This window comes from Octodon degus, unplaced genomic scaffold (assembly GCF_000260255.1).
Source record: "Octodon degus isolate 3935 unplaced genomic scaffold, OctDeg1.0 scaffold00014, whole genome shotgun sequence".
Taxonomy (NCBI): domain Eukaryota; kingdom Metazoa; phylum Chordata; class Mammalia; order Rodentia; family Octodontidae; genus Octodon; species Octodon degus.
In genome coordinates this window covers 2,162,269-2,222,024 of record NW_004524590.1, presented here as the reverse complement: position 1 = coordinate 2,222,024, position 59,756 = coordinate 2,162,269, and the positions used below count along the sequence as shown (strand labels likewise).

At 45.3% G+C, this 59,756-nt stretch overlaps 1 protein-coding gene across 4 annotated transcripts; it reads right to left on the bottom strand.

Annotated features, from left to right (window-relative positions):
* Positions 1 to 5,098: 5,098 nt before the first annotated feature.
* On the bottom strand, positions 5,099 to 48,199 carry Iws1 (IWS1, SUPT6H interacting protein). Of its 4 annotated transcripts, XM_023709717.1 has the most exons (15): positions 47,592 to 48,198; positions 45,464 to 45,579; positions 32,968 to 34,039; positions 31,571 to 31,760; positions 30,993 to 31,050; positions 25,199 to 25,296; positions 23,915 to 24,065; positions 17,577 to 17,659; positions 15,786 to 15,915; positions 14,715 to 14,832; positions 12,374 to 12,485; positions 11,759 to 11,815; positions 9,942 to 10,053; positions 9,282 to 9,437; positions 5,376 to 5,462 (listed from the first exon to the last, which is right to left on the bottom strand). In XM_023709717.1, exons 1-14 carry the CDS (start codon positions 47,623 to 47,625, stop codon positions 9,309 to 9,311), a joined length of 2,460 nt encoding a protein of 819 aa, XP_023565485.1. In that variant the 5' UTR covers positions 47,626 to 48,198; the 3' UTR covers positions 5,376 to 5,462; positions 9,282 to 9,308. The 4 variants fall into 4 exon arrangements, 3 of the variants coding, with proteins under 3 accessions (XP_004626378.1, XP_023565484.1, XP_023565485.1); XM_004626321.2 differs by lacking the exon at positions 9,282 to 9,437 and having other exon boundaries at positions 5,099 to 5,462; positions 47,592 to 48,195; XM_023709716.1 differs by lacking the exon at positions 9,282 to 9,437 and having other exon boundaries at positions 5,099 to 5,462; positions 31,571 to 31,757; positions 47,592 to 48,195.
* Between the last annotated feature and the right edge of the window lie 11,557 nt (positions 48,200 to 59,756).

The following is a 59,756-nucleotide window of genomic DNA, read 5'->3' as shown; positions in this document are numbered from 1 at the left end:
AAGAAGAAGAAGAAGAAGAAGAAGAAGAAGAAGAAGAAGAAGAAGAAGAAGAAGAAGAAGAAGAAGAAGAAGAAGAAAAGGAGGAGGAGGAAGAAAACATCGGACAAGCCCAAGTTTCTCACAGAAACACTCAATATACTAGAAACAGGAGAAAAGTCAGCGCAATAAAGGGCATACATGAAATGCCTAAAGATTTCACAAAACAAAACTTAAGAGTAAATTCAGCAAAACTGTAGGATATAAAATCACAAAAATCAATTGCATTGTATGTGCAAAATGAACAATCCTAAAGGAAATTAAGAAAATAATTTACCATAACATAAAAATAAGAATTTTTGGTATAAACTTAACTAAGGAAGCAAAAGGCATACTGAAAATGTTGCTGACAGAAATAAAAAATTATACCAATAAATAGAAAGATTCTTGGGGCTGGGGAGATGGCTCAGTTGAATAAGTGCTTGCCTGGCAAGCGCAAGGACCTGAGTTCAGTCCCCAGCTCCGCAAAAAAAAAAAAAAAAAAAAAAAAAATTTCTATTTTATGTACTAGAAGACTTCACATTGTTAGGATTTTGCTATTATCCAAAGCGATCCACAGATTCAACATAATCCTCACCAAACTCCCAAAGATGTTTATTGCAGAAATAAAAAATCTATCCTAAAGTTCATATGAAATCTTAGGGAACCTCAAACAGTCACAGAAATCTTAAGAAAAAGGGGCAGAGGACTCACTTTTCCCGAATGCAAAGCCACAGGAAGCACAGCAAGGTTGTCACGGGGAGAAAGCAACTGAATAGAAAAGCACGAAAATAAACCCTCATGCGTGATGAAGTGACTTTGGGGCCGGTGTCAAGAGTACTCACTGGGAAAAGGACTGCTTTAACAAATGCTTTTGAGCAAATTTTATGTCCATAAAGAATGAAACTGGAGCCTTGCCTCAAAATGGATCAAATACCTAAATATAAGAGCTAAAGCTACAAATACCTGCATGAAAACATGGGGCAGAAGCGTTGAAACACTGATTTGGCAATGATTTTCACATGACATCAAAAAGCACAGTAAGTGAAAACAAATAAACTACATGAAAATTATAATTATTCATGTATCAGAGGACACTGCAACAAGCTGAAAGGCAATCTACAGAGCAGGCAGAACGACTTGCAAATGCATCTACAATACCGACACCAGAATGTAGACCTAAGCTGCTAGAGTAGCCAAAGTCAGATGGAGAGGAGGATGACGATGACCAACAACTGCAGAAGACCAAACAGACTTGCTTAAGGTAAATTAGCGGGCAAGATGGAGAGTTCTGGAGAGGGGTGGCGGTGGGGGCTGCCAAACAATGTGAATGCACCCAGTGAACTGCCACATTTAAAATGGCTCAGCTCCTAACTTTGTCATGCGTCTTTTTAGACACCTGAAAATATTTCACAGGTCAGAGTTGCACACAAGGTCCAAGGCCAGAAAGTACACGAGATGGCACAGCCCACCAGCCTCTCCTGCAGATCCTCACAGAACAGCTCCCAGATTCAGGTATGGCTCTATGAACAAGTGCGGAGAGCGCAAGCTGTGTTATTGGCTTGGACAGGACCGGGAGGCTGGTATTAGACGATGCAGAAGAAATTCATTCTAAAGGTCAAGAAAACTGGGTCGGATCATGCTGAAAGGACACATTACTCTGCTACAGTATCTCCAGCGAGAAACAGTCACTGAGTTAAGACGGGCCGTGCAGACATCTCCGCTCTACACACTTGGTGCAAGGGCCGGGGTTCGATGCCCAGTACTGCAAGCCACGCTACTGTGCCAGCCGCTGAAACCGGGCGTGGTGGTGTACACCTGTAATCCCAGTGATGGGGAGACTGAGACAAGAGGATCACTAGAGTCCGAGCTGCGTAGCAAGACCCTGTATCAAATAAATAAATATTAACAAAGGCAGCCGGGGGCCGGGGAGATGGCTCAGTGGAATAAGTGCGTCCCTGGCAAGTGCAAAGGCCTGAGTTCAATCCCTGGTTCCACCAAAAAACAAAAACAAACAAACAAACAAACCAAATATATTCTGTGCTGCTTTGGAGCTGGGGAGATGGCTCAGCGGAATAAGCGCCTCCTGGCAAGTGCAAGGGCCTGAGTTCAATCCCCGGTACCAGGAAAAAAAAAAAAAAAAAAAAAGGCAGCTGATTAAGTGAAATATTTGTAAAACATTTGTTCATATTATTTTGACTACTGTTTTTACTGCAGGCCAATAAATGTAGTTTTTATTTGTGACCAGCTCAGCCCGCCCTGGGGGTGGGGCTGGCACAGCATATGGTGCTAGGATCAAACCCCCATCCCTGCACTTGCCCAAGCTTTAGTCTGCTAATCTGTCTCACCATCCTGTTTTTATTTTTTAAAAAATTTACAAAACATAGAATGAGAAAGTGACTCACCCAGCACAGTGGCATAGCCTGTAATCTCAGCACTCAGGAGGCTGAGGCAGAATTGTAAGGCTAGCCTGGGCCTCAGTGAGTTCAAAGTAAGCTTGGAATACATGGTAAGACTCCAAAAAAGAAAACAAAAAAATGGCACGGAGCCCCAGCCTCCTGGGAGGCCGAGTCAGGAGGGTTCCCAAGTTAGAGGCTGCACAATGAGTTGAAGGGCAGCCTAAAATAGAGTGAGAACCTGTCTCCTACCTCCCACTCTAAGTGCCATTATCCTTACCCAAGTACCAGCAATTCTTGGACAAACTAAAATCCATGTAAACAGAAATGGCTCTGCAACCTCACAATATGCTTAAGATGACACCAGTGTGGCAAATGGTAAATATTAGGAGTGAAACATGGGAATTAAATCTCATTACTCTCAAAACTACTATACAGGGCAAATCTCTCCAACTTATTTCACGTTATTCTGGTAAGGCAACCTTTAGACTGCCCCTGCTGCCCCAATAAATTATGTACCGCACTCGGCACCATTTAGGCAACTAGTAATTTTTCCTTTCAAATCCAGTTCAAGAGAACCTGAGAGTCGGCCAAATAGCTCAGCAGATTAAAGCGCCTGCATGCAGGCGCAGGAGCCAGGGGTTCGATCCCTGGCCTGCCAGGCCAGCCCTGCCCTGGGGTGCACTGAGCCAGCAATTGAGACTGGGCGTGGTGGCGCGTGCCTGTAATCCCAGCTCTTGGGAGGCTGTAAACAGGCGGATCACGAGTCAGATCTAGTAGTGAGACGCTGAACACCCTGTAGACCCTTCCCTAAGATACAAAAAAAAAAAAGGACCTGCATTGCCCAGGTATTTTGTCACTTTATCACTCGGTGCCATCACCTTCACCCTGATGTCATAGGTGGCCTTCTCTGTTTTCTTTTGTGGAACCAGAGATTGAACTCAGGCCCTTGCGCTTGCCAGGCAAGCGATTATTCTATTGAGCTCCTTTCAAATAAATGGGAGTTTACTCCAATAATGACAAAAATGTCAATACCTTTAAATTTTTCCTGGAAGGCTTGTCTTTCACGTTTAGAGTTGTTTTACTGGTCAGCATCTGTAAGGTTTCACTAGACGCGTTTTGTTGCTCCTCAGCATTCTCCCTGGTAAATACAACTGCGAACGACTCAGCTTTTGCCCCACCTAGGGGTCACCTTGTTGACTGCCTCTGCATGCTCTACCCCATTTGTGACTGGGTTGGCTGGGTTTGAGTGTGAACAGCTGACACCGAGGGCACTAACTTGGAGTCACTGAAAAGGTCCTCATAGCTAGTAAGTCTCATGCACTTCTGAAAATCAAGGGACAGATCCAAATCACAGTAGGATTTCTATAATTAAAATGGTCTACTAATTTTAAGTTTTCTTGTGCTTACTCTTGACTCAGAGCTCTCATAAATCTTGTACAGACTAGTTATTTAAAATATTGCAAAAACAAAGCAGTAAGAAACACAACTTTGGGCCAGGGAGATGGCTCAGTGGAATATGTGCTTCCCTGGCAAGCGCAAGGTCCTGAGTTCAATCCCTGGTTCTGCCAAAAGAAAAAGAAACACAACTTCACGTTGTAGTTTTTCCCTCTGTAATAACTGTCAAATTGTCACAATTGGTGGTTTTGCATCTATACTTTGGGGGGGGCGGGGCGGGAAGACACAGGGTCTAGCTGTGTAGCACAGGCTGTCCTTGAATTCACTACATAGCCCAGGCTAACCTCCAACTTGTGATCCTCCTGCCTCAGCCTCCTGTGCCACCTCCCCTGCCCACATCCATATTTCTTCTAAGATGGAATTTCTTTCTTTTTGGAAGGCAGGGTCTCACACTATGTAGTTCAAACTGCCAATGATCAATCCTCCTGCCTCAGCCTCTGGAGTGCTGGGATTACTGGCATGTACCACCATCTCCCACTAAGGCAGTATTTGTTGACCTACTCCTGGACAGAAATTTAAATTTATTAAAATAAATTATTTCCTAATAAGAGGAACACTAAGAAATAAGGTTTTGTTGGTATCATATTCCAACCCCAAATGGGACACAATTCAGCTCTGATACTCAATGCTGAAAGGTAGTTGGGGCTGCACTAATTTGAGGCTCAGGCTTTCCTTCAGGAGACTGTCCAATTCGGATGCAGGCCCCAAGCGAGGCCTTTCAACAGTTTTTCTGATTATAGGGCTGGGATTCCTGTGAAACTCTTCATTCAAGAATTTGATAAAATCAGTCAAGAGTTCAAAACACTGTAGCACAGAGCCCCTGTAATGAGAGCTTTTGACTGAGGCTGCACGACACAGGCCAAACCCTTCAGGAATGGACCTCAGGCGCACCTGCCCTGGCTGAAGGCCTTCCAGTGACCGTTCTCCAATGTAAAGCTCCCTCGTGGTCAGGGACGTGGCTCAGCAGCGGGGCTCCTGCCCTGCACACACAAGGCCCCGCGTTCAATCCCTAGCACAAAAATACAGCTACCGAGGGGCCAGGAGTTGCTGTCATCAGCATAACCAAGACACTCCTGTCCTTCAGGAAACTCAAGAGATCCAAGGTTTTGAGACAAAAAACAAATTCCTCCTCACACCCGTCAGTATGTCAAGGGTTTTTCCCACTCACCGAGGACAGCTCTCTGGCTCCGGTGGGAACGCATCCTCCAAGACAATGAAGAGACAGCCCCTCAAACCAGAATGAAATTTTATTGTGTAAAGTGTATAGAGTACGACTAGGATTCTCCTGTACAAAGTACACAACAATTTTAAATACAACTAAGAGAACTAGGAGTCCTATGACAACATGTGGTACAAGCCGAGCCATTTACAGACACACTAAAAAACTTTTAAATATCTTCTTTCTCCACAGAGTCCATGTGCATGTCTTAGAGCGGAGATGGGGACACATCCCGGGCAAGGTCACAATGGCATTTTATTGCCCTCGATGCTGATTTTCACTGCGTGTGCAGATCTGCTTTTTTTCCTGATATCTGTGAATTTTCTCATCTGCTTATCCAGTCGACTGATACCTTTCTTGGAAGTTGCCTGAAACTAAGAGTGGAGGAGAAATTAAAGAGCAAATTATTAAAGTACATAAATCTACTTTTGTCTTTCATCTTCTATCTGAAGGTTAGTAGTCAGAGAGCTCCTGAGTCTAGAACAGCCAGAATATGCGGAGGTGACCTCAGGGACAGGGCCAAATACACACAGCAGTGTCAAGCACCGATCACACTCTCAAAGGGGAGCAGTTTTCCTGTTGCTGTGCCTTGTTTTCCTTCGCTGTGGCCCCTGGAAATCGAGAAGTGGAAAGACACTGAGCCTACAGCTGCTCTCGGGTCCAGCATTTGCGTTAAAACCAACCTTTTCCCTGTCAAGAGTAATGTGAAGCTGGCCACCTGACTCCATGGAGCATGAAAGGAATGACCTCTGACAGCAAAGAAAAGGCACCTAAGGAACAAAGCCTTGCGCACAAGGAGCAGGGCAGAGGGTTAGGGAGGCGAGCTACTGGGTGCTGGAGCTCTGGGGGTCCCTCGCTCCGCCTGGCAGCTTCCGTGATCTGGTCTGCACACGTTCCAGGACTCTGCGCTTTCCCTTTGTATGTAAAGGTTTAGCTGGTTTTTAAAAAAAATCTCTGTATGCATTTAGAAGACTACAAGTCTTGAAAAGATGTGGTCTTCAAGAAATTGGTACTGTTCAGAAACACTGGACGATCTGTCACAGACGTTAACGATCAGCGTGAACTCTTCTCACCACGTGCTAACCACATAGAAGAGTGGCGAGTGATTAAAGGATGGCTTTTTGTGCTTTTTACCAGATGTTCATTATGCAATGTCCCCTGAAGCTCAATGCAAAAGAACGCTACGTGAAGTTGGGCTAAGAGCCATTTGGGGTGAGTGTCAGAGTGACGACACTTTTCTGAGCTCAGGGGCCCTTCGGGCCCTACCCCATCTCTAGACTCGGTCTCATCCCAACATGAAGTCAGTGAAGCACCAGGCAAGGCTCTCCTCAGCAAGAGCCATGCCGACCACCTAAGCTGTAAGACTTCTGAGTTAGTGCAAAAGTTCAGCCATATGACAAAGAGCTGGGCCACCATGACACTACTCCTCAGATCTCCCAGGCTCTTCTGAGTGTCTGACTTCTCTCTGGGCAATGCGCTCTAATTCTAGTACCTGGAATCATCCACATCAGCAATCTCAACTGCTCAGATCTCTGCCACCGCCCTGCACCAGCTGGCCTCCTCCTGGCCCACCCCTGCACCCTTCTTCCAAACCTGAGCCCTGACAGAGCTGTTCAGCCCCGGCAGGGGACACACGCAGGCCCATGCCAACCTACTTCTGCTGACACCGAGTTAGCCCGTGTCTGAAGACACGCAGATCCACATAACCTCCCACACCGAATTCTACTTTCCCTTCCTAATTCATCAGCTCTACACTGTACTTCTTTAGGACAGCAAAAGTAGATGATACACTGGTTCATCAGAGGAAAAAGAAACTCAAAAGATGAAATGACAGAAATTATAGCAGTACAATTTCAATTATAGGAAGTTCAAGAGAACAAAGAACAAGTCTATCAAACTGGTTTCATATGTTGAAACCATGGATGATTTTTCTTTTTTTCATCTCAAATTTTTCAACAAATATAAAAATTAAGTTTAGGGTATTAATGAAAATACATTTAAAATATTAAATTACTAACAGTGGCGACTTAGTGAAAGAGCAGAGTTTGGGAATGGAGGTTAATCCAAGCTTCTTCAAATTTAAAACTAAAACAACTTAAGATAAAGGGTTTCACTAAAAATCATTTAGCCACTCCAGGTTTCTGCATGGACAATGTGCTTTCTAAATACTCATTAGTGTCCCTACGAATATAAGCACTAGAGAACATGCAAGATGCTTTCCTAAAGAGGGAAACAGGATCAGGAAGGTTACGGATATTGAGAAGGTAACGGTACCATCAGCCCTGCACTCTTTTCCTCCTCCTCCTCCTCTTTTTGAGGCAGGGTTTCCTTCCGTAGTTCGGGCTGTCCTGGGACTCACTATGTAACACAGGCTGTCGCTGAACTTGCAGCAATCCTCCTACTTCAGCCTCCCGAGTGCTGGGACTACAGGTGTGTGCCACTATGCCAGCTTCTTCCTCACAGTTCTGGGGACTGAATCCAGGGCCCTAGCACACTACGCAAGGGCTCCATCACTGAGCCAACCCCTGGATCAAAGTATGGCCTGCTGGAGCCCAGGCCAGCTACAGCCTCCATTAAACCCGCCCACCACAGCTGTGCTGGGCCAGGGCAGGCAGGCAGTGCCCCGAAGCCCTCTTCTCTCCTCCAGTGCCAGCGAGGTGTCAGGCTCCTCTACCACCCTTCTCCCCACCGGGAGGGAGACCAGAACTAGCAGCAGCAGCTGACAACCATGCAGCCCCAGAACAGCGGGATGCTTCCAAAGAAGACGCCTTTCGGCTTCAATTGCACTTTCTTCGTCAGACTATGCCGGATTTTCCGGAAAATAAGCCCTCACTGGAAAATAAATCCTAGCATGACCGTCCCTCCAAAATAAGACTCAGATAAGATGGTCAGCCAGATTGTCCTGTTTAGTATATCCACTGCAACACACAATGACATACTGAATTAAATATTAACATGCAGCATGCAGTTGAATATAAACAAATAATACTACTGACGTTAATAATATAAATGATTATTTATAAACAGCCAAGCGGGTGACTCTGGATGAAAGGTAAGCACATCAACTTGAGACTCTCTGCTGAATGATCAATCAGAGCATAGACAACGCGAGAATGACGTAGCATGCACTTGCGATGAGTGGGCAGCATGGCTGTGGCTAACGTGCATCTTCCCAGCGCAGTACGTCACCACTGCGTGATGCACTGTGATAGGCTGCAAGGAGAAGAGCTCCAGTGCTGGAGGCAGACTGGGGCTGATGGTCCCCAGGAAACAGAGACCCAAGAAATACAGGCCAGAATTTGGAGTTAGGACAATGTTCAAGACTGTGACTGTACATGTACACAAACAGATGTTGATTTTTGTACATGAATAAATGTAGGCTATTGTACATGAAAAAATAAGACATCCCTGAAAGTAAGCCCCACTGCTTATTTTTCGGAAAACAGTGGTTTCCATCTCAGAAAAGTATTGGGTAAGAAGATATTACAAAGAGAGGCTAAAAAGAGGTACAAGGCAGTGAGAAAAGAGGAAGTTAAAAAAAAAAGAAAGTACTAGAGAGGAAGAAGGCCTTGGGACAGAAGCAGCCCCCCACCGCCCCCCACTCGTTCTCAGTAAATAACAACGCAGTCTGTTGCAACAGCTGCCGGGCAGCACAGGGACCAGGACGGGCCTGTGGAAATAACTGCCGCGGCACAGGCCAGCGAAACAGACGGCAGCAACATGCACACTCTGCACACCGCGGCGAGGCTGCCGCTGTGGCTCTCAGAGCACAGAGGCCAACGAGTCTGGCTGGTGATTTAGCTCTTCTTCACTTGTAACCACGTACTGCACCAGCTTTATGCTTGTCCCTGAGACACTGACAACAGAAAACTAAGCTGCCTCCCTTCCAGCAAGAGGCCCTCAGCCAGTACACACCCTGTACCGCAGAGCACCCGGACAAGAGCTTTTCCGTAAGCAGCAAGTACTAGACAGGAGGCATGCAAAGCCTACCGGGGAGTGATGACTACCTGGCTCACGTACTGACAGAGGAATGGACCTCCACGTCAGCTTCTCCACGTGTGGGAGGCCACACTTATCTCAAGGTGCTGTCAGGCCGTTACTTGGGAAACTAGAAGCAGAGGCCTTCCTGTTAGGAACGCACACCACACGACCTCACTCTGCCGGCAGCGCCAAGCCCATGCTTCCTGGGATACCTCGCAGGAACGCTCTGCAGGCCGGGCCTACAGGGGCATCCTGTTGCCTTCAATGCTGAACTTGACAGCACGGTGCACTCTGCTGAGCCGTTTCTGTTCTGCAAATCGCCTCTTATGCTTTTCCAGTCGGCTTAGGCCCTTTTTAAGAATACCAGGCTAGAAAGAGCGGTTCAAGTGGAGAATAAGTAAGACCACCAAGAAACAATGTCTGAGAAGCGTTTATAATGACAGAGGAAGGTTTTAATCTAATGATTTCACAACAGAACTGCTTAGACAGCCGGAAGAGAAAGGGAGGGAGTCTGCAGAAGCAGGAACACTGGTACTTAAAGCTGTTCTTCATAAAAACCAAAAACCACCGTGCCGGATCACTGTAGGCTTCAAATTCCCTGGAAATAAAGGGATGCAAGGGAGAAACTTCCTGTTTCTTAATATTGGTTTAATTCTGAACACAGCTTATCAGCAATGAACTTTGATCTTGGGTTATACTTTCTCCTACTTAGGATTGTTTGACCTGTGATTTGGCTAGATAAAAGGTCAATAAACAGTTCCCTATAAATCAGATAAACCTTAAGAACTTTAAGGACTCTTAAATATGGAGAAAAAAACCTCAAATGGTAATCTCTGTGTGAGATCCACCTTGCTCCTCCTCTGCTTGCTTACCCTGGATGACTCCATTTCCACGTTCCACTTGGGCCTGACAACATAGTCCTTGTTTGAAGGCATGGGGACCCTTGCTCGGGCACAGAAGCCAGGATCTCCAGGCCTAAGAGCCCTGAGAAAAGCAAGAGGAAAAGCACGCTGAGTACGCAGTCAGCTCCTGTGGCGCCCCGAAGCCACCTCACCCCCTGTACTCCATCTGCCGCACTCAGCTGCAACGCTTCAAGTCTCCTCTGCCTCCCGGGGCACTGCCCCCGCCCTCGCCCTGGCAACCGTGTAATCAGCTACGCTGCTGCCCTGGGTCAGCCCCACAAAGCCAACTTCCTTTGCGTTCACACGGATCTCTGCTCCCCAGCTCTGGATGGCAGCATGCCCTCTCCTTCTAAGACTGCAGCTCCAGCAGGACTCTGAATCCTAAGGTCACTAGTCTGGTGGAGTTACTCAGGAGTTTTCTTGTGGCTCGAGTTTACTTGTGAAGATAAAGGAGTCAAAACGAGCCCCAGTGGGGGCCGGGGAGATGGCTCAATGGAATAAGCGCTTCCCTGGCAAGTGCAAGGGCCTGAGTTCAATCCCCGGTTCCGCAAAAAAAAAAAAAAAAAAAAAATGAGCCCCAGGAGTTCTCATAGTTTTGAGTTCTCATAGTTTAGAGTCTCAAACGAGACCGCTGCAGTTCTTATAGTTTTGCATAAACAAATCACACGGTAATTGCCGTATTTCTTTTTACAGAAACCATTGAGAGAACTACAGATTTACCTGTAGTTATAAGAAGTACTACCAAAGGTATTACCTCCTGAAGGCAGGCATGCAGTATCACCACCAGGACAGTGACACAATCCTGAGTTACTGTATTTACTTTTCTTTTTTTTTTTATAATTTTTTATTTATTTATGTGTGTGTGGCCAGCTTAGCCCACCTGGGGGCGGGGTGGGCTGGCATGTGGTGCTGGGGGATCGAACAGCGGTCCCTGTGCTTTGCCAAGCTTGTTCCAATCAAGTGCTTTAGACCACTGAGCCATCTCACCAGCCCCACTGTATTTACTTTTCCTCACCTTCACTTGAACTCATTTGTTAGCTCACAAATCTGAGAAGATCCATGTGAGACCAAAACACAAGTGCCGCCAAAAGGGAAGCTCCTCTGGGGTTGGCTGGGCACTCCTCCTTTGGGAAACGGGGTAGCTCCCTCTAGTGGTCAGTGGAAAGCGGCGGCATCTCTCAACTTTAGTGAATGGTGATGCCAGTCTCAGGATGTGAGTTAAAATTCTGGTTGGAGCCTTCAATTCCAGCCAAATTGTCCACACTTAGGTTACCAGCTATGGCAGCTTTGCCTCTGCTATATCATCTCAACCTTCCGTCCATCCCTCTGTGGCTCTGTTCAACTGTTTCTTAGCATCCAATTCCACTGGGCCGAGCTCCTCCTACATGATGCTGTCAGCATTCCAAATCAAACCCAATGGCTTTATGCCTAGGCTCAGAAACGTTCCGTGGGGTCACAGAGAGGTGAAAACCCCTGCCCCTGATTTTAGTCCCTCCCTAGGCCACATCTGGATCCGGCACCCCCTGCCGCTCCATCATCTCTACTTGCCACTCTGAAAGCAGGCCCTGCACACCGACTCCACAGCCTGGCCCAACCCCACCCTCTACACACACACCTCTGAGAACATGGACCATTTGCTGCTGCATGTGAAAAACTTTAGCACTTTGAAGCAGCAGCAAAATCTTGATGGAATGAACCGTTAATATTCCGGAGCACTACTTTTCTTAAAATAGCGAACAGAAATCTTTTATATATTCCAAGAGAAAAAATTAATACAAAGTCCTTACTTCTCCTCTCCGGTTAGCACCTTTTCCAGGTCTCTTCGGGGGGTCTGCCCACCAGTGCTAAGAAAAGAGCAAATAGGGAGACACTGGGAACCTTTTTTATTTATTATTATTATTTTTAACCCTATTATAAGCACAAACCAGGTGTCAAACTTAGACCACGATTGGCTCCTTTATACTGGAGCAGGGGAAGTACCTCCTAATCATTCAGAAGTGCTGTTCATTCCCTACCAGGTTTCATGCGGGAGCAACTCCGCGTGTGTAACCAATGACCCTGGCTCTTGCATGCAGTATGCTCCCCCAAGCAGAACAGGAACTTCTTTTTTCTCTGGGCTTTTGGAAATGGACTAGAAAAGTACATTTCTGCAAGTGGCCGGGAACAACATACTCTCCAGAACCATGAAAGAGGCCATGTCTCACGAAATTTACCCAGGAAGGTCTTGGTGTGGGGAAGACCCGCACCCTAGGCTACTGGGTATTACCAAGTGCTTTCTTCTCAGATCTAACACACAGAGCAGACAAAACCCTACGTCTGCCATAATGCCAACATCCTGTCACCTCATTTTCCCAAACACAGGCAGTGACAGTCACTCACTTACTCCCACCTGTCCCTCATACCTGCTCAGTCTCCGTCGCTGAGGCATTTGTTCTAGATCTCTCTGCTCCCTCTCTTCTCTTGTCATTCCTTTGTAGTTTGAGGTAAGACCAAAGATAGGCCGAGACCACTCATCTGTAACAAGAAAAGACCCCCAACTGCTTAGCCCATAACACTGTTCTTTCTCCCACGAGGCTTTATGCACACACTCGTACAGTGACGGTGAGCCTTTCACGGCTTGCAGCGACACAAGCAGCTGCTGCGGCACGCGTGCTCTGGCTCACCACGACTGCGCTACGCCCTTAACATCTTTTTCTTAAGGACACTATGATTTCAGGACCATTGACGGGATAAACACAATACAATATTGGTACTGTAAAAAAACTCTGGATGACTCAGGAAAGTAGTGTAAAAAGACCAATTCAATCAGTAATCACCAGAGATTTAAAGAAAGAAACACAACCTGGTTTGACAGTCATAAACAAACTGGGTTAAACATTTTATAAAACCATAACTTAAAAAAATATTTCTAAGAAGCAGCTTAATTTCTAGCCTTACTCTGCTGAAAATAGGAAATATTTAAATCCTACTTTCTTATCCTAACCAAAACCAACTTATTACTTATCAAAATGGTCTAAATTTTTAAAGTTTACATTTTTAAACCAGGTGTGATATTGCACACCTGTATTCCTAGCTCTCAGGAGGCTGAGGCAGGACTGCTGTGAGTCTGAAGGCAGCCTGAACTACATACTGAGTGAGTTCAAGGCCAGCCTCCACTACAAAGTGAAGCCTTGTCTTAAAACACCAAAAGAATAAAAGTTAAAAATAAACACAAATTACATTTTTATAGCACGGTGCAGAGACTGTGTCCCCTTGACCCCATTACAGGCTCTCAGGTGACCACGTGCGCACTGCTCACTCCCTAGAGGGCCTGCGGTGACCACCGTTTCTGTCTGAAACAACGTGGCTCACTGTTGAACCAATATACATAAACCAGAAGGCACCTTTACAGACACAAAACAGGCACCACACTAAAAAGAGGCAGGATTCACAGGAGTATGTAGTATCTTCTAAAACTGTGCACTGACTCCATCCCAGGATTCAGAATCAGAATTATAACTCATGGATACCAGAGAATTTTCTGTTTCTCTGAGCCTGGGGGGAACTGAAAATCACTGCTTAAAAGCAATCAAAAGTTTATCATTCAAGGGCCGGCCAAATAGCTCAGTGGATTAAAGCGCCTGCCTGCAGGGGCCGGGGATTCAATCTCCGGGCAGTGCTGAGACGGCAATTGAGCCTGGGCTTAGTGGCACGTGCCTACAATCCCAGCTCTTAGGAGGCTGTAAACAGGCAGATCACTATGAGTCCGATCTAGCAGTCTGACTGAACACCCTGTAGACCCTTCCCTAAAATACAAAAAAACCCTCCAAAACAACCCCCCCAAAAGTTTATCATTCAAAAGGCAGTAAACTGCAGATGTAAACTGTAGACCAAAGATTATGGTATTATGTCTCTGCTTTTTTATTTATTATTTCTCTAGCAGTCTTGATAATCTTAAAAATTTAACAGAAGGATAATTAACTTTTCAAATACAGAAGCTTAATTAAAATTTCTTTCCAATGTGAAGCATGAAAAGAGTTAACGATAATGAAAACAAATACAGACGCCATGCTTAAACCTGAAGGACTTGAGACATAACATGGCGCTTCATTAATAAAAAGTATTCTAGGCTGCGGATTTCTTAGGCATTCATGAGAATATGGGAAGCGTTCTGGAGCATTATGTGGGTAACAACTGCAGCGGCAGTAACTACAGAAGAGCTAACATTTCTTGGGTACTTCCTGCGTGCAAGGTGTTGTACTTCATGAACTTCCTCTCATCTAATCTTTATACTAACCCAGAGAAAACAGACGTCAATTTTACAAAGGAGACCAAGCACAAAGTTTAAAGCCCTAGGAAGGACCCGCAGCAAGGAGGTGGTGACCTACACGGGGAACCAGGTACGGCTGACTCTGGGCCTGAGTTCTACCCCTCCACATTTGTGATCCATGACTAGAAGAGACACGCTCCACGTTCCCTGTGGTGAGTGTGGTCACAATGTACGGCAAATATATGCTACTACTACTGGGGGAAGAAAAAAAGAAACACGAGCTTTTTATTTGCTATATACTCAATCCTGGATAACATAGTAAGTATGCTGAGAAGCACTTTAAAGTATGAGGAAAAAGGCTGACACTTTTAAGAAGCTACTAAAATGTTTCTGTTCTACTAGACTCATTTTAAACATTGGTAAAAAGTAGCTTTTATATAAGTCTCTCTTTATATAGACATAAAAACAACAAACAAAAAGCAAAGTTTACATACTGATTAACTTCCCTGCCATGTCCTTGTTGGACCTGGATTCCTTGGGGTGCTTATAGAGATACATCACTGCTCGTCCAATCCCACTATGCTTCAGGGTCTCCTGGCTCACACTAGGTAGCTGGGGAACACAAACACATACACACAATTAATCACTCACAAGCTGGGAGCTTTGCTGATCTATGCTAGAGGACCTTTGAGCCCTGGCTCATTTGCATCTGCACACATTTTAAAAGCCCATTTCTAAGATCTACACATACTAAACACACGGATCCTTTGTATTCACATAAGAAGTTGAGAGTTCAGTGTTATCCAAGTTGAAGTAAAACCAACCAATGTGACCAAGTGTGAAGCGAGTATATTTACACACAGCAGTTTAATACAGGAGTTAGCACAGGCCTGAAGTCAGTGCAACTGAGACTGAACCCAAGCACAGCCACCTGTCTGCCATCTGACCTTGGACTAAGCATTCAACTTCCTTTTTGGGGGGTACTGGAATCAAACTCAGGACCTTGTGTTGCCAGGCAGGCACTTAAGCCACTGAACTATCTCCCTGGCCCAGTACTTAACATCCGAGTTTCCATTTCCTCGCCTGTAAAATGGATACAGTACACCTACCTTACAGGTTTATTGTGAGGAACAGGTGAACCAAAGTACCTGCACAGCGCAGGCACGTAGGAGGTTCTCGGGAATTCCTTGGTGAGTTCCAGTGGCAGGCCCAAGGCATCAGCCCACGCAAGGAAGCCTAGCTCAATTCCCACACAGGGTCACAGGACTTTGAACATGGCATTCTTTCTACATCCACGTTCCTCTCAGGCAAAGTCCAGAGAGGAACTCTGGAGTGCAGAGTCCCTCTTCATGGAGACACACTGCTAATTCAAATCCTTTTCCTTCAACCCTACAGTTATAGGAAGCTATGGGTTCTTCCATTCTATTATTAGGCAGTCCTTTTTTCTAACCCCTTTAGGGAAGACTTTGGCAGAAAGAACTTATACACAGTAAAATACAGAAGTCATGAAAATACAAACCACATCAGAAACTTAATGAAGCACAACCAGACTATCTGCTGCTAACCTCCTGCAGAATCTTCAGCAGCTCCTCCCGAATCTTCAGCGCTGGCAGGCTCCTGTCCGGCAGTGGGGACAGCCACTCTTTGATGGCAGACATCACGCCGCTGTCAATGAATGTCTCCTTAAGGTCCTGCCTGCAGTAACAATAGCACAAGAGTCAACTCTATGAAGCTGAATTGCACAGCATCTCCCTGAGATGTTCTTACATGGTTGCTGATATTTTTTTTTTTTAATTTATTTATTTACGTGTGTGTGTGTGTGTGTGTGTGTGTGTGTGTGTGTGTGTGGCCAGCTCAGCCCACCAGGGGGCGGGGCTGGCTGGCATGTGGTGCTGGGGGATTGAACCGCGGTCCCTGTGCTTTGCTAAGCTTGTTCTAAGTAGGTGCTTTAGACCACTGAGCCATCTCACCAGCCCCTGCTGATATTTCAAACTACTGCTTTTAAAAAAAATTATATAAACATTCAGTATCACTGGGCCTCTATTCTGGTCTCAAAAGCAAAATGAAATTTCACTCTTATTTTCTAGGCTTGGCCAGCAAAGATGATTTTTTAAAAATAAAAACGGGGCTGGCGAGACAGCTCAGCAGACTAAAGCTCCTGCTTAGGGAAGTGCAGGGACCTCGGTTTGATCCCCGGCACCACAAGTCATGCCAGGGTGGGCTAAGCTGGCCAGAGTCTGGGCGTTGTAGCGTATTCCTGCAATCCTAGTGCTGGGGAGGCTGAAAGCAGGAGGATCACCACAAGTCCGAGCTAGCTGCACAGTAAGACCCTACAACAATTAAATACATTTAAATAAATAACCGGAATAAAGGCAAATGACACAAGGCAGACTAACGGTAATATGAAAGGTACACTGCTCACTCTATCACAATACGATTTCTTCAACATCTGAGGAGGCAGAGAAACAACAAATGTGCTAATCTCTACAGGACACCAAGAAAACAGCGCCCAGGAGAAAAACAATCTCTGCCAACGCTGGCAATTAAAATTCCACTGCAGGAAACAGAATGGATGATGTTAACAGAAAAGCTGGCCACACAGCCCTGCCTGTTGCGCAGAAGCAGCAGCTGTTTAGTCGTAGTAGTCCTGAGTTGGGCTCGGGGCTCATTAATGCACTGATTCATGTAGTCCATCAAATGCAGGCTGCAACTTTATTCAAAGAGAAAGCAAAACTGCTGGTGACTGTGAGAAAACCAATGAAAAGATTTCCTAACAAGGCTCCAGTAAGCAGGGCAGCATTATTACAGAACTACCAATGATCATGATGTGCAGGGACATACAAGTTCTTAACAATATGTGCTCCATGTTATCCAATTTATGGTTTTTAATCACGTTGAGAAAACAGAAGCAATTTTACCACACGTTAGACTATCTGTAAAGAGTAAAATTAGTTGTTTTCAAGTTTTTCCTTCATAAATCAGTGTTCTAGGTGCTGAGGAGATAGCTTGGCAGTCTAAGTGCCTGCTGAGCAGGCACAAGTGACAAGGACCAGGGTTTGATCCCTGGTACCGCATGCTGTGGCAACCTTCAAACCCTAGGCACACAGTGCCAACCACCAAAACTGGGTATGGTGGCGCACACCTGTAATCCCAATGCTGGGGAGGATTGCTACGAGTCTGAGCTGTGCTGACCCTGCACCAAGCAATTAAAAAAAAATTTTTAAAGCTTAAAAACCAGCAATTTTCTCTTCTATCAGGTATCCAAGTTTAAGAAAAATTAATGAAATCACTGCATCTCTGTTGCCTGGGCAGATTGTCATTATCTAGTACCTTTTCCAAGGAAGTAAGATACTTACTTTTTAAGATGCATAACCACAGTAGGCAATAAAGTTAATTTTTTTAGAGCTGGCTTTTTTTGATTGTTCAACTGTCTGTCTTCCTGTTCAGAAAAAAGACAAAAAAAGATTTAAGAATCCAGAAGTAGCCGTTACTAATGGATTAAAATCACTGTAATTATGAACCTTAAAGCAGTAGCTTCTCAAGGAATCCGCAACCTCTGCAGGGCATCAGGGCGTGCGTGTAATCCTGGCACTTTGGGCGGCAGAGCCATGAGGCTGGCAAGGTCAAGCCCTGCCTGGCCAAGTAAGAAGATCCTATCTTGGGCCAGGGAGACAGCTCAGCGGCTTACCTGCCTGCCTGGCAAGTGCAAGGTCCTGAGTTCCATCCCTGGTACCACACACACACACACAAAAGACCCTATCTCAAAATAAGTAAAAAGGGAACACGACCAGTGCCACGGTCTGCCCAATGGGAGGAAAAGGCTATATATGTATCAGTGTGAAGGAGGCTCTGGGCACAATCTTCGGCATGGAAAAAGCTACAATTTTTCCTAGAAGTATTAATATGGTCCCGCATCTATCGAGCTCATTCGATGACTTGTAGCTCAGTGCGAGACCGTGTACGGTACACATACTACAATATTAAGAAATGCTCAGAGGAAACCCAACTTGGTGACTCTGCTCCTGCTTACATAACTCACACACACTACTATAATGTGTAACAGAACACAGAACCGCGCTACTGTATGGAGCAGTACAGTCAACAGAAATCCCAGTACTGGAGAAACAAGGCAGTCTACGCCATCCCCGAAAGACATGTCCTAAGTCTGAACAGCACACCCTAACTGTAAGTCTGAACTGGCATTACCCAGGTAGCTTGTGAAGTGAGGAATGTATGTATGATACACACTTCTTTGTATCTGTCTGAGTCAGTCAAATCCATAAAATTATTACAGCTACTTTCAACAATTCTAAATAGAGGCACAATTTTAATTTAAAGTACCAGCACAATTATCAAGCTCCCAGAGTTCATTCGAAAGACAAATTATTATAGCCAATCAGTTTTAGTCTGTCTTCCAAAAATAATCTTCTAGCTATGATTTGTATGCTATATGACCAAGTAAGACTTTTTATTTTGTTTTGTTTTTTTGCAGAACCGGGGATTGAACTCAGGCCCTTGCGCTTGCCAGGGAAGCACTTATTCCACTGAGCCATCTCCCCAGCCCAAGACTTCTGGTAGTTACTTGAATAACGTTTATTCTTTAGGTACGAAAAGGTCAGCGTCTACAAATGCACAACGTCCCTGTCCTGCTCACTGAACGAGTGAACGCGCAGCGCAGCCCTACTGCACCCAGGTCCCGACTACTTTCCCCTGCCTCCCAGACACTGATCACTACTGGTACCTCAGCAAGTCTAAGAGGACTGACCGTGCTTGCCGCCAATGAATTATTGCTACTACAACTGTTGTTTTGTTTTTGTGGAACTGGAGACTGAACTCAGGCCCTTGCGCTGCCAGGCAAGTGCTTATTCTCCTGAGCCATCTCCCTGGCCCCTATAACTGGTTTTTAAACAACACTTGGACCATTTTTACAATTTGGACAGATTTTTTAATTTTTATTTATTTATTTTTGTGGTACCAGGGATTGAACTCAGGACCCTATGCTTGCCAGGCAGGCACTTTTTCTACTGAGCTATTCTCGCTGGCCCCACGACAGGTTATTTTATTTATTTATTTATTTATTTATTTTTTGGCGGAACCAGGGATTGAACTCAGGCCCTTGCGCTTGCCAGGGAAGCGCTTATTCCACTGAGCCATCTCCCCAGCCCCAGACAGGTTATTTTATTTTTTAAATTTTTTTTTTTAGCATTTATTTAGTGTGTGTGTGTGGCCAGCTCAGCCCACCAGGGGGCAGGGCTGGCTGGCATGTGGTGCTGGGGGATCGAACCGCGGTCCCTGTGCTTTGCTGAGCTTGTTCCAAGTAGGTGCTTTAGACCACTGAGCCATCTCTCCAGCCCCAGAAAGGTTATTTTAAATGCAATGAAGTAGATGCAATCTCTTAATCAGAGGCAAGAGAATAACATTTAAAAAATTTATTTCAAATGATTTTGCCAATTTTATTATTCCTTTCTGTCCTGCCCTCGTAGTCTCCTTTATCCCCCTACAGAACAAAAGCTCTTTTCTGCCTGCTGAAATGCTTGCAGATCTCACAGATGGGACTTCCCCTACCGCAAGACTCCTTTTTAAGTCATGTCTTGTGTCAACCAGCATTTCATCTATCGCAATGTCTAGAAACAGTCTGAGGACAATAACAATGACATTGGAGAGGGCGTCAGCCCTTCCACTTGAACCCCAATCACATATGCATCTGAATCCTTTCCAGTGAGTTTGGAAAAATGGGGAAGCATACGAAAACACTGGGCTGAGGGACTGGTAGTACATATAAGATGACTTTTGCTTCCTAAGCACTTAAAATATCAGGGTTATCAGGTCTACTACTCTGGGAAGAAAGGAAGAATCTGGGACTCCAGCACACACCACAGTTGCTACTGACATAAACACACATGCCGAGTATGGTGTCTCCCCATGACTCTCCTGTACCCTACGCAGTCGAGGGAGACAGGAGCTATGGAGGTACCCACAAAGCACACAGGGAGAGGATAGGACAAGGGCAGGCTGCCCACTCCCCTAGGCCCATACCACACAGGATGGAGGGGAGTGAGGGCAGAGCACTAGATCCTGGTGGACTTGGGCTGCAGACCCTGGAGGCTGGGTCCCTCCAGTCAGTTCCTGATGGTTCCAACCAACTCCCCCATCAGCCCTGGGATGCCAGCCCCCCTGTTCGCCAATTCACCATCTCTAGCTTCCAGACTCATGTCTAACACATGCAACCTGTGGCCAGGGACGGAGAGCCGCCAGCCAACTGGGCCTGCTCTCAGCAGCACGCAGGATGCCAGTACAGAGGCAGCAGGGTGAAGATGCGGGCTATGGAACGCTGCCTCCTTCCTAATGATACAACTTTATAACTTTATAAATAGAGACATCAAATGTGGTGGTGAAGTAGTCAAACCTAGAACAAGCCATTTCCCCCTAGAACCACCAAAGCCATTCATCTAAAAAAGTTCATTTCACATTAACACTTGGTCTTTTTTTCCCCTAAAAGTGACTAAATAAATCATTCACGTTATTTCCATGTTTAAAATTTAGAACGTTAAAACATATAAAGAAAATTGTAATGCTGGAATCTAATAAGGGACTCCTTCAAAATATCCTCTTTGAAAAGGTTCATAGGACAGATCCAGTCTAGAACCTGTCTCTCTTTAGAGCTGAAGAGTCCCCTTTGGTCTCACTGGCTTTTCTGTGAGCTAAAACTTGTATCAGCTAGGAAGCAGTCTAACCCTACTGAGGTACCACAGCTCAACAAACTAACTGCTAATTATTACTTTTTTTTTTTTTTGGCAGAACTGGGGATTGAACTCAGGTCCTTGCGCTTGCCAGGTAAGTGTTTATTCTGAGCCATCTCCCCAGCCTTATTTATTACTTTAATGTTGCTACTGTAACCTGTTTTCTTTGTTAGAGATTTGAAAAGAGGGGCGAAGCAGAGAGGAGTAGGGAGGGAAGGGGAGAACAGGAGAGGAGGGGAGGACAGAACAGGAGAGGACAGGAATGATGGGATAGGACTGAGATGTGAAGGAAACTGGCCCAATTCACTTGGCTTTCTGTACTATCTAAGCCTGTTCTAAAATGAAAGCAATCAATTCATCATGAGTTGCTGTGAATATTGTTAAACATTTGCATGGCTGGATTTATGGTGAAATGTAACATAAAATGAAACGTGAACTTTGTGAGTTTTCACACTGTCCTGCATTTCTCTTTGTACACTTTAGTCATTGGTTGACCGTGCTAAGTCTGCCGTGAGAACATCCGTTTAACTGCAGGAGCTGCAGGCGCGCAGGCCGAGACACTGTGGGCCTGTAGCCAAGCATCTGAGGTGGTGAATAATAGCTCCTCGAGTGTGCAATGAAAAATGGCCTCCGATAAAACCACACTCCAAAAATGGAAAAGAAACAAAATGGAAGAAGTAAAAAGTTGAGAAGCAGAACTTGAAAGAATCTGGTAGAAAAAATACTAGACCAATGTGTAGTGAATGGGAAGGTGGAGTATCCTCTGAGGTGGAAGGGATTTACAGACGCTGACAATATACGGGAACCTGAAGAAAATTTAGATGGTCCGGAGTCAATTAAAGCATTTCTTTTTTTCTTTTCCTTCCTTTTTTTTTTTTTTGCAGAACCAGGGATTGAACTCAGGCCCTTGTGCTTGCCAGGGAAGCGCTTATTCCACTGAGCCATCTCCCCGGCCCCAGCATTCCTTAATTCTCACAAAGGTAAAGAAATGGTAAAGAAAAAGATGGTACAAAAAGTGAATCTTTATCTGACTGAATCTGATGACAGCAAGTCAAAGAAAAAGAGATGCTGCTGACAAACCTAGAGTTCCTGCTAGAGTCTCGATCCTGAACAAATGGTGCCACACACGGCAGCAGAGAACTAATGCTTCCCGCGAAATGGAAAGATCCAGCTGAGGCTGACCTGGTGCTGGCAGAGGGGCGAACAGGAATGTGCTCACATCGTAACTGCTTTCCACGAGAGAGACTAGCTCGGGGTTCTCGGCCAGAAGATGAAGCTCAGTCACTGACATTACATATACATAAAGGGTCTTGAACTTTTTTTGCTAGTGTGGGGAAAAAAACAGCATTCTAATGAAAATTAAGTTTAATATGTCAGTTTTGAAAGTAGTAGTTCAGGGAGGCATTGGGTTTTGTTTGCTCTGCATCTGTAGCACTGGTTACTTCAAACAAATAAGGCTTTTGTAGTTGCTTCCTTTATTAGAAAAGAGCACTTGGTAGCCTGATACATTTCCTCTGCTTCTCTAAATATGAGGGGATTGTCCATAGTCCAAATCAGAGCTCATGTTTCAGCTCACATGCTTGAGTTGTGTGTGTGTGTGTATATAAATACAATACTTATGGAAATGGTTTTTCTTTTGTTTTAAAAAATTCACTGACACAAAAACTATGGGTAATAAGCTCATGTTGAGACACCATTGTTCTGAGCAACCTAAGAAATAAATCACTTTCAGTTAAATAGAAAGTTTTCCTGAAGTTGTAACCTTTTAAGTTACATAGATGGTTCTGTGGTTAATTGGACAGTTTAAAATGGGTATTTTCAAAGCAGCCCTATCAGAATCCAAATTTGTCTTTAGTCACAAAAATGCAGCAGTTTACTTGCAAAATCCCCCCCCCCCCCCCGCCAAAAAAAAATTGTTATCTAGCTGGGTGTGGTGACACACGCCTGTTATTGCAGCACTCAGGAAGCTAAGGCAGGAGGGTCACTGCAGGGGAGACCAGCCTGGGCTACAAAGTGAGCTCAAGGTGAGCCTGTCTCAAAAAGACAAAAAGAAAAAAAGGGGAGAGGCAGTGAGATAGATCAGCGGTTTAAAGCATCTGCTTAGGCAAGCTTAGGTAGGCACGGGGGACTGCAGTCTGATCTGCAGTACCACACGCCATGCCAGCCCCACCTTTAGGGCAGGCTGAGCCAGCAGGCAGAGAGAAAGAGAGACGGAGAGACAGAGAGAGAGACACAGAGAAAGAGACAGAGACAGAGAGACCCATATAACGTAGCAAATCAAAGCCTAGTCTGTTTGAATTTGATAAGGAAGACTTGTCAAGGAACATTAAAGAGAACTCAGGGCCTACTACTTCACAGGGAGTTGAAATCTGCACTCAAGTCAGGATTTGTGTATGTCTCAATACTCGACTCACGGAAATCCATTGAGCAGCTGGAAGTGTTCACAGTCTAGGGCCTCCTGGAATGAGCGAGTGGGTGAACCTGTAGTCTACCACTGGCCTGCACGTTTGTCTTGACCCCACCTTGTTCCTTGCATGTAGGCTCAATCTTTTCAGTATTCAGGTTACTATTGTCAGCAGAAGCCAGGAAGGAAAACAACTTTGTAGTAGTCAGAATGTTATCCTAATCCATATTGTTTACTTTATTGTAAAGAATGGTGAGCAGTGGTCAATAGTTTTATATTCCTTAAAAAAAAAGTTTAACCACAGCCTTGACAAATAATTCAGTACCATCGCAGCAAAGAATTATTTGTAAGAATTTGGATTTTTATAGTTACACTGACTAGTCAGTAAAATGATACAATAAAATTAATTCCATTTTCAAAAACATTAAGAGCAGTAAATGTTTTATCACAAAAAGCAAAACATTTTTATGTGGTTTAAGTAAGGAACTAAGCATTTCTTAAAAAGCCACCTGACAGAGAAAGAGGTAAGCCTGGAGGTGGCCAAGCTCACCTCGGCAGCTTCATTCATCTTGACAATCATGGCGCTAACGACGTCATCGGCGTCACTGATAAAGGTGCCACCGTCGCGATTCCGCCTCCGCTTGCCACTCAGGCTTTTCTTCCGCTGCAACATCATCTCAAAATCGGACAGGAAGTCCATACTAAGCAGTAACACAGAATTAAGTGACATCCAAGCTCTTTTCGTCACAGTTATCATCACGAGAACACGCACTGCCTAACTCACTCAATGAGGTGCCGCGCTTTAGAAGCGCAGCACTAATGACCTGCTACCAGAGCAGCCGCAGGAGGCCGGGGCCCACCTCCTGCTGCTCTGCGCCAAGTCATACACTAGCCACACAGCCTTGGACTCTGATAAACTACTGCACACTTGTACCTATTAGCTCTGAGAGGAAACACTCTAGCTTTCATTCAGAAAGTTCATTCATGAAACTCGACATGCACTGCCTTCTTTTGGAGCAGGAGTTAATGCGCTTTGATGTTTCTACTGCCTACACAGAAAAAATGAACTGCCTTTGCATGGTAAGAGCACAGCTCAAAACAACAGGACTGCGATGAGAGACAAAAATCTGTAGCTTGAATATTTCAGAGTTTCATAGCTTTCATACCTGAAAGACACAGTTGATCCTCTGATGCTATAAATTTAAATTTCTTTCTTTCTTTCTTTTTCTTTTTTTTTTGAACCGAGGACTGAATTCAGGCCCTTGCCCTTGCCCTTGCCAGGGAAGCGCCTATTTTACTGAGCCATCTCCCGGCCCTATAAATTTAAATTTATAAGTACTTTACTGCCATATTCACTCAGCACAATACTAAAGTATGAGTAAAATACAATCATCTATTCTAAGACTTTAGAATTATTTCCTTGCTCCCAAATCAGCTTTCTCTAAGACAAATATATTTTTAAAGTTCTTTTTCTTCCAAGAGTTGCTTGGTGAGCCACTGTGTTATATAACACCACAAATCAGGACAGTGGAGCACAGGCAAACTCTGGTAAGTAACTCACAGACAACAGCATATACAGAGAAGGTAGAGAGAGAAAAAGCAGAGACTGTATCCTAAAGTTAGAAATCAAAATGAAAACAGAGCATTTAACAGTCTCTACCTTCATCTATTTAGCTTCTTTAAACAAATTCCTTAAAAAATAAGAAAATCTTGTTAAATTCTTAGTATTGTTTAGTGAAATTCTGTATCATTGCTTTCTTTCTTAAAACTATTTTGTATTCTCTTTAAAAAATAAAAAACAAAAACAAAACAAAAAGGAAATCTCGGAACTTACTGTTTGCCCCTCTTGATGTTGTCATCAGAATCTGAGTCTTCAGCTTCTTTGATCTGTATTTCACTTTTTTCTTCCTCCAAATCTTCTTGATTAAAACCCTAAAGATAGAGTTCGTCAGTTATTACAGCCCCCTCATAATTTTTCTTTGGGAAACTGCTTTGATTTTCCAACAGATTCACAAAGAACAAAAATTAAGTATTTCCAAAAAGGATGTAATAAAATCTCCCTCCCTAGCCACTGGGTCACTAGTTTTCTTATCTCTTTCCAGAAGGTCTATTCATATAAATATTTCCTTGTGTGTGTGTGGTGGGGGGGGGGTACCGGGGATCCAATTCTGGACCCCACGCCTGCAAGGCAGGCACTTATGCCGTTGAACTACATCCCTGGCCCAATATGTAAATATTTCTACATATAAACATTTTTTATTATATGAATAGCGGCTTATTTTTCACAGCAGGTATGTGACATTGCCCTGCACGTCCCTAAAGTCACAAGAAAATGTGGACACCAATCTACACCAGCATGAAGTATCCTCACTGTTTAAGAAAGTTTTTTTGTTTTTTAATTTTATTGAGTTAAGAAAGTTTATTAGATGCACATGTAGTTATCTCATGGGTCCAAGGTCAGGAGTCCAGCCGAGTGAAGGGTGGACTGGAGCTGCTGATCCAAACACCACTCCTCATTCTCTTAAGGCTTTGGGTTCTATCACCAGAGAGGGCCGTGGCAAGAGTTTGCTCCACACATTTGCCTACTGATACTGTTACACGTATCTGAAAGTTTTAGATGAACTCGGACTCTCCCAGAGACATTATGCCAACTGTCCGTTCTACCAGCGACGGCTGAGTGTTCGTTTTATTTCTGATCATTACAGGTTATCAAACACTAATATCGACCACTCTCCGGCCAAGACCCAAAAGGCATTTCTGTATGGCTTCATTTTCATTCATTTTATTATGACTAAACCGGGCTTCTTCATTTATTAGAAGATATTTGCAAGGGTGTGGATACAGCTCGGTGGCATAAGGGCCTGCCTGGCAAGTGCAAGGTCCCAAGTTTGATCTCCAGTACAAAATCAAAAGATATTTGTAATTCTTTCTCTGTATTATTCTCTATTTTTACGTAAACAAAATGACAAATGTTTTTGTATAGCTTATTTTTGTTAACTGTCATACTTTAAGAGGCCTTCTAGCCAGGAAGACAGCCCAGCGGCATAAGCACCTGCCCGGCAAGTGCAAGGTTGAGTTCTGGAAGCAAAAATTAAAAAACATTAAAAAATTTAAAAAGGGAATGAAATAAAGAGGGCTTTTCCATGGCTCACTTTCGTACACTGTTTTTCTCAATGACTAAAACTACAGAAGTTGGGGCCGGGGAGATGGCTCAGTGGAATAAGTGCTTCCCTGGTAAGCACAAGGGCCTGACTTCAATCCCCAGTTCAGCAAAAAAAAAAAAAAAAAAAAAAGATAAAAGATAAACATGGTAGGCAACACTGCTTTCAGATCTATTTTAGGGCCGGGGAGATGGCTCAGTGGAGTAAGTGCTTCCCTGGCAAGCGCAAGGACCTGAGTTCAATCCCCGGTTCCGTAAAAACAAAAAACAAAAAACCAAAACTACAGAAGTCGATGTTAACTCTCCAAACTAGATAACTACATCTCACTCCTTACCTGGTGCTGCGCTGTCAACTGCACAGAGCAGTAGCCAATGCCTCTGGCAGTCTCTCAAATATTTATTAAACGAATTACTGATTACCTTTCCTTAGCTTTGTTATCTTTCTTTCTTTGTGGTCAGCTCAGCCTGCCCTGGGGCGGGGCCGGCACAGCGTGTGGTGCCAGAAGTGGAACCGCGGCCCGTGCTCTGCCTGCGCTCTGCCTAACGGGGCGCTGTAGACTGCTGAACGATCTCACCGGCCCCAACTATTTTGAATTAAATTCTAAATTCATCTATTTGCATTCTTGCTTTAGTAAACAAACTTGATTTCCATCATTCTACAAAGCCTTCAAATTGCAAATTGGAAAGGGCGTTTTATTGTTATTTCTAGTTTTACTCTACTGGACTTAGAAAATATTTTCTGTACTTCCTACCTTCGGAGAAACTTAGTTTAAAATGTAATGGAAATGCAGGGAACCACAAAAAGCCAAAGCAATGCTAACAAGCTTGGAGGAGATTAATTATAAGTAATTAATTATAACTAATAACACTAACAGTGCAAAGACAGAGGCCTACAGAACTGAGAAGATTGTACAGAAACAATTTGAAAAATATGTAACTATTTACAAAAGACATGGAACTGCTGAGCAGTAGGCAAGAATGATCATTTCAATAAACTATACTAGGTCAACCAGATATTCTGAACTGGATGTGTTTATGTGGTGATTTCAACTTTTACTTCAAATCAGACAAAAACCAATTCTAGGTGGACTAAACAGATATGCAAGGTAAAAAATACCCCCCCCCCTTTCTTTTTTGTCTTTTTGAGTCAGGGTTTCACTGTGCAGTTTAAGCTAGCCTTCAAGTGCTGGCCTCACATGCAGTGATCCTCCTGCCTCAGCCTCCTGAGTAAAAATAACACTCCAGAAGATAATCTGTTATATCATCTTCATGACCCTGGGGATAGGCCAGTATTCTGTTCATCAAAAGGTTCCATAAAGAAAGGGGACACAGCGGCGCGCGCTGTAATCCCAGCATTTGGGAGGCTAAGGCAGGAGTATTACAAGTTCAGGCCAGCCTGAGCTCCACAGCGAGATCCTGGTTCAAAAAACAGAGAGGGGGAGGAGGAGGGAAAAGAAAGGGGACAGAGGAGGGCTGGGGAGGTAGCTCAGCAAGAGCACCTGCCCAGCAGGTACAAGGTGTCTTGGGCACATCCCTAGTACCAGAAGTGGACCAGGCAAACAAACGAGGGATCTTGTAACTTTCATAACTGTCAAAGGGTCCATCACATCCAGGTTATATACAGAAAGAGTCTCTGTGGCTTTTGGACTGTTTGTTCTGTTAGCCACATTACTGCTTTCCATTTTTCTTTGTAGTTTTGTACGTATTTACAACCATATCAAGCATACAGAATTTTAAAATATCAATAGTGATCCTCTTTAGCTCAAGGGATGGTTCCTGCCTTACATCTACCTTTCTGAATTAATCTACATGTATCTTCTTTTGCTAAGTGTTGATACTGAGCATCTTATTTTTATTTTCACCTTTCTTCTTGGGAGACAAAGCTCTTGAAATGTTACAGTGTCCGTCTTCTACATTTCTTTTCTCTTTTCCTCAATCCTTTTGGACTGATTATCTTTTTATCAGCCCACTATTTTCCCTTTTTTTGTTTGGATTTACATATACCACTTACAGCCTTTCTAGTAGTTAGCGGCTGCTTAGACGACAAGGCACCTAAGCTTCCTGAAGCACGCACGCTATCCTGTCTGCTGGTGTAATCTCTGTTCACATGCAAAATCTGTGGACTCTGCAACTTCATACATACTTCCAACTTGCTGCTGCCGCCACGTTTTAACTCTGCAGTTTAAGTTACACAGACTTAAGTTTGTTTTCTACAGTCAGTGCTGCGTCTCGGGCATACTTTTGTTCACTTTTCCAGCTTGCTACATCTCCCACCTTCTACCCAAGATTACATTTCTCCCGCTAATGTCTTCAGGTCCTGCCTTCAGTTAGTACACTGTTAATTCATCCTCTCCTTATTTCACCCTCTTTTTTTCCTTTTTTAAGAATGTATTTTAGTACAGGGTCTACAGGGTCTCACTACACAGATCAGACTTATAGTGATGATCCTTCCTGTTTTCAGCCTCCCAAGTGCTGGGATTACAGGTGCAGCCACCACACCCAGTCTCAGCTGCCATCTCAACATGCCCTGGGGGTGGGGCCAGCACAGCATGCCAGGGATCAAACCCAGGTCCCTGTGCTCTGCATAAGCAGGCGCCTTAATCTGCCGAGCTATTTGGCCAGCCCTTATTTCTCACTCTTTTTTTTTTGTGGAATGGGGGATTGAACTCAGGCCCTTGCGCTTGCCAGGGAAGCGCTTATTCCACTGAGCCAGCTCCCCGGCCCCTCACTTACTCCTAAGAAGCACTTCTGCCGCATGTAACACATTTTTAACTTCACAGCTGAAGTCCAATTCCCTGCTTCTGCTGAAGAGCTGCCTATCAGCCGAGCTGCTGCTTGCACTCGCTCACCCCTCCACTCGGGACTGGAGCCAGGGGTGTGCTGCCACCCACAGCTACATCCCGGGCCTTCTGAGAACCAGGGTCTTGCACAAGTTGCCCAGCTGGGACTCAAACTGGGATCCTCCTGCCTCAACCTCCCCAGAGGTGGAATTACAGGCTTCCGCCACCAGCTAAGCGTATTTCTTTGTACTGCACTTGCTCTGAAAGCAATTAGTAGGAGTTCCATAACGTGTGCTTTATGTATTACTTGTGTCAACGCTGCTTCTGCCATCATGCGCTTTTCCTTGGCACTAGTACTCCAACTGGTTATGGTAAGCTTTCTCATGAACTGTGTCTCTAATCTTCTTTAGTTTTCCATAATATATCTCAATTCTTTTTTTTTGGCGGAACCAGGAATTGAACTCAGGCCCTTGTGCTTGCCAGGGAAGAGCTTATTCTATTGAGCCATCTCCCCGGCCCTATCTCTCAATTCTTAATTTTAGATATTTCCTTGTACCTTACCTTACAGTTCACCGATGTGCTTTTCAAGTATGTCTTCTGTTAAACTCATGTGTTGACTTTTTCATTTTAGCTATTATAACTTTATAGTTCTGAAACTTTTATTTGGTTCTCTTCCAGATCTGTCTTATCCTTTCAAAAATGCTTTTTGTTTTATGAGCAGAATATATTTATTGAGAGAAAGAAAGCGCCTGTCCTGAGAGAGGGACAGGAGGGGGGGGGGGCTGAGCGGGTAGTTCCCCCTCTCAAAAATGCTTTGCTCTGATGAATTTTTTTCTTGCGTGAACAGATTTTAAAGGTACTGTCCACAATTCTTGTATTAAGAGCCCCAGGTCTATTTTTATTTTCTTCAATTATTGTTCCCCTTAATCTTTTCACTGAATACTATATAGATAACAGATACACACACACACACACACACACACACACACACACACAGATCATAATCTGATTTCTCAGCTAAGGCTTGCTAGACTTTCTAGATGATGTCAAATTGGCCTACAATCCGAGCAAAGGCTTAATTCAGCTCACCCTTGCCAGCTGCAGCCCCACGCTCGCATGGGATTTCCAGGCTTCTAACCTCCCAGGCCTGAGGCTGTCAACATTATAAGCAGCTGTGCAGCGGGGCAAACTCTCTCCAAGGAAAAGCAGTTCCACACGTACAGTTACCATTTTAGATTTCTAACTGCTTTCTTAGTAGTTCTTTGATGACGAGCAGATTTCCAAATGCTTTTCTAGCTGTCTGTTTAATTTGAAACACTTGGACTGCCACTGGCAAGGCGGAGGGTCCACACCTACTGCGACTCTAACTTTTGTTATCTTGCCTTTATCTCTTAATGTATTCCTGCACCTCAGTAGCTCAACTTTCATGGAGCCGGGGAGATAGCTCAGTAGAATAAGCACTTGGCTGGCAAGCTCAAGGTCCAGAGTTCAATTCCCAACACGGCAAAAAAAAAAAAAAAAAAAACTCCTTTCATGTCTTTGTATTTTACTTTCTGAATCATTTTTCTCCTCAATAGCTATGTTTTGCATCACAGTTATTTATTCCTACTTATTGTAATAGGTGCATCAGAGAACAACATAAAACAAAAGCTTTAAATACTTTAACAAAATATTTCCATCATACTTACTGTAAATTCTTCTTCTTCTTCATCACCAGATTCTCCAAATATGTCTGCGATAAGATTTCTAGGAAAGAAACAAATAAAAAAGTATTATTCTGCTTTCTTCCATTTACAAAGAAGTTATTTTTAAAAATAAAGTATAATTTATGCGCAGTAAGATGTGCATATACAACTGTCTATTCAATGGGCTTTAAGAATGTATATTCATGTAACCAGAGCCCTATCAAGATGCAAAATAATCCCGCCTCCACTGCATGCTCCCTGTGCACCTGTCTAATCAGGCTCCCAACACCAACATCCTGGAAGCAACCAGCACTCTCATTTCCATCATCACAGGTTAGTTTTGCTGGGTCTAAAAACTTCACGTAAGAATCATACGTCACTGTGCTCTTGGCTTCCTTCCTTTACTAGATTATTTCGGGACCCATCCTAGATAGTATGTGCACAGGCAGCTCAAGAACTAAAACCCTAACTTCCAAAGTCATGAAATGAGGCAGTATCTCACCATGATATCCTAATACAAGTTTAAAAATTTTACAAGACAATGTACACTGTGACGAAAGTCATGCTATACTGTCACTTACTCTTCTTCATTGCCCGACTCACTGTCACTCCCAAACAGATCTTTCTCTTCATTTTTCTTATTAGACAATTCTTTCCTTGCTTCTTCATCACTGTCAGATGCGACAGTCTTCTCTCTTTTGCTTGACTTGTCTGACACAATGTCACTGTCAGAGTCATCAGCATCAGAGACAATACGATTCTTCTTTGCTGCTTTTGAAGAAGAAAATCATCATTAATCTTGTTCTGCCATGCTCATTCTACCACTAACCACAGTGGATGCTCCAGATGGCAGCGATAGCAAAGAAAGCAAAAAAAAAAAAAAAAGTGCCTGCCATGATTAAAAAGAAAAGTGAAAATAAATAAAAGGAAAAGAACCAGCAGGGAGTATATAGCTCAGTGGCACAGCGCTTGCTTGGTATGCCCAAGGCCCTATACTCAGACCTCTCTACTACAAAAACAAACAAATCCCCAAATATTTCATATTCAGTCATCTTAAATATTATGTTATTCTGCTTAGTAAAAAAAATTACCAAAAGATGAATAAAGAAATCAATAAAGCTGGTGCCAGTAACACCTTTCCTTTTAAGATTCACAATTAAGGTCAGCAACTGGCATCCTTTCACACTGCCCAATATTACAACTAATAAGGCAGAAGGATTGCCACGAGTTCGAGACCAGCCTGGGTGGTAACGCGTTCAAGGCCAGCCTAAACTACCTGAATTTTGACTTAAAAAAACACAAAAGTGGGCAGGGAGACTGGTTATCCTTTCTAGGAACATTCATGTTTCTTAATTATTGCTGGTTAGTTTGACATTTCTCATCCTTCAAAATGGCAGCCAGTGTGACATTCTTGTAACTTTCTACTCCTGAAACCATTATTAGGAGTGTTTACTCCAAAGAGGTTTCACAAGAAAGTAATCCAGCTAAGTTACTGTGAAAACGGGGTTCCAGGTAGCCAAGACTGCGACAGTCTCCAGAGACACAGAGCCTAAACACTCTCTCCCCAGCCTCCCTGTAGTTGGGTACTCAACAGCGTCCAACAGACAGAACCGGCCATGCAGCCCAGTTACTACTTAGAGGGGACCTCCTGAGCCAGCTGTTCGAGACCCACAGCCACCTCTGACACAGTCAGGGGTTTTCCCGTGAACCTGTTTCTTGGAAACACATTACCTTTTCTGGTGAAGTCTTACACGCCTACTGACTCGTAGTCAGTCTGGCTTATCACTTTGCACTGTGAAAAGTGAACAGACGCTGCCAGAGTAAGTCAAAGGGTGTTTAATTTTAAGCTCAGCCCATGAGAAGCAGGAATAGAGCATCAAGCTGAATAATACGTGTTTAACATAACGGAAAAGGACGGCATAGTTTTTCATAGTTAAGGCTTAGGCAATAAGGAAAGCTACACAATGGAATTCCTTACAGGCTCTTTCTTCATCTTCACTGTCGGAAAGCACGGCAGCTTTCCGCTTTGCTACTTTTGCTTCCTCGCCCTCCTTTTCTTCATCTTCATCGCTGTCCACTTTTGGCCGTTTGGGTGCTTCGTCCTCACTATCAGAACTGTGGAACGGTTTTTTTGCTGAATGGCTGTCTGAGTTAAAGGAGTCATTCTGAACTCCTGGGTCCCCTTCCTTATTCTCCCCGTCACTGTCATCATCTGACTGAGGCTTTTGTTTGGGGGTGGCTGTGTCCTCAGCTTCAGAGTCACTAGCAGGTCCCTTCTGAGGCTCCTCATTATCAGAGTCACTGACTCGGGGCTTGGGGAGCTCCTCGTTTTCTGAGTCACTGGCCTGGTGCCTTGGGGGGTCCTCACTTTCCGAGTCACTAATTTGGGGCTTGGGGAGCTCCTCATTTTCAGAATCGCTGGCCTGGCGCCGTGGGGGGTCCTCGTTTTCAGAGTCACTGACTCGGGGCTTGGGGAGCTCCTCGTTTTCTGAGTCACTGGCCTGGCGCCTCGGGGGTCCCTCACTCTCTGAGTCACTGACCCGGGGCTTAGGGAGCTCCTCGCTCTCAGAGTCGCTCACGCGTGGCTTCGGAGGCTCCTCATTTTCCGAGTCGCTGGCCTGGTGCTGTGGGGGCTCCTCACTCTCCGAGTCCGTCCCTCGAGGCCTCAGCGGAGCCTCGGGCTCGGAGTCACTGGCAGCGCTCTTCTGGAGCTCCTCCGCCTCCGAGTCGCTGGCCGCATGCTTCTGAAGCACTTCGCTCTCCGAGTCGCTCACGTGCCCATTCAGGGGCTCCTCGTTCTCAGAGTCACTCCCGAGGGCCCTGGGGGGTGCCTCGCTCCCAGAGTCGCTCCCGTGCTGATCTGCGTCCTCATTCTCAGAGTCACTCGCGGGAGGCTCTGCCCGCTCCTCGGAGTCCGAGTCGCTGTCCTTGGGCCTGGGGAGCTCCTCGCTCTCAGAGTCACTGGCGTTGAGGTTTGAGTGCTCATCATTCTCAGAGTCCGTCGCAGGGTGTCCTTTGGTGAGACCATCCTCTGGATCACTGTGCTCATTCTGAAAAGAAAAAGAAACCGTGGCACCACTGCAAAACAAAGTTGACAGTCAGCTGTTTAACACCGTCAACAGCTCTCTAAGTGTGGGAACACACACATGTAAATGTGTAGCGCTCACCCCACTCCTGTATAGAAACACCCACTCAGAGACTACCTGTGACGGGCTCACCACAGTGGGGCCCTCCAAAGGGAAAAATGTAACTGAAACGGATCTATACAGCACGAGGTTACTTCTGAAGAGCTACAACTTTTAAAAAGGGAAAGAAAGAAACCCTAACTTCTTCATCTAATTCTTCTTTTTAAGTATTTAGGACAGGGTCTACAGGGTCTCACTACACAGATGGGACTCATAGTGATCCTCCTGTTTTCAGCCTCCCAAGCGCTGGGATTATAGGTGCACACCACACCCAGTGTGCCTCTGGGGCAGGGCCCAAACACATGCCAGGGATCGAGCCCCTGGGCCCTGCACCTGCTCCTCATCTATTCCTAATACCCCAAAACCTAACTACTTTTCAGATTAGTACAAGCAAACATGTAATAAATTCTTTTATATATAAGCATTCTTGGGTTTTATTTTAGAGAAAAAGATCATAAATCTTAGTTGTATTTAATGAACCAAATAACACGCATTCTCCCGAGAGAATCTCAACAGGGAAAGGAGGAGCTGCTACTTCCTGAGCATCTGTTAAGTGCTCCTAATGTTTTGCACTCTGCTATGTTCATCTGTTCCTCACATTACTTCTCATGTAAGAAAACTGGCTTGGCACTGCCACAGCTACACACCTTGCACTTCTGAAACAAAAGCCTAGTTGTGGGGACAACATGATTACTCTAACTAGCCCACAATGTAACCTGATACAACTACCATGAAAACATGCACTAGGACACAAACTTTTTTTGGCAGAACCGGGGACTGAACTCAGGTCCAAGTGCTTAGTCTACTAAGCCAACTCCCCTACCCCCCCCTTTTTTTTTCAGGCATAAACTTAACATACACTAACTATGTGAAAATACAGAAAAGGTACACAAAATTAAACATACCAAAATACTAATGAATTTTGAAGAGTCGGAGTCTTTAGTAACATAAACGCCCACGGCTGTGCTATCTGTGAACAGTAAAGTAATGAGAGAAAACACCTGGAATGTGTTTTCACAAAACTGATTCTTCAACTTCCCTGGGCTCACGTAAAGACTAACTGCTGTGTTTACAACTCTAAAGACAGCATTCGCAAGCCTACAAAGCAAAAAAGCTTTTTAATATTTTATTACCACAACATGGCATGCCAAAGAAACATTAACTGCTGTATCAATTAACCGAAATATGAACTTGCCCAAATCATAAACATTTTGAAATCCCCAGGGGCATTCTTCGGGCGTTCTCACTGGCTATTTAGCATGGTCCTAGATTCCCGGCCACACCCTACCATCGCAGGGAAAGTGGTGTTCACCTGTTAAAGGTGACACTGGCATCCAAGAGAGACAACACAGAATCTTGCCAGCATAGTACAATCCATATGCTCCTTAAAGTTCAGCCATATTTCCTAACTTAAAAGAATGTAGATAAAAATTTATCTAGAATGTAAGTCCTTAAGAACACAGGTAAGGGCTGGGGAAATAGCTCAGTAGAAAAAAAAAAAGAACACAGGTAATATTGAGTTTATTTTCTTCCCTGAGGTATCTCTAGAGCACAGAACGGACTCCAGTCACACAATTCACAACAAAGTACTTAAGGAATGGAGAATAAAGGAGTTAAGTGAGAGAGTAACATAAACTGAGCATTAATTCGGCAAGCATTTGTTTACCGCCTAGTGTGCGAGGGACTAGCCACCAAGGCTAGTGTGCTGCTTCGTGTCTGATGCTGTCTAATGAGAAACCAGGCAAACAGAACACAATCCCACTGACACAGTGATAGTGTGCGCTATTATGAAAGTACACACACAGCATTTCGAAAACCTATAAAAAAGGAATGCATTTATGAAACTGAGTCATAAGGTGTGAAGACAACAGGAGTCCGCTTAGTTTGTGATGACCACGTAATTACGGGACAGAGCATAAAGGAACCACATGAAAGTGAGATGGAACGTGCAAGCTGGCCTTTGGACAGCGTTTCATGACACACGCATCACTTAACTTGTTTATGTCAACTTATCTTAGCAGCAAACGGAAATCATCTCTGGTTAGGTTCAGAAACAAGAACAATCTTCAGAACCAAAGGGAGACGAATGACTAACAGTCCAGAGAAGACAAGCAGCACAGAGAACTTAGAAATGGGAGCTCCAGGCTCTTCTCACTAGAGCACCATCAATAGCACGACTCAGTTCTAATCCTGTTATTTCAGTGTCTAAAATCTAACCTCACTGGACAAGGCTCCTAGACCCTTCTATCACCTTCTATCACCCTCTATCCTGGATTTCCTGACACACAACCTACGCACTGCGAGACAGCAGAAAGTACAAGGACATTACATATGGAAACAATTGTAAACCTTAGGACTTCCACCAACTTTAAAGGGCTAGCCAAGACTCAAGATAGAGGATAACTAGCCAGTGATGCAGAATTTGGGAAAAGTATGTTAGAAATTATACAGTTACTTCAAAATTATAATATTCAAAAGTTTCAGGCCACTTTTGGCAATTAAATTGTAAATTTGGAATACAACTTTTTAGAAGTCAGATTAAGTACAACATATAATGGAAAGCACTACTGAGACCCAGAGCTACAGCTCAGCGCCACAATACCCGCCTGGCAAGCAAAAGGTCCGGAGTTCCATTCCCGCTACCAAGAACAGACGTGCAACGAAATGGTCTATATATTCTTAATAATGAAAGAAACACTCTGGTTGCCATTGCCTGGATACCTGAGCACAAGAGGATCCTGGAAGGATTCAGAAATGTCTGTAATGCCTCATACCTGTTAGTAACATTTCACATGAAAGTTATACAGAACTACTGTTTACCCATCATAAGGAAAAAACCTTGTTTACTTCAGCATACAATTGTTTGTGGAACAGGGCCACAATACACACAGAAATAACTGACATTCTTAAACAGAAAACCAAATACTAAAACTGTGGTAAGGCAAACATTAAATTGTATATTTCAAAGTAGTATATCATCAAATTGAAAAATTGCCGAACAATAAGACACTTGTTCTCACCCATCAGAAGGGTCAAACTCAAAACAACAGAAACTGTTTACCTGTACCATTATAAACCAGTAAAACACCACACAGTAAATTACACAGCGAATTCCCTGAAGAAATAACTAGAGAATTTTGAAAACCATGTTACACTGCACCCCATGTCCAGAAGATTCTAACTGAAATCCCCTTACTAGAATTTGTCCATGCAAACCAGGTGAACTGGTACAGGACAGAGCGTGAGGGGCTGGGAACGTACCCCAGGGGCAATGCTCTGGCCTGGCAGCATGAAACCTTGGCGGCAACCCAAAATAAATACAAGTTTAAAAAGGGAAGGTAGAGTCTGAGAAAAGCAGCAATAAAGCAACGCAGGGCTGCTGGTCACAGAGGTTCTTGGGCAGCTGCTCCAGGAGCTCCCTCTTACAAGCATCCACGCTGCACGGAAGCCACACATGGTGCAAGACAGTCCTGATGTGGACTGGGAAGACACGCTGCACAACGCATGCGTAAGACTTTATAAAAGTCAAGTCTCGCTACCTCTCCAGACTCATTCCCCGGCTCACCAACATCAATGCAAGACGACCAGAGCTCCCACACTTCAGCAGGCCCAGCAATCTCTTGGGGAGCTTCGGTGAAAGCGTCACACATCCGGGTAACGATTTCATTAGCTATGGGGAATGGGTCAAAGAATTTTCATCCTGACAAGTGATCTACAAATTGGCTGCATTAAAGGTCCTTCTCCAGCCATCTGGAAGCGCTGACTTCAGTCAGCTTCATCCGCACACTTACACAGGTTGTTCCTGCTGCCTACATGCACTGAGCTGTACCTTGTCGTTTCTGTATCTTTAAACCTGGCAAAATTGCTCCTCTCCTGAAGCCCCTTCTTTCTCTCTAGATGCAGCAGAATCCAAGCACACAGCCAAGAACACAAACTTTAGTCAGAAAGGCCTGGAGTCCAAACTCAAGCTCTCCTACTTGCTATTGTGTGACGGGTGGAAATTTCCTCCGTCCCTCAAAGGTGGTGCAGTCAGGGCCAGGGTTACACCTCAGAGGGCTGCTCTGCAAAGGAGGTGCCTGCAAGGCAGGAACAGATACCATTGACTGCAGAGCACCCACTGTGAAGGCCTCAGCTTGGCCTCCTCCACGAGGGCTGCGCATCAGCCACCCCGCCTTCACATACCTCTGCTTCCCGGGAAGCTGCCTGGTCCCATGTTTATCTGCAGCACACACTCTGACCTCTGAGATCACAAACAATTTTTAAAATGTTCCCCCTCCCCACAGAAGAAACCAAAATGCCTTTCCTAAAAGGAGAAAGAAATCCCATAAGCAACCCTGAACAGAAAGTGTGATTCCTAACACAAGGAAAAGTACAAACGGAATCAAAAGAACTAGAAAGGAAGATGGCACACAAGGACAGAAATGGCCAGGAGCTCTTGTGGTTGGTGACACAAACCCCACAGAGACACATTCTCTCCTGAGAGCTCCACAGGGGCCAACTGCCACCTTTACTCAACTCTGTGAGGTGGGAGGCGGCTTTCGCCAGCACCAGCTAGAGGGCGGGCTGGCCTGCTGGGTCCCGCCTGCAGCTAGAAACAGCCGGAGCCAAGTTTCAAATAACCTTCCTCAGCATGGCCTCCGCTCAACGGGACCCCCAGGAGAACGCATACACTGTTTGCTCCTACAGCTGAAACTTGCAGGTACCTAGATTTTAACATACGTACTTCTTTAGTATGTTTTCTATGAAAGAGAAAATAGCTGACCAAAACCCAAGAAAAGTTACAATTGGTAACTAGTCACAAGTGGGTCAGATTTGGGGGCCATCCCTCCCTGTGACACTCTAAATTGTTTTATTAAAAAATTGGCTTTCGGCCAAGAGGAGGCTAAGGTGCAACTTTCTTCGGTCGTCCCGAATCCGGGTTCATCTAACACCAGCCATCTCTAGCATGCCGCCCAAGTTCAGCCCCGATGAAATTAAAGTCATGTACCTGAGGTGCACCGGTGGCGAATTTGGCGCCACGTCTGCCCTGGCCCCCAAGATCAGTCCCTTGGGTCTGTCTCCAAAAAAAGTGGGGGATGACATTGCCAAGGCAACTGGTGACTGGAAGGGCCTGCGGATCACGGTGAAACTGACCAGAAAAGACAGGCTCAGACTGAGGCGGTGCCTTCTGCCTCTGCCCTGATCATCAAAGCTCTCAAGGAGCCGCCAAGAAACAAAAAAAGAAGCAGAAGAACACTAAACACAGCGGAAATACCACTTTTGATGAGACTGTCAACATTGCCCGACAGATGCGGCACCGGTCTTTAGCCAGAGAACTTTCCGGAACCATTAAGGAGATCCTGAGGACTGCCCAGTCTGTGGGCTGCAATATGGACAGTCGGCACCCTCATGACATCATAGATGACTTCAACAATGGCGTTGTCCAGTGTCTAGCTAGCTAAGAAGCATAATAAAATATACCAATAAAGGATGATCTGACAACTAGCAAAGAAAAAGAAAAAGGAAAGCTAGTCGTCTCTGCAGCTGACGGTACACTTGCCTTTTGATGCTAGTCTTTCTGGAAGAACCTTGAATGCCCAGGGACTTTCCAACCCTGCTGCTCATACTCCTCAGTCCTCTCCTGATCACTTTAGAATCAGGACTGCCAGGGACCGGGATGCACCAGAGCACACGCACCCAGGAGTACATGTAGCCATCTCATACCACTCCCAGGTAGGGTTCCATTCTGGTGTCAAATGTTGACAACAGGAGGACTGACTTTCTAATCAAAAGCACTGCTAACAAGGCCAAGGTACTGGCTTTATGGTACTGCTCATTGAAGCCGAATTTGGGATGCACCGTGGAAGGCTCACAGCACAGCTTGACTCATGGGACGTGTTCACTGAATCTCATCTGGACTTCCACAGCCCTAAGACATTCCTGACACGTCTCCCATCACTTCTGTTATTCGCTGCCACAGACTCTCATTGCTTGGATTGGGATGTGGAATTGTAAACTGGAGAAACACAAAGTGTACCTAAGGTTCCACAAGTCTCAATATTGTCTAAAATACAAGCCTGTGAACATGGAGAAAAAAAAAGAGAGAAAATTCAAGTAGGATCTGGAGTCACATTACTTTTCGTGGGAGGCCCTAAAGCCAGGGCTGCCCTTACGTTAGGCTACATCCTTCCAGGGCCGCATCCTGCCTCACAGCCACAACTGAATAGCCTGCACCTGTCAACTAATGCCAAGAAATCTTCCATGGTTCCCAATGTTCTTTGAAAACAATTTCAAAACTGCACTGCCATTCTTACAACCACTTCTTTGTATTTTAATCACCTGCTTTCTATATTGCTGAATGCTTCCTGTTTCCTTCTTATCCCTACTAGTGTACACTTCAGTGTCCTTATCAGAATGGGGGCCCTGGCTCCTCACCCGAGCGCTGGCAAGCAACGTGCAGAGGTCATTCTGAATTGGCAGTGAGAGGGGCAGACGTGTTACTATCATCTCGTCTCCCGCCCAGGGAACCGAAATGCAACATACCCGCTCACACAGGGATGTTCAGGCATCTCAGCCGGCCTGGAAGAACGCCATGTTTGGGGCAACACGACCCCCTCTGTGAGCCAAGGACAGGGCCCAGAGAGCCGACCGACGCGCGCACAGACAGGAGACCCAGGGCTGAAAGAACTCAGTAGGCCCGGCAGACTGTGGTAACAGACAAAGGATGTGGGTCCCAAGGAGAGTTGAAAAGGTGACCACAAAAAGGTCTGGCCAAGAAGCAAGAAAGAAACGTGAAGGCCAACAAAGACTTGCGGCACCACTGCGCGTCAAGATCTACAGCCTGCTCCCCAGCGAAACAACGAGACAGCATGAAAGCGACCATCTGCGAGTGGTCCTAAGGGCAAAAAGAAAGTAAAGAAACGTCTGTAAAATTTTGGCGAGAGGTGAGAGCCAGTTTCTGGCACCTGAACCAAGATTACTGTCTCCTCCCAGTCTCAGAGCTGGCTCAGCAAGACAGACCTTTGACTGCTCCTGAAGTCAAAACACAGGCCTCCTCCTGCCCCTACTTTAAGCCTGACTCTTCTTTTTTTTTTTTTTTTGGCGGAACTGGGGATTGAACTCAGGCCCTTGCGCTTGCCAGGGAAGCGCTTATTCCACTGAACCACCTCCCCGGCCCCAAGTGGTTTTTTTTTTTTTTTTCTCCGAATGCCTTCAAGGCATGAGTGGCTGGCTTGTGTTGTGGGGATCGAACCACAGCAACCTGAGCCTGACTGCTTTGTTGAAGCAGCCACCTAAAGAACTGAGCTAAGGGGCAGGCCCCCCTGACTCTTCTTTCCTGGGAGAGCTAGATAGATGTTCTGTCCTCAGATGTCCAAGTCCTGGGCAAGTGGATCTGAGAAGCGGGCGCTCCCAGCTCCGGGCTATCCCTTATTCAAGGCAATGGGGCTCTACTGAGAACAAGGTAAGTGCCTCACCCTGAACATACAAGGGCTCTTGTCCCCAGCCTTGGCTGGTGAGACCACACCACAACAGCTGCCACCTCGTTCCCACTTCCACCAAGCAGCTTCTAGCGTGGTGCTATCACGGAGCAGAAACTTGCCACTTCCTTGAGCCCAGGCTAAGAGATCTTGCCTGGAGAAAAGAGATCCTAGGCAGAAAGCTCGTAATCTCTCCTCAAAGAGTATGACTTCACTAGGAAGCAGAATGGGGAAGCTGTGGAGGAAAGCGTCTGCGAAGGGACTCTAGACACACACCGAACTATAGGTCAGTTAGTGTGCAGGAAAGAACCAAGGACTAAGACAGCTGGGAGTGTCATCTTGGGGCGAGACTGCCTGCCAAACACTGTTCTCAGCCACCATTTCTTCAAAGCCACTACAACCTGATGGGATTAACATGCACAACAATTTGTTCCCAGGTGCTGTAGCACAACTAAGGAGGAACACTTAACCACAGGAAGCAAGGAGCTTACTCCGTTATGGTTTGTGTCTAGGTGTCCCCCCAAAGCCTCATGTAGGCATGGGGTGTACCTCTAGAGTTTGTGATTGACTCATGATCCACTGGGATTATGTGTGTGAGTGCTGCTGAGATTATGGGTATGAGTGCTGCTGAGATTATGGGTGTGAGTGCTGTTGGGATTATGGGTGTGAGTGCTGCTGGAATTACAGGTATGAGTAGTACTCCCAGCAACTTCAGGGAGACAGACTTATTCCCTGTAGCCACTGTTGCTCCTCCCTTCTGCTCTTGCTGTTTTGCTGCCTTCTGCCACCATGAGCTGCTGCCCTCTGCCATGTGCCAGTCTGCCTTGGAGTCAGCTGAGTATGGACTGAAACCTCCAGTAATGGTGATCTTAATAAACCTTCCTTCACTTCTTTCATTTTGAGTGTCAGGTATTTGTCCCAGCAAGGAGAGAAGAGCAACTGAGACACTCCCAAAAGAAAGAAGAAACAGTACCTCACCCTGCTACAGACTGCTATGTAGGAGGGCCTAGAACAGACTTTTTTGTTTCTTGTCATTATCCCTAAACAATACAATGTTACAACTACTTATACAGCCTTTTCATTGTAGCACAGGCATCTGCGGCCGAGAGTATGCCTAAAATGACACAGGAGAGTGCCACAGGCCACAGGCAAGTACCATGCCATTTCAACTAGTTCAGTTTGTGGTGCTGAGGCTCTAGCCCACGTGTGTGTGCATTCCACCACTAAATGACAGCCCCACCCCTTCCAGGGGCCACAGCACCCTAACCTCCCACAGCCCCCAGGCTCGGGGGCAGAGTCCTAGAGCCGAGCCCCTTGCACACAGAGGGAGAAGCAGAATGATGCTGCTGCTGCACCATGCAGGCACTGAAAACAGTCACTGAGATTCCTTAATGGCATGAAGAAATACTGAAGGTACAATCTGAGGTCCAGACACAAAATATACGTAGCAAAGTCTCAAGTAACTCAAAATACATACTTTACACACATGGGAAGAATTAAGTGCAGAAGAAATAACATTAAAGGTTAACAGTCATTTCTAAGGGGCTGGGGAGATGGCTCAGTAGGATAAGCGCTTGACTGGCAAACTCAAGGATCTGAGTTCAACCCCCAGTTACACACACACACAAAATAAATAAATAAATAAATAGTCATTTCTGTAATAGTGATATGTCAATTTTAACTTTCTTTAAATTCTTATATGAATGTTCAACAACATGAACATTTACTAAGAATCCAGTCTCCTCACAAAACAAGGCTGCTTGAATGGCTGGTTAATGTATAACCAGCAAGAAACCACGAACCGTACTGATCAATCTAACACTGTTTCCAATGTGGAAACAAAACATCACATACCCAATGTACCATAACGTTACATTATCAAATAATTATCACTAATATCTCAGAGCTTAGCCTAAAGATCCAAGCCTGGCCTCTCCATCCCTTACTGACTCCGCTCTAGCCGGGCTCACTCCTCGGTGCTTGCTGCGGTCTGGGTCTAAAGCGTCCTCCCAGAGACCAACAGGCTCAGAGGAGGGCTCCTGAAGCTCACAGCGGACCTGAGGGTTAATCCCTTGATAAGCCTGCAACTGAAAGGCCTGAGAGCTGACAGAACCCAGCGGGCCTACGTGCAGGGACTGAATTGGACTGAATCGCAGGATGTGGCCCTGGGGCTCCACCTGGTCCCTGACCCCATCGTTTCCTCTCTCCCCTTAGTTGCCAGGAGGAAAGGTTTTCCTCCACCATGATGCTTCTGCATCACCACAGGCCTAACGGCAGTGGAGCTAGCACACCATGACTGAAACCTCTGAAACTGTAAGGGAAAGCCTTTTCTTCTTTAAACTGTTTTTCTTTGGTCGCAGTGATGAAAAGCTGACTAATACAGTGCCCTTGGACTTCAAGCACCTCCCACCTTGGGGCCCCAGCCTGGAATGCCCTTCCCCACACTTGCCGTGAAGCTATCCTGCTTCCCCTTCCAGCCATGGCTCCAGTGCCACATTCTTAACAGGCCTATGAGGACTTCCCAGCTCAGTGGTCAAGCCCCCCTTCATCCTGGCACCTGACCACCTTCATGCTCTTCTTCTCAGTGGTGCTACTGGGGATTAAAACCAGGGCCTCGAACAAGCCAGACAGGTGGCTCTACCTCTGAGATGCAGCCCAGCCATCTAATTTTCTTCTTTATCCACAGCATCTGTCACCTTCTAACAAACTATAATCTTCTAAATATATGTATATTGTCTTATTGTCTTTCTCCTCCCACTAGAAATAAGCCTAAGGAAAACATTTTTGACTTTTAGTACCAAGAGCCCAGGCATTATAAGTGCTCAGTAAGTAGAGGATGAATGTTAAATACCTACTAATGCAAACGTGCAAATGTGCAAATGACACGAGAGAATTCTACCTAAACCTGGACAATTTTCTGGCAATGTGCAATCAAGCAAAATATGATACACAGAATGTTCTTAGAAAATCTGTCCATCTTTCTTATTCACTTAAATTTGTGTCTACTAAAAATTCAAGTTAAAATTGGACATAAATAAAAATTGATTTTATTTTTCACTAACAACGTAAAGGCAAAAAAACAATGTGAAGGGGAGGCTGTATAACTAGGAAGGCAAACTAAGTTTTTAAAATACTGATATATTAGGTCACAAATATTAAAATGTATAAGATCTACTCTGCAATTCTAAACAAAAGCAAGTTTTACTTGCTTTACTATATGCAGCGTAACAGTTCCAACAAGAAGGCTTACTTGATGTAAAGTCTGAGGGGCAAGAACCCTATAACTTTCTAGTTCAGCTTTTCTTCATACTGCAAATGCTCACAGCCCCAATAAGGCACTATTTGGAATGGGGAAACACAGTCAAATATGACAGGCCTGGCTTTTTTATTTCTTTATGTATTTGGTACAGTGTCTGACTACGCAACTCGGACTCGTAGTGAGCCACCAGTTTTCAGCCTCCCCAGTGCTGGGATTACAAGAGTGCACCACAATGCCCCGACACAGCATGTGGTGCAGGATTGAACCCTGGTCCCTGCGCTTTCCTAAGCAGGCAATTAGTCTGCTGAACTATCTCACTGGTCCTTATTTTCAAAAGGTATAGTTAAAAACAGGCCAGTACTTGAAATTCTACCCAACTGAACTTCTTTACCTGTGATTTCATTAGTAACCAGACCATCCTGTTCATTCTATAAGCAATTTTTCGATTACAATCTCCTTTACTTAAGTATTAAAATGTAAACCCTGCAATAAGGACTCTGTAACACCTAACTAAAAAGGCCTCATGAGAAATGGAAGGGAAGAGCTCCCCCAAAGATGCTGCCTAGACAATACCTCTGAATGCCGGTCCACGCTTCCAGTGTCCGAGCCGGAATGCTGCTCGTTTATGTCATCCTCACCATCTGACCCTGAATCCCGCTCATCCTGTACTGGGGTGGCACCACCATCATCTGCTCAGAAACAAAAACAACTGGTGAAATGAACATCAGAGCAAAGGTTACACTGACAAAGGATAAATGATACTAATATTTTGAACAAAATATCCATGCAAATATCAACAATTATTAACAATGTAGCAGCAAAAATACTTCTTAGAGAAATGTGAAGTTTAAGAAAGTCACTAAAGCGGGGCACGACTATAATCCCAGCACTCAGGAGGCTGAAGTAGGACTGACACAAATCCAAGGCCAGTTTGGGCTACATAACGAGTTCTAGGCCTGCTTGAACTATAGAAAGACCCTGCCTCAAAAGAAAAGGAAAAAAGAATCACTAAAAACCAAGCCTGTGACTTCTAAGTAATAGTGTGCTGATCAATTATTTCAACTCTTATGCTGCAAACCATCTTTTGGAAGGACTAGAGTTGAGACAGAGTCTTGCTATGCAGTTCAGGCTGGCCTTGAACTTGTTTATGTAGGCCAGGCTGGCCTCAAACTCACAGGGATCCTCCTGCCTCAGCCTCCACAGTGCTGGGATTAGAGGTCTGCACCACCAAGCCCAGCCTAAAACCATCTTTCCACAGCACTTTAGTTATTTCCTGTGGTCTTTCACTTTAGAGCTAATCACTAGAGCCACTGCCTAGCACATGGCACATTGTTTATGTAGAAGGCCACAAGAACTCCTGCCTGGAAACAGTGAAAACTCGTTAGAGTAGAGCACTCACTGTGTTACAAATGAGCTGCAAATATGAACTGCGACCTCACAGTGCAATACTTTAACAACATGAACTAAAACTGGGATTTAGGGCAGTTTAAGGCTGAAGTAAGACTCGGTGAGACACTTAAAAATGTTTGACTTCAACTTTCTGTTATTTCATAACCTATGTATTATATTACAAGTAATCATTTTTAAAGTAATTTAAAACATAAACGAGTTTTTAAAACTTTTTTTTTTTAAGTTTAATGCAGGGTCTCACTACGTAGATCAGACTTATAGTGATTCTCCTGTTTTCAGCTTCCTGAGTGCTGGGATTACAGGCTTGCCCAGTCTCAATCTGTCAACCAGCTAGCCTGGGGGCGGGGCCGGCAGGGCAGGCCAGGGATCCAACCTCGGACCCCTGCTTCTGTCTAAACTGGCGCTTCAATCCGCTGAGCTATCAGGCCCGCCCTAAAACTTGAAAATATTACAAAAAAGCTTTACGCAAAACAGCAGTACACGACTGAGAGTCTTTAGCAGTCGATTTTCATTTGCTGTCATGATAAGGAATGGACGTAAACTCAAGAAAGCGGTAACACCTTAAGCAGTAACTTCTCAAGGCCTTTGATACAGAACACCCAAATGGAACAAGGGCACGAAGCGAAGGCGAACAGCCCATTTCCCCGCCCTAGGTCCTGTCCCCCCGGGCGACCTGACACTGAGCCCGCAGTGTGCACTTGGACAATCAAGAAGAGCAAACTTCAATGAGAAAAAGCAACGACCTCGGGGGAAGGAAAGGCACAAGCACCACCAACACGCGCCAGAGGTGCGCCCTTTATTTATGCACGGGGCCGCGGTGATAGCCCGGCGGCATGAGCGCCTGCCGGACAAGTGCAAGGTCCTGAGTTCGATCCCCGGGCCCGCAAAACAAAACAACAAAGATCCCCAACCCCTGGTCAACATTTCTTCGGATTCTCGACAAACTGAACGCCAGGAGACGCACCGCCTCGCCCGGCCGCGCTCTGCGCACTGCGCGGGGTCTGCGGCCCGGCCGGCCCGCTCCCTCTCCCGCTCCCTCTCCCGCTCGCCCTCTCCCGCTCGCCCTCTCCCGCTCGCCCTCTCCCGCTCGCCCTCTCCCGCTCCCTCTCCCGCTCTCCCTCTCCCGCTCTCCCTCTCCCGCTCGCTCTCTCCCACCCCGGCTCCCTCTCCTTCTCCCGCACTCCCGCTCCGAGGGTGCCGCGGAGACCGCAGCTAGCCGGCCCGCCCCCCGGGTGCAGCTCCCAGGAGGGAGCGCTCGCCCGCTCCCGGCCCGTCCCCCGCGCCAACCCACCTGACTGGTCGCCGCCGTAGTACTCGGAGTCCATGGCAGGCGGGCTCTCCGCGGGGAGTGTCCGCGCCCCGCGCCGCCCCCGTCACCTGCTTCCTGCTGGTGTGACCTCCGATGGCGCGGCTCAGTGCTCGAGGCTCCCGCCTAACCGGAGAGTTCGGAGAAGACGGAGAATAAAAAAACAGCGGCTGCAAGATTGGAGGCTTCAACCGGGAAACCGGCTCAGAAAGGGTTGCACCGAGAGGCCGGCAGGCGCGCAGGTCAATAATTACTTCCCAGAAGCACCGCTGGAGCCAAAATGGCGTCTACTCACGACCCTCAAAGGGAGGCAGTGCGCAGGCGCCGGCGTGCGTCAACGCGACCAATGAGAGGACGCGACGAAACGAGGTGAGGCGTGGCGAAGAGGGGCTGCTGGGAAACCTGAGCGGCCGGTCCGTGTTCAGCCGAGTACCTTCGCTTCGCTGAGACTTGTGCTTTCCGTGGAAAGGATGTTGAGTGCTGCCTTCAGCGTCTGCTCTTTCTTTGAGGAGCATTTGGGCTACTGTTCCGAAAAATGGAGACCCGCCAGAAGCATAGCTTACGTCATTTAGCCAAATAAACCACCGCTCCCGTCCCGCCCCTGGGCCGCGGCTTCCCCGGGCCCTGCGCTGAGCCTGCGGCGCTGCGACGCGTCGCTACGGGGACTGCTCGAAAGCGCGCTTTGCAGGGCGTTTTACTTGCCTTCTTTGTAAAATAATCTCCGAAGTAAGAACCCATTTGATCACAGTAAGTACAGATCTTTACCTCCGGAAGTACGCCCGGGTGAAGCCTTGAGATTAATCTTGCACTTTACCCTGGAGAGCCCTGTGCTCCGGAAAGTAGGGGGGTTAGGAAACCTCGCTTGTTTGTGTCCCTGGATTGGCTCACTGTGAAAAACCATCCCTCTGCAAATGGCTTAGGTGAAACATAACTCACGAGGCCAGTCGAAGACCTTCCGCGCCCCTTTTGTGTGAGTGTTGATAAGGCCAGTCACGGACGCAAAATGATGCCAATTGCGAATCATCCCACCTTCTGCCCCTGCAAAAGTGTGAGGCCAAACATCCTGCCAAAACACTGGCCATATCTGGGTTACCATCCTATTGTAATAAATTGAATAAAACTCATTTTCTTGTTTTTTTTTTGTCTTGGTTAAAAAGAGCATTTTTGCCTTTTGATCAGAAGTGGGCCTGTGAAGATGTACACAAAGATCTTTCAGGGGCTGTAGACTTGCACAAATAGGCCTTTGTTGCCACTGCAGATCTAAGACCCCTTTGTAGGCAGTTGGAATATCCTAGTGGTCCCGGTTCTGGTTTCCTGAAAAGGACTCGTGAAGGGAAGGAAAGGGGAGGGGCAACTTCTCTGGAAATTACCCTTTTTTTTTTTTTTGCAAAAGTGTCGATGCGGATTCCTTCCTTGGCACAGTAGCAACAGCTTTGAAATCCAGTTTACCCCGTCCCACTGTGGGAATGGCCTTTCAGGCCATCTTGAGCCTGGAAGAGCGAAGAATTCGCAATGTGTGGAACCAGAGGTGCAAAATTAAGTTTCAGCTTTGTTACATTTGACAGCAGAGATCCAGGGATCTAAACTCTCTTCTAAAGAGTCAGTGAGATTACACCTATGTGAACAGGGCAGAACAAATAGGAAAGTTGAGGAAGAAGGGAACCCAGTGCAAAACCAGCCTGTAATGCCTTGGAGTTTCATGAGAGATAAAAGACTAACAGACACAAACTGATGGGGTTATGTAGACAATGCGACTGCAAAGAGACGACTACTAAATTTTAACATCAAGTAGCCGTCCTGATGTCTTGGAGAATGGAGGGATGAATGTAGACTGATCATACAGTAATGTTCTGAGGCTGCAAAGAGCACCAGATCTAGTTTTTACACCAAGGAAGCTGACAGTTTAGTGAAACAGGATGCTTCTTTCAAATAAACATAGATGGAGTTAGAGAAGCATGCTCCAGGAGAGTGCCCCAGAGCTCCTCTCCGCCAACAGACGGGTAGAAAACTACTTGAGCAGCATAGATGTGCTTTTCTGGTCCTGCATGCCTTCTGTTTCGAGGACTGACATCACTCCTCCCTTAGGCTTCACTCTATTCCCAGCACAACTGGCATACAGTGATGGAGGTGAGGAGCCCAGGAGGCGCCATCCCACAGTGATACTGAGTGAGGACAGAGAAGAGGCCAGCTTGTGGCACTTCAGAACTCTTAATATAGCTCAGCGGATGAAAGCACCTGCAAGCAGGTGCGGGGCTGTGGGTTCGAAACCTGGGTCTGCCGTGCCAGCCCAGCCCCCGGGGTGCACTGAACTGGCATTTGAGACTGGGCGTGGTGACATGGGCCTGAAATCACAGCTCTTGGGAGGCTGTAAAAGGTGGATCACTATGAGTCCAATCTAGTAGCGAGACCCTGAACACCCTGTAGGCCCTTTCCTAAAAAATAAAAATAAAAGAATTTTCCTATAACTGATAACCCAGAGATACAGAGTTCTTAAGTGAGTTTAAGGTTTTTTCAGCTGGCTTCTTAGGACACTGTGACCTGCTGAACGTGTCTGGAAGTGAAGGGTCACACCTTGTAGCCATCAGCCTGGCACTTCCTGAGCTACAGACTAGGTCCCAAATTCTTGGCTAAGTGAGCTTGGTGGTCTAGGACAAGCTACCAGCTTCCTGTGAGTCTCAGTTGCCCTGTGTCAAATAGAGGGACTGACTCATGTTAGGGCCTCTCAGTTTCATTATTCCAAGTCGGAGAAACCAAGTCTCCAAGTCCGGGCCAGCTTTCTGTGCTTGAACCAGTAGGGGGCCCTAGAGGGGAAGAAACAAGATCGATGGATCGCTGTCTAAAGCCTGCTGCTGCTCTGGCTTTGTGCTCTTCCTCAGCGACCCAGCTTTGTAATGCTGTGGGCCACGAGGCAAGCCTTGTCCTAGCAAGTTTGTTTGTAATTGTTGGAAAATGGGAATCCACTGGAAAGCCCAGGTACAATGGATAATGAATCATAAAGAATTAAACATCAGTACCATGGCACACCGCAGCTATTAGCACCACGGAAGTGAACTTTTATCTACTTACATGGATGTCCAGAAAATAATGGTAAGTGAAAAAAAGTGATGGAATACTATCAATATATTAATTTTATTAATATTAAAAAACTATAAACAAAAATCCAGTATAAGAATTCCTTAAGGGACTTCCTAACAGAGACTCAAAAGCCAGAAGCCATATTTTTACGGCGTTTCAAAAATTTGACTACATAAAACTTTCAAAGACAAGAAAAAAATATGAATGTAAAAACAATACACAGTTTGCAATGTTGAAAAATAGGGTATCTTAAGTATTTTTTGCAACTCATAGAGGAGTGATGGTGAACCTTTTAGAGCTTTAAGTGATACAAATAACCTACTGCAGCGCATGTGCCATAGGCTGGCTACCACTGTTGGCATTCTCCTTACTGAATGTAGAACCCCTAGAAATCAGTGAGAGAACTAATGACTCACAATGGCAAAGGCCATGACATTTCATAGAAAAAAAACCAGCTGTAATATGCTTCAGAGATACTCATCTTAAAAGTAAAGCGTATTAAAATCACCCTGAGATAATATAGTCTACCAAAAAATGGCTTCATCAGGAAAAGAAGAAATAGGTCTAGATATTTTAATACTAAACTTGAGACATCATGTGATACAAGTTACCTTGGACCTGTGCAACTACAGGAGGTACTGGTGACCATTAGCTCCCAGGCACTTGTTAGTATGATAAGCTGCTGAATGTGTATCCGTTTTCTGAGCAAACTCTACAGAGTGACACGTACAGAGTTTACCCCCAAAGTGTATACAGACTTCAGTTCAGTCAGACTTCATTGGGAAAGCCCTGAGAAATAAAGGCCTCCTGTCAAGTGCTAGTGGAATATATTGCTGTAGCTCACCACAGAAAGCAGTATGCAGGTACTTATAAGGAATTGCTGATAGCCAGGTGTGGTGGTGATGCATGCCTGTAATCCCATCGCTGTGGAGGCTGAGCCCAGAGGTGGTGAGTTCAAGGCCAGCCTGAATTGCTAGCAAGGCTGTGTCTCAAGACAGATTACAAATGCACATAACCCAGCAACTTTATGTCAGCGAATATACAAGTGTACTTGACCACATGCAAAATTATATACCTACAAAATTATTTATTGTAGCACTATTTCTATAGCAAAGATTGAAAATAAATATCCAAACAGGAATAATCACAAAATTATATTAAAGTCATACAACAGAATGTTATGTAGCTAGAACAAAAAATAAGAGAGCTGTTTTATATGTTGTTTTGGAAAGATTTCTAAGCCGAATAGAGTGAAATACCTAAAACATAGAACAGTGTTACAGTATACCGCCTCTTGTGCAAGGGAGGTGTTATGCTTCAGATTTTAAATGTTCCCCAAAGCCCTGTATGCTGTGGGGGGTTGCCAGCCTGTGGCACCGTTGGTAGGTGGTGGCACCTTTAAGAGGTGGGGCCAGTGGGAGGAAGGTAGGCCACTGGGGGCCTGCGCTTGAGTGGGTGTGGGGTCCCTGGCCTCCCCTTCTGGGCCCTCTCCAGCCAGCACAGGGAAGCAGCTGGGTCTGCCATGAATTTCTGCCAGCATGTGGTACAGGCCTCAAGCAAGGTGCTAAGCAACCAGTAACCAGAACTTGAGACTATGAGCCAAAAATGTGTTCTTTTTTTTTTTTTTTTTTTTTTGCGGAACCGGGGATTGAACTCAGGCGCTTGCGCTTGCCAGGGAAGCACTTATTCCACTGAGCCACCTCCCTCGCCCCTGTATTCTTCTTTAAGTTACTTATTTAGATACTTTGTCACAGTGACCGAAAGCTAACACAGCAGGGGATTAAACTTGAAAATTGTATAAAAACAAAGTATCGATTATTGAAGCAAGGGAAAAAGACAAAAGAGTGAGAAGCCTTTAATTTCTTTATAGCACATACTTTGGCCCCAAATATCTTGTTTGGTTCTATTTAATTTTTTTATTATGATATTTAATTTTAGCTGTCAACGTGACTGGATTAAAGAGTGCCTAGAGATCCATGAGGCATGGCGTTGGCAGGTCTGTGAGGGTTTCTCCAGGGGAGACAGTGCAGGAAGTGGAGTGGACTGGGCGTGGAGTGGAGCTTTTGCTAGGTGAGCACCATCCAGTCGGCCCGAGGCAGAGAGAACAAGCACACAAGTAGCTGGTCTCTGCGAGCTGGGGTAGAATGTCCCGATCCCTGCAACATCAGAACTCTAGGATCTCCAGCTTTGGACTCCAGGACTGGTATCTGCCGGGTTCCAGCCCGAGTACAAACTGCTCAGTGATTATGGCCCTTATTCAACATGGCTGAACCCACAAAACAACAGCTTATCTTCCCAGAGACCACTTCTCCCTTCTTCCCTATCCTAGTCCTGGACACCTTTCCCACACACACAGGGGAGCCCCTGATCAGCTCGTTGTGTGTCACTGAACCAACCCTGAAACACTGCCCCTAGCAAAAATTCGTATAACCCCAACTTCCTTTGCCTCAGGTCAGAGGATTCCCCCATCTCTCTCAGATCCTCTCTGTCTTCAGAGTCAACAAAGACCACCCACGTGCACACACACACATACACACACACATTTCTTTTATCTCTGCTTTTCTGTCCTGCTGTTAAAACAAAAAACAAAAAACAAAAAAACCCTAACATTTTGGTGCTGTGACTTGGATAGGCTGGAAAAACCTAACAATATCATCAGCCCCTCTGTGTTCCCAGGATTTGGGTTTTAGACTAAGAATTGTGAGACTTTTGGATTTAGACTGAGCCCCTACTCCCTTCTCAGGGTCTCAAAGTTGCAGAATTGTCAGCCTCTATAATCTTGTAATCCAGTTCTAGTAATGAATCCCCTGCCATCTATTTTATCTGTCTGCCTGCCTGCCTGTCTGTCTGTCTGTCTATCTACAGATGCTGCCATCTACTCTGAAGTGTTAGAAGTCTCATGTTCTAGGCTGGGTGTTACAGTTCAGTAGCACGGAGCTGCCCAGCACGTGGCTAGCCCCTGGGTCCCATTTCCACACTGTGTAATTAAAAACAAGGGGGAGGAGCCCACATTTTCACAGTAAATACTGCCTCAGTTCTGAAGGCACGTGCAGCACGTGCCGCATATGGAGGGGGAATGGGAAAAAAATCAAAGCTACACTGCTAGTGTCTTTAAGGTCTGAAAACACCCCATATCTGGGCATTATTAAGTATGTGGGCGTGTTTATATGGACAGGTGATTAGTCAAGTGACAAAAAGATTCTTTGTTTTTGCTTTGTTTCAGTTTAGTTTTGGTTGGCGGTGAGCAGCATATCACGAAGCATAGGAGCAGGGACCACAGGTGTGTCACCCAGGGATTGTGACAGCCAGCTTGGCACCGCAGTACCAAGGTACCTGCAAATGTCCGCCTAAAAGGAGGAAGAATTTTATTTTGGATTCAGCCCATGGTTAGCTGGTTCAGTTGCTTTTAGGGCTGTAGTAAGGTGGATATATGGCAGCAGCGCTGCACGTGGTGGTGCATGCCTGTAATCCAGGCACTCAGGAGGTTGACGTGGGAGGGCTGGTGTGACTCTGAGGCAGGCTGAGCTAGATTGAGTTCAAGGCCAGCCTGAATGACATAGCGAGACACTGTATCAAGAGCAAGACAGCATAAAGAAATAGCATGACGCCAAGGCGTGGCAGAGGGACGCTGCTAGGCTTACCAGCCAGCTTACTATTTGAACTATTGTAAGTGTACAAGTGCAGTTGTTCATTGCACTCACGGTATTACGTCACCATCACCACTATCCCCTAGGTAACTTATTTTACTTTCTTTCACAATTAATTTGCATATTTTAGATATTTCTTGTAAGTAGAAGCATGCAATATTTGTCCTTTTTTGACTGACTTAATTCCCTTAGCATATTTTCGGAGTTCTTCCACATCGTAGTATCTGTCAGAGTTTTATTCATTTTTTGAATGATATTCTATTAGATGCTTATATATACTATGCTTATTCATTTATCTTTTTTTGTGTATGGTACCAGGAATCGAACTCAGGCCCTTCCACTTGCCAGGCAAGCACTTATTCTACTAAGCCTTCCCCCCAGCCCCAACAATTGACAAAGGTGGCAATACTATTTGATGAGGGCAAAAGCAGTTACATCAACAGATGATGCCAGGAAAACTGAATCTCCACATAGCAAAGAATGAACTCAGACCCTTATCCCATATACAAATACTAACTAAAAAATTTTAAAAAGACCTAAATTTAGGAAAGAAACTGTTATGGTTTGCGTCTAGATGTCCCTCAAAAGCCTCCTGCAGTCATGGGTGTGGGCTCCTAGGGTTTGTAGTTGATTCACAGTCCAGCGCTGGGACTGTGGGTGTGAGTGCTACACCCGCCCTGGGGCAGGGAGCCTGCATACAATACAAGGGAGGGGAAGGGGCTTGCTCTTCCTCCCTCCTGCTTTGGTTGCTTCTGCTGTGTTCTGCCTCCATGAGTGACTGTCCCTCTGCCACATCATTCTGCCTTGGAGCCTGCTGAGTATGGACCGAAACTGCTACAAGCTGTGAGCTAAATAAACCTTCCCTTTATGTAGGTATCAGGTATTTTGTCTCAGCAATGAAAGAAAAGTAAAGGCAAGCTATAAAACTGTAAGAAGAAAACATAGGTATGTATCTGCATGACACTGAAATTTGTAATCTTTTTTGTTTCCCCTCCTGTCCCCTCCCATCCCCTCATCCCCTCCCCTCACTTCCGCTCCCCTCCCCTCACTTCCCTTCCCTTCTGTTCTTTTCCTTTAGGACAAGATGTCTCTATGTAGTCCAGACCAGCCTTGAGCTCACCATGAAACTCAGGCTGACCTCAGACTCACGCGATTCCTCCTGACTCAGCCTCTCCAGTGCTGGGATTACAGGCATGTGCCACCATACCTGGTCCTGCAATGGTTTCTTAAACATGGTATCAAAAACATAGGCAAAAATACTTGAACCTTATCAAAATAAAAAAAATTCTGTGAATCAAGGAAGGGCTATCATGAGAGTAAAGAAACCGCCAAAATGGGAAAGTTCTTACACAAATTATATATCTGATGAAGAACATATGAAGACCTCCTCAATCTCAATAAGAAGATAACAACCCAGTTAAGAAATGGGCAAAACACTTCAATAGGCACTTCTCAGAAAAGATAAATACCAATAAACATACGAAAAGATACTCATCTTCATGGGTCATTATGGCTATGCAAACAAAAACCACAATGGGATACTACTTCAACTAGCATAGCCGTAAGCAAAACAACAGACGTGAACAAGGGTTGATTGGGAGGAACTGGATCGTCATACATTTGCTGGTGAAACATGAAATGGCACAAATATGAAAGCAGTTTGGTAAACTAAAAGCTAAACATAGAATTACTCTATGAACCAACAATTCTCAGCCCTACAAATCCAAAGGAGTTGGAGATGGCAGCTCAGATGGATTGGGGGGGGGGGTTGTTTTGGTTGCTTTTTGTTTTAGATAGGGGGTCTGTGGAGGACAAATGAAATGACCTCCCGAAAGAAGACAACTTGCCTCTGCTTTACTTCACCTTCACCACCCCGTTTCCTGGTATACAGAGACGAAGGCGAGGGCGGTGTTCTCCTACCCCTGTTGGAGGTTAGCGGCACAGATGGGTCTAGCTGGGCACTGATGTCCGCGGCCTCTGAAGCGAAGCCCACCGAAGGCTTCCTCCTACTTAGCTATGCTGGGAGACGCCGCACCGTGAGTTGGGACAGAGCTTTGAAAAAGAAGCAGTAGTGTCCCAGGGCAGATAAAGGCCAGCGTCAGAGCGAGGCAGATGGCACGAGGCACTGCTGTGTCAGGCAGGCGCAGATGCTGCCTGTTACTGGAGTCGGTGCTCTTTCTGCGTGCCGTTCCTTGCGTATTGCAGAGGTGCCACTGTTCCTCCTACTAGCCTGGCTCGTGGAATTCACATACTTCCTGCCATTCTCAGTCGCTCAACCTCAGGTCATTCCCCTCTGCATGAATTATGAAAAGCTAGACTTGGCCCTGGGCTGTGGCCTATGTTCTTGCTGCAGCAACCAGACACACCGAAACCTGAACCATCCTCCAGGAGGCAGGTTTATTTATGTGGAAGGGCACTAGCAAGGCATCAATCCTTATGAAAACATCACTGGGCGTGGTGGGAGGCTGAGGCAGGAGGGTCATGAGTTCAAGACCAGCCTGGGCTACAAAAGGAGTTCAAGGTCAGCCTGAGCTACATAGAAGCCACTGCCTCAAAAAATTTAAAAAAAAAAAAAAAAAGCCCTGAATCTTGGGAGTTTGATGCTTATATGGGATAAGCAAGCAGGAAATAGAAAAGCAGAGTATTTGACAGTTGCTGGTTTGTTCTTACAATATGCGTGATAGTGTTGTACGCAGCTGACTTGGAAGTGTTACAGGCAGGCAGGGCTAGGCCCTCAAATGGAGCCAGTACAGAAGGCCCGAGACCTTGCAACTGTGGGTCAGACCTCAAGACAAAAGATCAAACAAATGCACACCTCCCAAAAGATAAGCACCCGGGAATGATAGTCACCTTGACGAAGCCAGGAAGAGTCACTAGCCCAACGCCCTACGCAACAAGCCCCTGTTCTATATTCATGCCTGCTTGCTACGTGACTCGCTTATCCGTTTAGTTCTGGATTTAATCAATTTTACCTGAGCAATTGTGCTTGTAATCTTATTGGTTCACCATAATTTTGTCCCACCTTGTGCCTACCTAGTGAATTCACATATTTTCCACCATAGACCCTCCTCACCTCAGAATTTTGCTCTAAAAACCTCTAGAAAAGGCAGATTCCCAGGCAGCCATTTGGGTCTCCTTCTGTCCCTCTCTTGGCTAGCCTTCTTTCCCCCAACTGCTGTGTCCAGCTCTTAACCTCCGTTGTTCCTAAAATTCATTCTTTGGTTGTAGAGAACATGAACTCATTCCAGATATCTGTAACTGGAACTGTTACCTGAACAACTAACAAACAAATATACTGGCTGTGGGGGCATTTTCTGCTACATTCTGATTTAATTTAGGACCCCTTTGCTCCCTATAGTGGCAAATACGTCCCTCTTTTTTCTCACTGTGGATTGCATTGGGAGTGGTAGATTGGAATTGACTCATGAGAATTCCAGTAACTGTTCCCTGGGATTACAATATACGAACTCCAGCCCTCAAGGGGACTGGCATTTACAGAGCTCTCCCTATGTTGCTGGCCTTTAACTCCTGACTGTCTTACATCATTTCTGGGATTACTGGTGTGAGCCATTGTGTCCAGATAGATTCTTTAGTGCATTTTTTTGTTGTTGTTGGGGTTTTGTTTTGTTTTGTTTTTAATATATTTGGTACAGGGCCTTACTATGCATCTCTGACTCCTAGTGATCCTCTTGTCTCAGCCTCCCCAGCGCTGGGATTGCAGGTGTGCACCACTATGCCCAGGCTTGGTCACTGGCTCAGAGCGCCTAAGGGCAGGGCATGTGGTGCCAGGGATTGAACTCTGGTCCCTGTGCTTGCCTAAGCAGGCGCTTAGTCCACTGAACTATCTTGCCAGCCCATTTTTTCTTTTTGAGTAATTTTGGAGTTACAGAAAATCTACTGAGCTTTCCAACTTTCTATATATTCTTCATGAAGTTACCATTAATACTAACTTCTTACAATGCCATTTTTCATTATATTACATTTGTCAAAGCTAAGAAACCAACGCTGCTATATAATAGTAGAACTCTGGGCTGTATTTAGATTTCAGCAATTTTCTATTTGCGTCTTTCTTTTGTCCCAGTTGTCCTCTAGGATGCAACATTGTATTTCATCATCTTGTCTCCTTAGTCTTGTCTAGTCTACGAAAGTCCACCTTCCCTTGTTTGTCATCATGACTTGTCATAGGTGATGTTAACTTGATCATTTGCTGTGTTGGTCTGCTAGTGCTGTCACAAGAAATACCACACCCTGGGTGACTTCACGATAGGCATTTATTTCTTGACAGTTTATTTCTGGAGATCAGATGCCTAAGATCAGTGTGTGGGCAACGCTGGCTTCTTCTAAGGCCTCTTCTTTGGTGTGTAGCAGGCCACCTTCCTGTGGCTCCACGTGGTCTGTGTGTGCTTGTGTCCCAAACTCTGCTTGTAAGGACACCGAGAAGGGCCTTCTCCTAACTCATTCAACCTGATTAAATTATCTCCCAATACATCCACGTTCTGAGGCCCAGGAGGTGAAGGCTTTAATATATAAATTGGGAAACGTGTGCCTTTACCCTGATACTTGGTTAGACATTTGCTAGTGTCTTCCAGTTTTCGGCAAGATGAAGTTAACTGTGTTTCTCTTTCCAAACTCTGTTCTTTGGAAATGAATCCCAAGTCCAGCCCACAAGAGGTATGGAAGGGTCTGATTAAATTCTCCACACTTCCAAGAATGCTGCGCATGTGAGCGCCAAGCTACGGAGACTGAACGTGGATTGCCTCGGCCTCTCTGGCTACCAGTAACGGCTTGCAGGGGAGCAGCCTCTGGGCGTAGGACTAACTGACGGGTCCCAACGGAGTTCCACACTGTCTCCTCAAGGCCCTGACTGTCCTTTTGGCTCCACCTATTGGAAGACAGGTTTCTCAGGAGCTGCAAATATGGAAAGGTAATTAAGAGAAAATTTAGAAATAATAGGTTATCTACTTGGAGAGATTATGCAGAATTAAAGAGTATTCAAACTACTTTAAAGAAGCAGTGTTTTCATGGGCAGTTTGACCCTTGTCCACCACACTGGATGGTAAATGCATGCGAGCACCAAGAGCAAATCCTTTCTTTTCTGTTTTCTCTGGCCCTGCCCTCTGCCCACCCCTTGGACCTCCAGCTAGTGGCCCCAACCTCCATCAGCAGCATGGGTGGCAGCTCCCTGTTCCTGGTTCTCACATAGCACAGTACATGAGATGGACAATGTTAGCTCAAAGGGCCTGCACTTACACTGGACCTATAAGATGCTGCTCCTGCAGTTAAGTTGTAATTTCTGGACACTCATTCATTTCTCAACTTTATGGGTTTTGAATTCTGTCTCCCTCACTTACTAGCTGTGTGATTTTTTTATTTTGTTTATTTGTTTCTTTTTTGTTTTCTTTTCTTTTTCTTTTTTTTTTTTTTTTTT

What these genes read in the sequence shown, in the direction of transcription:
- Iws1 (XM_004626321.2), bottom strand. Translation starts at nt 47,625, where the DNA reads ATGGACTCCGAGTACTACGGCGGCGACCAGTCAG. An exon ending in GCGTGGACCGGCATTCAGAG is followed by an intron (nt 34,040 to 45,463) that starts GTATTGTCTAGG and finishes TTTTCTTTTCAG; the next exon opens with AATGAGCACAGTGATCCAGA. An exon ending in AGATGAATGAAGCTGCCGAG is followed by an intron (nt 17,660 to 23,914) that starts GTGAGCTTGGCC and finishes TTTTCTGAACAG; the next exon opens with GAAGACAGACAGTTGAACAA.